The following is a 72,089-nucleotide window of genomic DNA, read 5'->3' on the forward strand; positions in this document are numbered from 1 at the left end:
TTTATGACAAAAACTCTTCGCAAATTAGAAATACAAAGAAACTTTACAAAGTAACTCCATAAAATATATACGTATTTAAAAAACCAAACTTGTTGCCATGAAGTCAACTGTGAATCATGGTAACCCCATGTGTTACAGAGTAGAACTGCTCTCTAAGGTCTTCCATAAAGTATACCCACCAGGAAATTACAGTAAAAATTAAACTTAAAGTGACACCTTAGAAACAAAAAAGGATGAAGCAGACTTACACAAACTAATGTGAGCAGAGACCCAAATTAAAGTTTTAAGTAAATAAAAGGAGTTGCAGATAGAATACGTTTTATTTTAAAAACACATAAAATACTATGTATATTTTATGGGAACATACACAGGTATGTAAATGCAAAGAAATAAGAGGGACAGAAAACACATCAGTCTGGTAACTTCTGAGGGGAGGAAACAAGGTCCAGAACTGGTGGAAGTACAGGGTACAGGGAGACTTTAGCCTTATCTGCCATGTTTCTGTTCATGATAAGAAGAATGTTTTTATTAATTACTGAAGCCAAAACAAACTAATTGCTGCCAAGTCAATACCAACTCATAGTGACTCTATGGGACAGAGCAGAACTGCCCCATAGGGTTTCCAAGGCTGCAAACCTACCAAGACTCCCACATCTATCTCCTGGGGAGCAGCTAGTGGTTTAGAACCACCAACCTTTTTCAGTTAGCAGCTGAGCAGTTTAACCACTGCACCACCAGGGCACCTTTATTAATTACTTAACCACCCCCTACAAAAACAACAACAAACCCATTGCCCTCGAGCGGATTCTGACTCATAGCCCACCCTATAGGACAGAGTAGAACTGCCCCAAAGGGTTTCTAAGGAGTGGCTGGTGGATTCAAACTGCCAACTTTTTGGTTAGCAGCTGAGTTCTTAACCACTGTAATTAATTACTGAGATAACTAAAAATTAATTTTAATACTATACATTCTAAAAGCACTAAAAATATATACAAATACTGCCTTTTTTTTTTTAAGATAAACACATTACTTCTGTTAAGGATTCAACTAGTGCTTTTTGGCTCTTTGTGAGTTTGAAGACTATAAAGCTACTTTCTTTGAATGCCATCCTGAAAATGAATTGATTCCATTTAGCAAATCAGGTAAATCTGAGTTATGCCAAACTACCAAAAACAGCATGTGAGTGCAAAGCCTCTAGAGTTTGGCAATATCCTATATGATATGTTGTTGTTGTCATTAGGTGCCGTCAAGTTGGTTCCGACTCATAGCGACCCTATGCACAACAGAAGGAAACAATGCCTGGTCCTGTGCCATCCTTACAATCGTTATGCTCGAGCCCATTGTTGCAGCCACTGTGTCAATCCACCTCGTTGAGGGTCTTCCTCTTTTCCACTGACCCTGTACTTTGCCAAGCATGATATTAGAGTAAAATAAAGACTGTGGCAGATACTTTTTCTTTCCTTTTATTCAAATTATGGACTAGAACAAATTAGTCCAGAGGCCTGAATTTTCACTAGGTATGACCTGTTCAATTTAGACAGTAGGTTAGGATCCACCCGCACTTTTGGGGCAGATTAGGGAAACAGAGCCGGGTTCGGAACCCGAGGGCGGCGACGGAGGAGGGCGGGACAACGCGGCCTCCGCTCCTCCCCGGCCGGGGCGGGCCCGAGACCGCGACCCGCTGCGCCCGCGCCGTCCTCGCTCAAGGCGCCGCGGGGCAGCCATGCCGGGCCGCCTGCTGCGAGGCCTGCGGCAGCGATGGCGCCGATACAAGTACCGCTTCGTACCGTGGATCGCGCTCAACCTCAGCCATAACCCGAGGTGAGAGGGCCAAGCCAGGGACTCCCTCCTTCAGCCTCCCGACGGCACGGCGACCGCGGGGCCCACATTGGCCGGATCGTGGGACGGGTGGAGTCTGACGCGGCCGAAGCCGGAGGCGGCCGAGGGGCGGGAGGCGGTCCAGGGTCCAGATTGGGGTGGGACCCGAGGTGGGCAGGGCCTGAGGCGGCCTAGGAGTCTGAGGCCGAGGCGGGCGGGGCCAGAGGCGGGTGAGACCTGAGGGGGGCGAGGTCAGGTGGGCGGAGCCAGAGGCGGGCGGAGCCCAAGGTGGGCGTAGCTTGAGGCTGAAGGAGCCCGAGGCATGCGGAGCAAGAGACGGGTGGGGCCTGACGGGGCGGAGCCTGGGGTGGGCGGGGCCTAGAGGCTCGTTTCCCAGCGCTTCCTGCGCTGTGGGGGCCTGTGAGACCGGGGGGTGCGGCGGTTACTCAGCCAGTGGTCACCTATTGACCGGGCCTTATGTGCTGGGGCGTCTGATGGCATCCCGTATCTCGGCAAAACTCAAACTTTTAAAAGAAAGGAAAGCTCCTCCCGCTTGAGGGTGTGGCCTTCTATTAAGACATAGTTAGGACTTTAAACTTCCTCAGAAAAGCCAAACCGGGGTTTATATTCACAGCTCGGTAGAAGTATTTTATGTGGTGAAAGCAATCCATCTCGGCTGAGAGGATGACGGCTTGGAGTAGTTAACGCATAAAAACCAGCGTAAAGCAACTAAAAACCCATCGGAGTGTTGGGTTTTTATAATACAGGGTCCGCGCCACGAAGGGAAATGGTAAAGCTGTCCCTTGTGAAGAAAGGAACCTAGCTTGAGGGGGTTTGCCGTGGGCTCAGTGTTTCTGCCCGCCTTGTACGTGGCGTGCTAACGATCTGGAAGGGTCCACATTATGCTCTCTAAATATGCGGCCACGTCTCCGCTGAAGGCCGGTTAATAACCAAGGAATTTTCCCAAAGTTTCATACTGCTGACTTATGAATTAGAAGCATTATTACTATAGGCGAGAATTGTTCTCTTTGGGGTTTAGAAGTAACAGTAATACAATTATGAAAATTAAAATGTCATTAAAGAAGTAAGTACTCTTGGTTGAAAATGTGACAAAGCAACATTGACTTAAATTTATCTCTAAAACAACACACCTTTAAAAAGAGCCATCTCAATGTGATGAGTCCTCATTATGTGATAACATTTAAGTGGCTCCGATGTAGTGGGAAAAAGCTGAGCTCTGTTTTTGGCTGTGTCACTCACCAACATTCAGACTTCCGATCAAGTTCCCTAACGTCTCCAAGCCTCTCTTTCCTTGTCTCCAAAAATCAGCTAAAGTATGTAAAGACCCAATGGCATTTGTCACAGAGGGGGCCTTTCATAAATGGCTGTTGTTAGCTTGTGTGGGTATTGTTGGGAATTAGGTAACTAAAGCTATCTCGAACAATTCTTTCCCAAACTTCTCTTGTTTCAGTCACATAAGACTCATCTTTATGTTGTTTAGGGCCAGTAGCCCAGGAGGCATCAAGAAAGTCTGGCTTTTATGAGTTGAAGGATAGTGAATAGAAACTTCTCCCGTTTTCAGGACCCTCCGATATGTTCCAGAGGAATCCAAAGACAAAGTTTTATCAGATGAAGAGGTCCTAGGAACATTACTGAAAGTTTTCCAGGCTCTATTCTTAAATGATTTCAATAAACAATCAGATATCTTGACTGTGCTTCCAGAACCTGTCAAATTGAAATATCAAGACTTCCTGGCAGTTCAGCATCAAAGAGTGAAACTGCTTGAAAACAGACATCAACACCAAAGTATCTTTAAACCAGAAGAAGTTCTTTATAAGACGCTGGGTTTCAGTGTTGCCCAAGCAACTAGCTCATTGATTTCTGCTGGAAAAGGTGTCTTCGTTACTAAAGGATTTGTACCAAAAGGCGCGGTTGTATCTATGTATCCTGGTAATGGCACGATTAGTATTTTGCCAACAGTTTTTATATACAGATAAATATGAGTTCAACAATATGCCTAGATCTGTAATCCAGTAAGGGGTCAAATTGGAAATGAAAATTTCCATAGAATTTTTTAAAATCCTAATTTGGAAATTTACTGTTTGTAAATTATTATTCTTAGAAAGTACTCCGGAGTATTCGTTAGGATAAATGCATTTTCTTTTAAAGAAAATTTTCTAGTCAGTGTTTAGGAGAACATGACCTACTTTGATAAGGTGTATTATTGAGAAAGTACTAAAGGATAAGTCAGTTTGGCTTAGTTGATAACTAAAGGTAAAGGTATGGTATGGGTGAAAACATGAAAGACAGAATTTAAAACCTGTCAATTACTGAATAAAGACCATCCTGTCATTACTATACTTGAGAAGTAAAGCAGCTTCTTTGCAAAAGGTCATTGACTATTGAATGCATAATACAAAACCAAACCAAACCCACTGCCATCGAGTCGATTCCAACTCATAGTGACCCGATAGGACAGAGTAGAACTGCCCAATAGAGTTTCCAAGGAGCGCTTGGCAGATTCGAACAGCCGACCTCTTGGTTAACAGCCGTAGCACTTAACCACTACGCCACCAGGGTTTCCTTGAATGCATAATAGGATATGTTATTTGTTAAACTAACATTATGTTATTTGGTATAGTAGAAAACATGAATATGAAAGTCAGGTTTTAAAAAGTCAGTGTGCTACTTTTTAATTTTATATCTCTGAACAAGGGAATCTCAGTTTACTCATATACGGTAACCTATTTTCAGGTTCTATTTAACCTGTAAAGACTAAATAGAATAAGTCAGCAAACAAATAAATAATAAAATACATTAACTAAGTAGATTAACGTACCTGGCATGTGGGAAGCATTCAATAAACATTTTCTCTTTTCCACCTTTGCCAGTGAAAGGGAACCAACCTGAATGTCAGACTCATCTATTCTCATATATGTCTACATTATTTATTTAATTGATTATTAATAAACCATATCTCTTAAAGTACCTTTAATAGATGTCAAATCAAACTCTGCTTTTTAAAAAAATGTATGATTTTGTAAAACCAAGCCTGAAATGTGATGTTTACATTTTTGCTAACTAAAATAATCATTTGATTACGTTGTATGGACAAGTTGGTTCTGTGCCTCCTTTGCTGTTGGGCACTCTTTAAAGGGGAAAGGTAGCCAAAGAAAATGTGATGGTTTAGATTGGAAGTGAAATGTTAGAAAAAGACAGAAGAATTAAATTGTTTATGTTCCACAGAAAGGTCCTTATTATCATGATTTTTTTAAATCATTTTTAACATGTTGCTGTATCTTTGTCTTGTTGTATATAATAGGTACAGTTTATCAGAAGTATGAGCCAGTCTTTTTCCAGTCCATTGGGAATCCGTTTATTTTTAGATGCCTGGATGGGGTACTCATTGATGGAAATGATAAAGGAATATCAAAAGTTGTATACAGGTAAGTTGATGCCATGTTCAGATTTAATTACGGGAGACAAAGCCATACTTCTTACAGTGGCCATGACCAATAGCATTTGTATTTTAAATAAAAATCTATTTAGGTAGCTGCTTTGTAGCAACTCAGTTGCCCTATTGATTAGACAAAATTTTAAGATAATTGCACATTGTTTAATTCTAGGGCTAACTTTATATTTTTGAATTCAATTTTAAGATACAGAAGAACAATGCTTAGCTAATGTTTTCATCTGTTTCAGATCTTGCAATGGGAGGGACCAGCTTGGCCCTTTAAAAATGAGTGATAGTACATGGCTAACTTCAGAAATGCGTAATCCACTGGCTGTAGGACAGTATGTCAACAATTGTTCAAACGGTAAGTTGGCATCATGGCACTGTGAGACTAGATATAGGGCAGTGGTTAATTCTCCTCCTTGGCCATATGACTGAGTGCCAGGAGCAGTTGAGTTTAATGTCGCAGTTTTTCAAAGCCCTTAAGTAACTAACTTTTTGAGGGCAGATATCACAGAGAGAATTGGAGGAAATAATGATGTGTATTAGTTAGAATTTTAAAATTTACTATTTTCTGATTTTGCAGTGACTGTAGGTAATTGAGGAAACCCTGGTGGCATAGTGATTAAGAGCTACAGCTGCTAACCAAAAGGTCAGCAATTCGAATCCACCAGGCGCTCCTTAGAAACCCTATGGGGCAACTCTACCCTGTCCTATAGGGTCACTGTGAGTTGGAATCAACTTGATGGCAACAGGTTTTTTTAACAGGTAATTGATAACACTTATGCTTTTGATCATTATTATTTTAGCATTTGTTTTACAATTAATATAGAGATTATTTTGTCAGTGGCTCAAATATAGCCTTATAGATTAATCACAAGACTGGTATCCCCTTTCGGTTGCGAAGTTTGTAAATTATTTACTTTCTCTAAGGACTTGTCTTTCCCGTAAGTAAAAGTTTGATCATCTGGCTATATTTAGCATAGGCTTTGGTGTTAAAAAACAAAACCAAACCTGTTGCCATCAAGTCGATTTCGACTCATAGCAACCCTCTAGGACAAAGTAAAACTGCCTCATAGGGTTTCCAAGGAGCGGCTGGTGGATTTGAACTGCCGACTTTTCAGTTAGCAGCTGAGCTCATAACCACTGTGCCACCAGGGTTAGGGAGACGTGAATTTGAAGACTGACTCTTCTACTTAACCTTTAACCTTACTGACCTTCTGTTTCTTCCTGGTCTCAAAGAAGTAAATAATGTTTATTTCAGGATATATATATGTATATATATATTAATTTGAAGCATGTTCTGATAAGTTAGAAAATGGACATAAAGTGTCATAATCCAGTACTGTTTTCTGTGACCTTGTATCATGGCCCTGTTTCTAAAAATTATGTGCTTGTCCCTAGACAGAGCAGCTAATGTCTGTTATCAGGAATTTGATGTGCCTGCGGCTTTTCCTGTAGAACTGCGGCAGTATCTTCCAAACATTGCCTATAGCTACGACAAGCAGAGGTTAGTCTTCTACAAGAGCAGTTCCTATATCTACCTTATGCTGTACTTAGAAATACTTCCTCAGAATAGGCTGTGTAGAAATTCAAGTGAGATTTTGAGTAAAAAATTATAAGTAACTTAGATTTTTATGTTCGTCACACTTTAATGTAGACTTAATTCAAATTACAATGTTTCCATTAACTTAGCTCATTCTGCTTATTATTATCATTTTCAGTCTATGTAGTACTTCACAAGGATTAACCTTATAGTTTTTTTCCAATTGATTCTATTGTTTTTCCTAGTCACAAAATCTTCTAATACATTTTACTTTAATCAGTTTAAGATCATGTTCTCTACCTCACATGAGAGCACCCAACTGAAGAAGAAAGGGGTCAAATTACACTGTACTATTTCTTTTGCCCATTTCACGATTAGATTAGAAAACCTAATAGTGAAAAAAAGGGGGGGATATATCAAGAAGATACATATTTTCAGTGAAACATACATTTTCTATTCATTAAGTGGAAAGTCTACTGAGAATATGCAAGTTAACATTTTTAAAATAAAGAGTTAAGTGTTCTTTAGTAACAGTCCTATGGGAAACTAGCAAACTTTATTTTTTGGGTATCCTATTAAATTGGCCTTTTAAGAAATGAGTGCTCTTTAAAGTTTGGACTATTCCTTATACTTAAAACTTGATAGCTTTATGTGTGTGTGTATGTGTGCATGTGTGTGTTTAACAACTAGGTCTTAGCCATGTACTCTGGGGTCTAATGTCATTACCATTCCACAAGTAGAGGAAAAGATAAATGAGTGGGAACACTGAATATATACATGTAACAGTATCTTATTAATTTTTTCCAGAAAAGGTATTCTTTTAATTGTGGTTTATATTAAGTAATGTTTCCAGCTTTGCAGAATACACAAAGATAATAAAAGAATGTTAAACTATAATGTCATTTTAAAATCCTGTTTGTAGTACCAGTTTTGTGGGTCTGAATATATAAACATTTTCAGAAGAGGTAACCAGTTATATAAATGTATTGATTTGTGGTCTTTTTAAAATTATCTACAATAGTCATACCCTACTTTAGAATAATTCCATCAGAGATTTCTTCATGAAAATCAAATACATAAATTAAGATAAGAGTAAGAAATCTGAATAAAGTTAGATCTGTAAAACCTGTATTGGTTATATTAAAAATATATCTGTTAATACTTCTAACTTTTGTGTATTTTTCTCTCTTTGTTTTCAGCCCACTTCGATGTGTCATTCTTGTCACACTCAGGGACATCAAGCAAGGAGAAGAGCTATTTTCAAATTACTATACAATTGTCAGCTAACCTCGTCAGTCAGAAATTAGGTTTTTGACTCAGTTATTAATTCTGAGTATTTTTTTTTAATCATTTCTGAGTTCCATCTACAGAACACTTTGAGACCCAATTGGAGTAGGAATTCTGTTTTTATTGATATTGTGTTTGTTTCAATTCATGATAAAAACTGTTTGCTTCATTACAATTTCAAATTTGTAATGCAGTTTCAATTTTAATTGACTTTCACCTAAATACAGTAAACCCACTGCCATTGAGTCGTAGTTCTTTAAAATCTACCGTATGACCTTGTAATTTCAGTTTTTTATTTATTTTGTATATCTCTTCGGTGCTTTATAAAATTTTAGCCAAGCCACCAACAATTCGTGCAGCACTGTTGATGTGTACAAACTCCTGTAAAAACTATATTCTTACAGAATAAAGTAAAAAACAAAAGTATTCTAAAATGGAATTTGCGTTGCCATCAGGAAATTGGTGTGTGTGCGTGTGTTTCACATAATTTAAAGATTGTCATAAATTGGTAAGGGGAAAATGTGGGGTAGGGGTTATACTATTTTCTTTACTCTTATTATTTTGCTTAAACATTTCACACATCATTAAAAAAAAAAAAAAAGCTAAAACGAGGAAAAGAGAGAGAGTTTTCGCATGGGAATATAGCTGAAAGATGGCGGAAGAACATTTACTCCCTGCTTTCATGTTTCCTTGTGGCAGGCTTCTGTTAGTAATGCTCCTGGCTTCTCCACTCCTGGGAGGCAGAGTGACTTTCTGAGAGTATCTTTGGAGAGCTAGACACCCGTGGCTCACACTCTTCTAGTTCCTTCTGTGTGGATCTGCCTTCCAGCAGAGTGTCCTGGGCTGCTTTCTGCCCTTGCAGGAAGAGGCCTGTAACCAGCCTGGCCAGTGACCCATTGAGCCTAATTCAGAGGTGGAGTATTTGTGAGCCAATTGGGTCACAGGTCTGAAACCACCTTCTCCAGGGTTTTGTAGTAATGCTTACTTTGATTCTCCATTGATCTGCCCCTTGCATCCAACTCTCAGTTCTAAACTTGGATGCAAAGGAAGGTATGTATTGGGCCCATCAAATCCTAACATGGAATTTATATAACCAGAATTTGACCACTTCTGACCACCTTCACTTATATACTACCAGCTTTTTCACTTGGTTTATTGCAATTTCAGTAGCCTAATTGCCTTTCCACTTACATTGTTGTACCCCAACCTGTATTACAGACGAGATCACTAAGAGTGATCCTTTAAAAATATAAGTCAGCTCTTAATATGCTTCTGCTAAAAACCCTCCAATGACTCTTCATTTCACAGAGTAAGTGCCAAAGTCCTCCACATACATGATGTAGCCACTCCTTATCTCTGATCTCATCTGCTCTCCTCCTTGCTCACTCTACCCACCATACTGGCCTTGCTGCTCTTTGAACCTGCCAGGCATACTCTCACCTGAGGGCCTTTGTACTTGTTCTCTCTGCCAGGAATGATCATTCCCCCAGATAACCACAGTTTGTTGTTACCCTCTTAGTGAGAGGCCTTGCCTAACCGCCCTACTTAAATACTTAAATTTACGGTCCCCTGACTCCCACCTCTGACGCTCCTCATTCTACTTCCTTAGTTTATTTTTCTCTGGCATTTATCACCATCTGACATACTATACATTTTACTTGTCATCTCAATAGTGTACATAATGGAGTACTAGTGCCTTCAACATGGTTCAACAGTTGACAGTATTTCAATGACTGAGACATAGTTTGTCCCAGTATCTCTGAATCGTTTGCCTCACAGTTTAAGGCAATTTTTTTTTGTTGTTATATCGTTGTTCAGGTAATCTGTTAGTTGAGTCTTTTGAGAAAGGGCTTCCATTTGACACTTGGCATGTATGTATATACACATCCATGAGTATTTGATTTTTTGCCAGTTTCATTTGTCTTTTGTGTCACCAAGATCCTAAGATGCCAGAGGGGCTTGGTCAAGAAGACCCTGCTATCTAGACTTAGTGACTAAGTACTATGGGAAAGGCTCTGGGGGATACAAAGAATAAAACATGATTCCTGCCCGTAAAATGCCCACTGTAGGAGTATAAAGCTTGCCTACTACCATGGGGTGCAGTGAGGATATTTTTAAAAATAAAACATTGATATTTAAAAAATTAAAACGGCCATTTTCATTGTTTTCTAATTTTTTAGATTTATACATGGCTGATTTCATTTCTCACATGCTTATGAAATACTTATTCTACATCAGAAAACACCTTTGTGACAGTAATGCTTTACCTCCTTGTAAAAACACACCCTCATCAAGATCAAGGTATACACACGGAATCTCTCTAAAGTGAATGTCAGTTGTGTATTAAAACTACAAAAAATGGGAGACTTCTTGGTCTAGGACGACAAATTCAGTGCCCCTTGTGCACTGTTTTGTCACAGAGAACCCAATCAGACACCAAGAGGATTGTGATTAAGGACAGCTTATTTGAATGGAAAATGGTAACCAGTGCTTTATCCCAGGGACTAGTCTAAATTAAAATGAAAGCATATATGACGAAATGTCCAAGTCCGCAGATGCCACGAGGCCTTTAAGTCAGAGGAACATCTGGCTCCAAAAGCAAACCATTGGTGGAAATTAATGATCAAAATGGAAAAGGTCTGGAAGTCACTAGAGATTATTCTGCTTCCAGGAAGCTGCTTCCCCCTCACAGGCCCGAAGTACCATGCAGCACTCACGCGGCACTTGCTGCAGCTGCGTTCTCGGCTGCATCTGCAATCCTTCCGCTGGTGCCCCCTCTGAAGGCGCGGCTGTGCACCTGTGAGCGCCTCAGAGCTCGCACAGTGAGGTCCGCGGGCGGCTGCGAAGGGAGGAATGTGCTTTCAGACTAGTTACCAAGGCAAACGAGTCAAGGTTTTTGCTTTCATTTTATCCTCTTCTTGCCCTTGTGCAACATCTGGATATTATATAAAGTTTAATCACTGCATATTAAGAATGGAACTAGAGAAAGCTCTGGTGAGAGCAAATGAAATACGGAGACAAACTTGTGAAATTAGGCTAAGACAAACTCCGTAGCTTAAAAAGATGAAGGCTGCAGGAAGATACAAGTCTGTAAAACCATGGTTATTAAAGATAAGGAAGACTCGTTCGCCGTAAGTATGTCCCAAAATTTTCCAATTTCAAACATCATGACTTCCTAAAAGGCATGATTGCCTAGAACAGTGCCTGAAACACAACAGATATTCAGTCAATGTTTCCTGAATGACAACTACAAGCATAATCCGCACCTTGGGACAGTAGGAACATTACTATAGATGGAGAACTACTACAGCAGATTTAAGAAAAACTTATTTTATCTACTGACCTTATTACTTACCCATCAGATATCTTATCTACTACATCTAAACCCAACCTAACAGTAGTAAAGTATCTACCCATTTGGTATAGTTCAAGATTTGCTGAATAAAAAATTTATTTGTGGCAAATACTCACACGAACCAAGAAAAAAAAAAGATTTCCAGATTTTTATTTCTGGAACTGTACATCAGGTATTAAAGTACAACAAATACAAAATAATGCTCAAAAAAATCAGTGTTTATGTACAAATATTAAAATCAATGCAACAATAGCAACTTCCTCTTGAACATCTGATACTAAAACTTGTGATTGTCACTAATTTATCTCATACTCACAGGGTACTTATTTCAAACTGGGACAAATGGAATCACTGGTCATCTAAGAAGAATATTAATATCTACCATATTTAACAATAAAACTAATAGTTTCCTCCTTTTAGTGAAAAAATTAGGAACTTTTTAAAAAACATAGTAACGTCAATATTTTTATAAATTATTTCAATTTCCATTTGTAGACAATGTGCTTTGAAACTCTGGGCAAACAAATCTCCTTGGTGGTCAGGTGTATTCATTAGCTTACATTCAAAGTTGAAATATTCATTAGAGACTTTGGTTAAATTAAATAGTATCACTACGCTCTGTCAGATCTGATGTTCTCAAATGTTTATGACCTTCAATTTTAAAAATTGAAAAGGAAACAACTGCACAATTCTTTGACCTAATTGTACACACTTTAGCATTTTTTAAGCAGTATTCTACATCCTTCAAGTAAATTCAGCAGTTGACCATGACAAGAGGAAAACTAAACATTTAAAAAGCTAGAATGAAAAAGATGAAGCATGGCTAACAAAAGTATTGCTATAATCACAGCACCAGTTACATTTCTAAATGAATATGCTGTCCTCTTCAAATTCCCTGTACATAAAAGGTACGTCAGCCAACACTGCAATTGCTCACCATGGATTTTTGGTTTGTTCATACGAAAGTAACGTGGCAAAGGGCAAATAAAAAAAAGAAACCCAAAAAGAATTCATCACAGTTTGTTATAAGAATTGTGCTTAACACTTGATAATAAAGGCATTATTGTTTCTTCATATGATTGCAAACTGGCTGTTTTCATGCTCTCAAACGCAATTCTTTTAATAAACAGTAACAAATTCTCTGTTAAAATGTTAAACTGGGGTGGGGGGGAAGCCCAGTAAATCCAGCTTTTGAAAGAAAATTCAATAAATAGCTATTTTACATGGATAAAGTCATAGTGGTACAATTATAAATGTCACATCAAGCATGCACAAAAATGGTATTATACATGGCAGAAGTAGTCAGAAAATATTGAATTAGATCTAAAAAGATAGGAAGAATTTACACATATATACAAAAATCTCGCAAATTATTGCCTCATTTTAACAAGGAATTAAAAGTAAACGTTACCAGCTAGCTAGCACTCTCTAAGAGGCTAAAATCAGATTGGCATTTAAAAATCTAGTAAACTAGCTGGAATTTTATTTTTCTCTCATACCATTTTCTGGATTTTGGTCAAAAAACTTTATTAAATAACTAAAGTGTCCATTCAACTTGCTGATAATCCAAACTTTAGATAAGAAACACCGTTTCCATCTTCTATCAAGATCCCAGCAATGCATAGATAAACTGAATATATTACTGCATCAGCTACTGAGAATGGGCATGGTCATTTAAGTGCAACTGGTATTAGCATTCAGTCATCTTTGTGTAAATTATTTTATACAAACCAGCCACTGTAAACCCAGAGTCAAAAGTAAAGTTACAACAATGGAAGATTCTGGCCAGTATCTTACTCAATTACAGAAAACGTACTGATTTTTAACACAAGAAATAAGGTTCAAAATTTAGCACAACAACACAGCCATCAGAAGCTGACAACTTGGATGAAAGTATCAGAAAGCAACACAGGGCCCAGGCTACCCATTATTTACTGTGTGCATACAAGAATGCTAGAGTTTAGATGTATAAATTAGAGACTGATTTTTAAGTTATTAATTTAACTACTTTTGTCCACTGCGCTAAACTAAATTTTATAGTAAATGTGCAACTGCGTAAACACTTCAAAGCAATCTTCATTAAAATTCTGCAAAGAAAAACAATACACATCATCCAAAATAAAGGATGTCATTGCAGTTCACAGTTTGTGTAATAAATACCCTCCCTTTCAATCACTAAGATTACTACATCCTATCTACTCATCAGCACAACCTTGAAGCGACTTAGACTTGGAAATATCAGCAATGCAGCCAAATATTTAAGTTTTTTGCAAAGGAACATAACTAGTAAAAAAAAAAATTTTAATTAAGATGGTACAAAAAAAGTAAAATTGTGTCTTAACTGTACTACTATAAAAGCAAAGCCTATTACATCCTAATACTGTATTAAATATTGTTTGAATTCACCTTATAACTTAAAGATGCACGTCCATAGAGCAAAACGGCCAAAGTTTATGACAATGGCTTCTCATTCACAATGTTTGGAATAAAAATAAAATTAAGTTTGAGATGCATCTAAACGTCTATCACTTTTTAAAACGTAAAGTGGTTAAGTACCATTCTATTTCAGATAGGAACTCACATTTTTCTTGCCAAATGTTCACGCCAAACAAAAAAGCTTAAATTACTTCAAGGTTCTACTGCATTACGTATAAAATCTAGAAGTCCCTCCTAAATATTAACACTGAACTGCAGTGCTACAAACAACTTAAGAGGTGTCCCAAAATGTAAACCACTGAATGACAACATCCTAGGCTTTGCAGACTGTGCCTCCACAAGTCGACTGCCTCAGGATCAACTAAATTTATACAATGACCGGTATTAATTTTTAAGTTTACAATCTTGACAATGGTGGACAAAATCCCATCTGAATACCACACTTCAAAGGCCAAATTTTTAGCCAGTAAATGAAGTTACACATAAGTCTTCTGGCAGTAAGATCACCCATTCTGTGTAAGGTAGCCCTGGTCTAAAATTTTGAAATAGGATCCAAGCAAGCGTCTTCACAATTTGCACGCAGTTCCTTGTGCTGGCTTCCATAAAGATGGACTTGCTGTTTTGTAAACTGAAGTGCTCTACTTGAATATCATGAGAGAAGTCTCCATTAAAAAAAAAATCCTTGCATGTTTGTGCAGTTTAAAGAAACCTACCCCTGCTTTTATTTAATTAAGAAAATAAAACCAAAAAAAAAAAAAATGCTACATTGAGCAGGGACGGGGATCGGTACCTGTAAACATTGTTATTCCACTGCATCCATTATGGCAAAAGGAATTTACACAAGAAGAAGCCACTCCATTCAGTTCAGAACTTCTGTGCTGGTTTTGAGCTGGTGGCCTCTGTCTACAGGTTTTAAAATTGGGAGTGAGGGCAGTGAGGAACAGAAAAGAATAGAAAACGGAGGGACCAAGGAGGAGGTATTGGGGGATGAGGAAGAGAGAAGCAGAGCTTAAAGCTGCACCACAAAGTTCAATCTTAGTTCCCAACTCTGCTGATCATAGTTCATTTCCACATTTATGGATTGAAAAATGAAAATACTCTTGATAAATCAAGATATAGTTCTATACATACTGACATCACTGATGTCATAGTGAAAAAGGTTCAAACTTCCAGTGAAAGACTAAGCAAACCTGATAGCTCCCCTCAAGTCTACTGGTACTGCACACCCACTGCTCCTGGGCTCCTCCCTGGGTCACTCGGAGTGAAGGGCAGCGTGCTGATGCAGAGCGTGGGCACTGATGAAGCCATTGGTCTCGCTGGCAGACAGACTGCCAAAGTCAGCCACTGAGACGGCCATTTTGGCACTGGTGATGTGATGTGTGTGATTTTCAAAGTCCACACCCAAATTATTTACAGACACCTCATTCATAAAGGATTCAGGGACAGCAATGCCCATTTTCAATCTCTTTGCTGGTCTTTCCGACTCTTCACCGCACATGTTCATAGGGTTTAGCTCTGAGTGATAAAATCCAGTCTCAAATAAGTTAAAACAATCACTTTCCCCATTGCTGGGCAGGTTGAGTAACTCTTCTGTTACAACAGGCACATGATTGACTTGTCCACGGGGTGTGTTGCCCAGTGGAGGGAAGCTATCATCCAAACAACTCACATCCGTGGGGTTGCAGACGGTCGCTACACTGTTGGTCAAAGCTAAAAAAAAAAAAAGGAAAATGGTTTGATTAAGTGGCCCTATGTCACAAAACAAGCTTCACCCCAAGTTACACGAAAAGGTGTTCACTTTACCTGTCAAGTCACTGGCAGTGAAAGAGTTCAGAATGTTCAGCTGCTGATCAGGAACGGGCTCAGGTCGGTGAGAAGTTAAGGCTGAAGAAGAATTTACCGTCCCACCCAGGGCTTCTGTTTCATCTACCAAACGATCCATGTAGTCCCTGAAAAACACAACCCAATGATTTTATAGCTGCTTATTATGGTTAAAAACAAAGAGTCACTGAAGTCATGTTCACAGTACTTACGTAACTCCAGGGTGATGGTTGTATCGTTTCTTTCCAAATCTTGTTTGTTGAGCAAAGTAATCATAACGTTCAGATTTCTTCCACATATAGTAGAACGCCACACATTCAGCAACTGTTCTAGTTCTCACCTAACAAACAAAAATGGATTTTTGAAAACAGACCAACAAATCTAATCCACTTTTTAAATAACTTTTTTTAAAAATAACATTGTAATTTCAATCCATGGGTCTAATTTTCTAGCCTCACAATTATGAATTACTAAACACTATTAGTATTTTTTTATTATTAGTATTTACTGGAAATGTCTTTACATTTACACTAACAATGAGGCCACTTTCAAGCGCCCAAAGATTTTTTTTTTAATCAGAATGTATTAGCTTATAAAATAAGTGTGCATCCAGAAATTATCTTGCCTCTTTATAGAAAAATCCTAAAATACTGGAATCCCTTACTTTTCTTCACTGAACTCTGTAATTCTGCCTGCAACAAAGGCTGTTAAACTGGAATTAACCAACCCCAGAGGGGTCCATGATGCACTACAGAGGTTCATCAACTCCCAAAATTACACGCAGGTACACTTTTCTGGGGAGAAGAGCCAGAGACTCATCAGATTCTCAAAGGGTCTCATGAGCCAAAAGAGGTTAAGAACCCTTGGCACAGGAATCAGCACTCTACTGCGTCTGGAATTTAAAATAATTTGTTAGCTAAAGGCAGAGTTTTCCCCTCCAACTTGTGTTTGGCTCTTAACTTCAACAGAGTTTGGTAAAAACAACAATCACTTCTGAGTCTCACCAACCAAACCCTGCATACAGCCTAGGGTTCCTCTGACTACATACAGTCATGAATATGAGTTCAGGTGTACATTCTGTATCAGACTAAATTCTGTATCCTTATCCACTGAACATTTTCTCTCCTGCTTCATTAGTACCCAGTAAGGGAGCTTTTTTTTTTTTTTTTGAAGGAAGCTAAAGTATCTCCCCCTGATTAGCCAGTGTATTGTGATAAAGATCATTAATAGAGGGTCAAGCTTTTTAAATCAAGAAATATGGTATCAATTAATATCAGTATCTATAAGTCTTCTCAGAATGTAGACTTCTTGGGGACAGAACCTTTTCTGTCTTGTTCATTAATGTATCTCTAGCACCTAAAACAATGTCTGGTTAAGTTGTTATTGTTAGGTGCCGTCAAGTAGGTCCAATTCATAGCAACTCTATTCGATAGAGTAGAACTGCCCTATAGGGTTTCGAAGGAGCGGCTGGTAGATTTGAACTACTGACGAGCTCTTAACCACTATGCCACCAGGGTCCCGTTTGGTTAAGCAGTAGGACTTAATTGTTTATGGAATGAGTGGATAGAGTAAATTTCACAAGTCATTGCAAAACTGATGGTTTTATTTTGACTTGAAAGGCTAACCTAGACTCCAAAAGTTTTGTCTATTTACTAAACACTTCGGTCATCTCATCTTTGAGAAAACACCAGGTTTTTCACACATACAAAAAAGCATAAGATACTGACCTATCCACCCAAATAGTTCAGATCTTTGCCTTCCTCTAGGTTGAAGAGGGATAATAATAAACAAAGTATATTTCAGTAAGAATTCACTATTCCAAAATATTAGAATACATTTTTCAGTTGCTTTTAGTAACTGACTGTCCTGGATTGAATTGTGTCCCCCCAAAATGTGTGTCAACTTGGCTAGGTCATGACTCCCAGTATTGTGTGATTATCTACCACTTTATCATCTGGATATGATTTTCCTATGTGTTATAAATCCTACCTCTGTGATGTTAATGAGGCAGCATTAGAGGCAGTTATGTTAATGAGGCGGGACTCAATCTACAAGATTAGGTTTTGTCTTGAGTCAATCTCTTCTGAGTTATAAAAAACAGAAGCAAGCAGAGAGACAGGGGACCTCATACCATCAAGAAACATGAGCTAGGAGAACAGTGAGTCCTTTGGACCTGGGTACACTGCACTTAGAACCTCTTTGACCAGGGAAGAATAATGACAAGGACTAGCAAAGACAGGGAGAAAAAGCCTTCCCCAGAGCTGGCACCCTGAATTCGGACTTCTAGCCTCCTAGACTGTGAGAGAATAAACTTGTTTGTTAAAGCCATCCACTTGTGGTATTTCTGTTATAGCAGCACTAGGTGACTAAGACACTGATGTTTCTTCTTTCAGCAACTACAGTTCTCACTGCCGAAGAGAAATATTTTTGAGATCACAAGCCTCCGAAGTACTTGGAAAAAAATGAAATTCAAGGAAAAAAGAAGAAGAGTGAGACTTCTAGAAAATCATAGTGAATCTGTTTTCTGTGAGCAGAATAGTATGATAATCATATATGTCAAAAGTCATATGAATAAACTATCATCAGTATCCCCTAAGCAGGCTATGTGGCATCTATAAGTGATCCCAATAACGAACTACAGCAGCATTGGTGTGTTAGTGGCGGGGGAGCATTAACAAATTGTTGCTTTTTTTTCTTCTCAAGGCAATGACTTATAAATTAGGTGCTTATATTTATTTTAATTTCTAAGTATAATTTCTCTCTACTAATTTACCTAACAAGGAGCCCTTATGGTGAAGTAGTTAATGGTTAAATGCTTGGCTGCTAACCGAAAGGTTGGCAGTTCAAACCCACCAGCTGCTACATGTGAGAAAGATGTGGCAGTCTCCTCTCATAAAGATTACAGCCTTGGAAACCCTATGGGGCAGTTCTACTCTGTTCTATAGGGTCAGTATGAGTTGGAGTCGGCTTGACAGCAGTGGGTTTGGTTTAATTTGCCTAACATGTACCTTATTCTTCTGTATAAGATGAAAATCTTTTCCAAAAAGCATGAGTGCATGTTCAAAGCTTCGGCATTCTTCTTCTGTCCATGCAGTCATTCCTTCTAAAGAAATTTCAGAACAAAATTCATTGGCCTCAGAACTCCTGTAAGTAATTCACTGATTTTTTTCAGTATGTTTTCCCTGTAAAAGGCCATAAACTCACACACATAAAAGACTTCTGTACTTAGGAGATTTCAGCTAAAATTACCAGAGGTATGTATAGTATACTAATCTTACCAAGAAGCCTAAAATACCCAAACATAAATACTGGTTTTTCTTTCTGCATAGTGAGATGAGAATTTAATGTTTGTCTGCTTATTGTTTCTCTGATGTTTTTTAAAACAATGAGCACATACTACTTTTAAATTAGGGGGAAAAAAGACTATTTCCTTCATTTAAAAAAAGCCTTATTTTGGTCTTATATCAAAACTGTAAGTTGTTTAATTAGAAACCATGTGCTATCAATCATATTAAATAAAGTACAATTAACACACATTTATTTAGGGTCAGTCTGCAGAGTGCTATGCTAGATACTGTAGAAATACAAGGGGATAAGAAACGGCCCACGCTCTCAAAAGACTAAATCCCATTCAACTTCCCGGCAGATGTCAATGTTGGTGAACTGAAAAACTACTAGGGGCAGCAAAGAAAACTCTAAAGGCCTCCAGATGGCCATGGAATGACTGTATAACTTCCCTTTATTTCTCAAGTCCCCCACTCAATGACAGTGGGGACCAGGTCCCCAAAGTCATTAATGGCTGTCCACCATAAAGGTGAATACTAGTTTGAACTAAGGGAGAACTACTATTTAGTTTTTGAGAGTCTAAAATAATTTTTTCAAAAAAGCAACTTTTACAAGGCAACATTCCAATAGGCTATTCTCTAACTACAAGCTCAAATGTACTATGTTCAGCTTTCACGTATTTCCAAATCATTTGTATAATATTACTAAGTATTGTTTTCACTCTACATATACTTAATGGAAGATACGCCGCATGCAATCCATTTATATAACAACACAAAACACCGGAACAAAAGTTAACCCCTTTTCCTGACATATACAGAACAAAACCTAAGCATTGTAAAAATGTTATGACATGATCACTACAAATATTTCTTGCAATCAATTCAGTGGATTATATTATACGCTTCTCTTTTTTAATCTTTAATCTCCTTTGCATTTCCTGTCTGATTTAAAAAAAAAGAAAGAAAACAACTTTTTTTTCAATGAAATCATAAAATCATTCTTTTTAATCACTTTGGATATATTGTCATCTCTGGGGTCTGCTTTGTTCTGTTAACTATTTCTTCAAGAAAGTGGATGTGACACGGGGTTAACTAATTTGTATTTGGATAATCTCTGGCACGTCTAAAAATAGAGGGCAAGAAAAGGAAAAAATTATTTGCTATGAAGATGAACACAGATCTTACATAAGTGTTACAAGATTGCTCTGTCCTTTACGATACTTATTCCGATCCCCAGATGACCATCCCGTCATCTCCCTCCCTCGATCCTGAGTGTTTCTTACCTTGAGAGGACTTTCCATTGCAGCAGTACCTTTCAATTGCTTCCTTTATATTGTGATTACACTTGAGAAGTTCATACAACGCCTAGGAGAAAGAGAGGGGGAAAAGAAAACAATAAAAATTACCAAGAGTTTATACTTAACAGTATTTTACAAAACTGGCAAACTGTAAATCTTTGCAAATACTGGCTGACCTGCTCTTTACTTTCAGGGCACTGGAGGGTATGTTTGCCCGGGCATTGAATCTAAGTAACTATCCTGCAGACTGACTCTGGCACCTAATGGGTTTGTTCATTCTCACTCCACCTCTCAGAAGTCATCCACCAGTATCATGCTTGACTTTTTTCATTGCCTTCTGAGCTGAGAGAATTGCCCTATTTTAGACGATTTTTTCTAGATACGAAAAATCGAAATTGTGGTCTTGTCTTAATGTCACCTCCTCCCTGCCTTTCAAAACTTCAATAAAAAGGAAGAGTGGCAGGTCTGGAACAGGACTAAAGGCACTTTAGTGATGGGTTTATAATGGCCTCAGTTAAATTTCCATTTACTATGAAAGCTGTTTTTTGTTGTTTTTTTTCAATTAGAATTTATTTCTATTAAGTCTGTTTAGAACTGTAAATACATTAAATAGCAGCAGATAGAATTCAATTCAAAGTTAAATAACAATCTACCTTGCCAAGGAAATCTCAAGAAGCAGAGCAGACTCAATATTAGACAACCTATTAATATTAATATTAATATCAATAGGTTACATTAAAAAACAATAATCTCAACCAATGTGTAAAATAAAAATTTGATATATCAATATGCATTTCTAATGTAAAAAAATATTAAAAACTTTAATAGTTATAAGTAGATGAATAGTACCTTATATAATAAAGATAGCTTACACCAGCTGCTCTGCAGGAGAAAGACATAGATGTCAAAGGTTAACCCACTGCTGTCGAGTCAATTCTGACTCATAGTGGCCCTACAGGACAGAGTAGAACTGCCTCACAGGGTTTCCAATGAGTGGCTGGTGGATTCAAACTGCCGACCTTTTAGTTAGCAGTCAAGCTCTTAATCACTGCACCACCATGGCTCCAGTCAAAGATTACCACCTTGGAAATCCTATGGGGCAGCTCTACCGTACAGTCTATAGGGTCAGAATTGACTTGACGGCAATGGGTTGTATCAAACCAAAAGTCAGTATTATTTTCGATGCAAAAACTGTAGATGCATTACTTCTATTAGAAGCAGGTACCAAATCACTGTTATTACCAAATGGCCCAGAGAGTTATGGTTAACGCAGTAAGACATATCACAGGAATAAGAGAGACAGTCATGGTAAGAAAGGGACAAAATTTATCATTTGATAATAGCTTTAAAACTAGAAAACCTAAGAGAAACAACTGGAAAATCATTTAAAAGTTTCAATAGTCTGAGACAAAATAAAAACATAACTGATATTTCTCTACATCAGCAATATACAGGCATATCTTGTTTCACTGAGCTTCGTAGATAACTGCATTTTTTACAAACTGAAGTTTTGTGGCAATCCTGAGTCGAGCAAGTCTATCAGTGACATTTTTCCAACAGCATGTGCTCACTTTGTGTCTCCGTCACATTTTGGTAATTTTCACAATATCTCAAACTTTTTCATTATTATTATATCTGTTATGATAATCTGTGATCAGTGATCCTTGATGTTACTCTTATTGTTTCGGGGCACCACGAACTGCACCCATATAAAACAGCAAACTTAATAAATTTTGTGTGTGCGCTGACTGCTGCACCGACCGGCTGATCCTCCGTGTCTCTCTCTCTCTCTCCTCAGGCCTCCCTATTCCCTGAGACATGACAATATTGAAATTAGGCCAAGTAGACCCTATAATGGCTTCTAAGTGTTCAAGTGAAAGGAGGAGTCCTACATCTCCCACTTTAAATCAAAAGCTAGAAATGATTAAGCTTAGTGAGGAAGTCAAAAGTTGAGACAGACCGAAGACTAGGCCTCTTGTGCCAAACAGTTAGCCAAGCTGTGAATTCAAAGGAAATTAAAAGTGCTACTTCAGTGAACACGTGAAAAATAAGAAAGTGAAACAGCCCTATTGCTGATGTGGAGAAAGTTTTAGTGGTCTGCATAGAAGATTAAACCAGCCACAACATTCCCTTAAACCAAGGCCTAATCCAGAGCAAGGCCCGAACTCTCTTCAACTCTATGACGGCTGAGTGAGGTAAGGAAGCTGCAGTAAAGTCTAAAGCAAGCAAAGGCTGGTTCATGAGGTTTAAGGAAAGAAGCCATCTCCACAACACAGAAGTACAAGATGAAGCAGTAAGCGCTTATGTAGAAGCTGCAGCAAATTATCCACAAGATCTAGCCAAGATAACTGACGAAGGTGGCTACACTGAACAACAGGTTTTCCATGTCCGCAAAACAGACTTACACTGAAGGTGCCATCTAGGACGTTCACAGCCAGAGAGAAGTCAATGCTTGGCTTCCAAGCTTCAAAGTACAGGCTGACTGTCTTGTTAGGGACAAATGCAACTGCTGATTTTAAGCTGAAGCAAATGTCCATATACCACCCTAAAAATCTTAGGGCCCTTAAGAATTAGGTTAAATTTACTCTGACTGTGCTCTATAAATGGAACAATAAAGCCTGGATGACAGCACATCTGTTTACAACATGGTTTACTGAATATTTGAAGCCCACTGCTCAGAAAAAAAGATCACTGATCACTGACAATGCACCTGGTCACCCAAGAGCTCTGATGGGGATGTACAAGGAGATTAATGGTCTTTTCAGGTCTCCGAATACAACCACCATTCTGCAGCTCATAGATCAAGGAGCTATTTTGATTCTCAAGTCTTACTACTTAAGAAATACACTTCATTAAGGCTGTAACTGCCACAGACAGTGATTCCTCCGATGGAGCTGGGCAAAGTAAACTGAAAACCTCTGCAAAGAATTCACCATTCTAGGTGCCATTAAGACATCTGTGATTCATGGGAGGTCAAAATATCAATATTAACAGGAGTTTAGAAGAAGTTGATTCCAACCCTCATGGATAACTTTGAGGGGTTCAAGACTTCAGTGGAGGAAGTAACTGCAGAGGTGGTAGAAATAGCAAGAGAACTAGAATTAGAAGTAGAGTTTGAAGATGGACTGAGTTGCTGAAATCTCATGATAAAACCAACAGATGAGGAGTTGCTTCTTATGGATGAGCAAAGAAAGTGGTTTCTTGAGATGGAATCTACACCTGGTGAAGATGCTGTGAACACTGTTGAAATGACAACAAAAATATTACATAAACAGCTTTAGGGACCACAATCTCAGGGAACATCTAGCTCAATTGGTATAAGATAATTTATAAAGAAAACATTCTACATTCTACTTTGGTGAGTAGCGTCTGGGGTCTTAAAAGCTTGGAAGTGACCATCTAAAATACACCACTGGTCTCACCATGTCAGAAGTATGGGGGAATGAAGAAAACCAAAGATGCAAGGGAAAGATTGGTCCAAAGGACTAATGGACCACAGCTTCCACAGCCTCCACCAGACTAAGTCCTGCACAACTAGATGGGCCTAGCTACCACCACCAACTGCTCTGACAGGGATGACAAGAGAGGGTCCCAGGCAGAGCTGGAGAAAAATGTAGAACAAAATTCTAACTCACAAAAAAAGACCAAACTTACTGGCCTGACAGAGACTGAATAAACCCCAGGAGTATGGCCCCCAGATACCGTTTTAAGCTCAGTAATGAAGTCACTCCTGAGGTTCACCCCTCAGCCAAAGATTAGTCAGGCCCATAAAACAAAATGAGACTAAAGGGGCACACCAGCCCAGGGGCATGGACTAGGAGGCAGGAGGGGACAGGAAAGCTGGTAACAGGGAACCCAAGGTCGAGAAGTGAGAGTGTTGACATGTCGTGGGGTTGGTAACCAATGTTACAGAACAATATGTGTACAAATTGTTTAATGAGAAGCTCGTTTGTTCTGTAAACCTTCATCTAAAGCACAATAAAATTACATAAACTTAGTTGATAATAAGCAGCAGCACAGTTTGAGAGGATTGACTCCAATTTTGAAAGAAATTCTACTGTGTATAAAATGCTATCAAACAGCATTACACGCTACAGAGCAATCTTTCGTGAAAGGAAGAGTCAAATGATGCAGCAAACTTCACTGTTGTCCTATTCTGATGCGGCAAACTTCGTTGTTGTCTTATTTTAAGAAACTGCCACAGCCACCCCAAACTTCAGCAACCACCACCCTGATCAGTCAGCAGCCATCAACATTGAGGCAAAACCCTCCACCAGCAAAAAGATTACGACTCACTAAAGGCTCAGATGATGGTTAACATTTTTTAGCAATAAAGTATTTATTTATTTATTTTTATTGTGCCTTAGGCGAAGGTTTACAGGGCAAATTAGTTCCTCATTAAACAATTAATACACATATTGTTTTGTGACATTGGCTGCCAACCCCACAACATGTCAATGCTCTCCCCTTCTCCACCTTAGGTTCCCCATTTCCATTTGTCCAGTTTTCCTGTCCCCTCCTGCCGTCTTGTCCTTGCTGCTGGGCTGGTGTGCCCATTGAGTTCTGTATACAAGGTTGAACTATGTGTGTTATTGCTTGTTTTATAGTCCTATCTAATTTTTGGCTGAAGGGTAAACTTCAGAAGTGACTTTGGTACTAAGCTAAAAGGGTGTCTAGGGGCCATACTCCAGGGTTTCTCCAGTATCTGTCAGACTAGTAAGTCTAGTCTTTTTTTGGGCGTTTGAGTTAGAATTTTGTTCTACGTTTTTCTCCAGCTCTGTCTCGGACTTCTATTGTGATCCCTGTCAGAACAATCAGTGGAGCAATAAAGTATTTTTTTATTAAGGTATGTACTTTTTTTTAGAAATAATGCTACTGTACACTTAACAGACTACAATATAGCGTAAAAATAACTTCTATATGCACTGGGAAACCAAAAAATTTGTGTGACTTGCTTTATTGTGGTATTTGCTTTATTGCAGTGGTCTGGAACCGAACCCGTGATACATCCGAGGTAAGCCTGTACAACTATAAATAGAGATCCCATTTACAGCAGCATTAAGTATATACATACATAAGATATCAAACAATTAAGTTAATCAGATACATGTGATGTTCAAAAAAACAAAAACACTGACGGATTAAAAAAATTCAAATGAATGGAGAGTCAAACCATGTTCTTAGAGTGGAAGGTTTAATGTTTTAAAGGTGCTAATTCTTTCAAAATTAATTTATGCACTTAATCAAATATCAATTTAAAAAAACCAATGGAGTTTCTTTTTTGACAGCTGATAATACTCCTAAGTTAGGCTAGCACGACTTCTTCATTTAGGAGTTCAAGTTTGATTTTAACTATCTCTTGATTATTCATTAGTCAGGATCACCTAGGTCGGCAGTGTGGAGTGAAAACGGTATATAAGCAGGGCAAAATGATGTCAGACGGGCAGAACTAGGGACATTTAAAAACTCTAACAGGCAATAATCCTACCTCCTCATATACCACATGTGATCAGGATAGTGTTGTGTACAAGTGCTAAGCAAATGCTCCTATATCAAATTTATATATTCTTAATAGATATTAACTTTGTTCCTGAATAGAGTTCAAGAACAATTCAAAGAATACTAGTATCACAAAATTGAAAAGTCCAGCCATGAGAATGTTTGAACAAGTGATATTACAACTACAGGATGATATATACAGCCATTAAGAATGAGGTTAATACAGAATCCTTAATGAAAAAGGAAAGTAAGGTTAAAAGAATCCATTTCAAAAGGATACAAAATGGTATTTATAGTAAAATAAAAATGATGTGTGTGTATATACCGAAAAAAAGATGAGAAGAAAAGGCATCAAACTATCCAGAGTGGCTATTTCTAAGTCTCTTAGTTTATGATCTGCTTTTTCTTAAACTAGTATTTTCCAAGTTTTAAAAACCTATTAGAAAGACATGTGCAATTTATAAGTAAGAAATATTTGAGTCAAAATAGAATAAAATCAAGAAGATACCCTAGTCAGCTGACGTTTCAACAGAAATTGAAGTATACCTGTTCGTTGTCCCTTGTGTGTGTTCCTGCTGAAATCCGATCCATTATTTTCTCATTTCCAGTTCTTAATGAAGTCTCAACAAGGTACTCCTTAACTGTGCTCTCCAAAACCACACCAGGTTGCCAGAGTAACTGGTCTTCATTTTCATACACTGATAAAGATTATTAAAAATACTGAGCACACTCAAAGATATACACAAACTCTCCTTCCTCTTCCTTAACAGGCTATACAATGGAACTAGTAACTGATTTCAAGGACACCAGCACTTTGGTTATCTAGCAAGTACAGTCTTTCATTAATAAGTAAAAAAAAAAAAAAAATTAATGTTATTAAGGGCTCCAGTGGTTAGAGCAAGTAGCTTTTCTGGTGGCTGGATTTACTGATCAATTAGAAAGCTCTCCATACCTAGTAAAGGCTAACAGAAAACCCAATAGTGGTATCATATAATCTTCTAATGAAGGGGTAAAAACAACCTGTGTAAATTCTTTAATAACCTCATCGGCATTTTCTTTTGAATTCCCTAAATGGCTGTAAGAAAACTCTAAAAATTAAAAATTCCAAACTGCATAAAGACCAAAATATCTGCCAATAATGAAATTATTATTTCATTACATATCAATGAAATTATTGATTTCCTCCCAGGAATCAATTTTTATTTAAAGGTTCAGGAAGCAGTTTAATCAGACCTCCCTAGCGAGGTCTTGAAAAGAATGATAAGCAGTCAGAGAAGTAAACTTTCTACAATCTCTTAAAAAGGCCAATATACTAATAAACAAAATGTCACTGAAGCAAGATTTACAGCTTACTAACGCACATACTGCGAACGTTACTCAAAGCCTCTACTCTATACAATAAATACAGGTGGCCCAGCCATTATCTCACTGTTTCCAGTGCAATCCATTTTTCAAGTTCATGATAAATACTAAATATAACCAACCAAAACCAAACCCAGCGCCGTCAAGTCGATTCCGACTCATAGCAACCCTACAGGACAGAGTAGAACTGCCCCATAGAGTTTCCAAGGAGCGCCTGGCAGATTTGAACTGCCAGCCCTTTGGTTAGCAGCTGTAGCATTTAACCACTACGCCACCAGGGTTTCCATAAAAAAAAAAAAAAATTTTTTTTTTATGAATATAAATATACTAAGTATAGCTAACAAAAAATCATTTATTGCACACTTATTATGTAGCAGGGACTGTAGTAAGTGCTTTATGTTCACCAATATAGGAGGCAAGGATTATCATTCCCTGTTAGCAGGAAGGTTAAAAAAAAAAAAAGTGTGTCTGTGAAGCAATAAGGCTGATATTTTTTCTAAGTTTCTGGAACCAGTTTTATTACTCTTGGGTAACAACTGAAATACGTGAAATAGTTTGGGTATACTCCTCCAAAAGACAGAGGCATTATACCTTTCTTCCTCAATTTGTTGAACTGAGAGAATATTATCTTCATTATGTTTAACCTAAGGCCCTATAGCTACTGAGCATGTACTTGGCTCCAAGGGTGTGTACGATATTTGTGCGATGCATAGAGGGGCTGGTACATCTGAAGCTAATCAGCTACTGTTTACATATCTGGGGAAAACTGTTCCCCAACACTGTGAAAGCAGTTTGGGAAAATGGTGTAGCTAGTGACTACCAAGACTAATGACCCCAGGGTACCAGGCTCCCCTCCTTTAAATAGGAGATGACCTGGCATGGAGGAAAGGAAGACAGGACTCAGGGTGCTGTTCCTGCTGTGCAGCTTTTGTCTTCCTGCCTTCACAGGGTGGAATCAACTCATTAGGGGAAAACCAAATGCCCATGGGCATATTCCAAACCTACTTGGTTCCAGAGTTCAGCTAGGAAGGTGAAGCTGCATTTTATTTCCCACCACTACACCCCTCCATACTTTCAGAACCAACTATAGTTGAACTCTACCAAAAGTGTGAGGAAAAGCTGGTTACACTCTATATGCTAAGCAGGGCTGTATGGTGTGGCAAAAGCAGCAGAATCCTTACACTGCACCTCCTGCACTTTCAAGGCTGGGACAAGGGAAGTTTTTTTCTATTTTCTTTTTCCCTCAACAGTTTTTTTTCCGAGAGGGTTACCGTACTTTTATGCAAATAACGCGTGCCTTCTACATTTGTTTGCCAATCGAACCCTGACCCCCATGAGGTATTTTGTAAACTGCGTAATTTTTTTACAGTAATATGTAAAAAAAAAAATTGGCATAGCGGTACTTATGAAAATACCTCGCGGCGGGGAGGGGCGCCACATATTATTTGCATAAAAACATGGTACACCCCTAACATTCTCATTCTCACAGGTGATGATACTCTCCCCTCCTCTATTGAAGCAGGATGCAGACCGAGGCGTTGCATCTCAAGAGGGGTGCCACTAGTTTAACAGGTGCTGAGCATACTGGCTAAGAAGCTCTGTACCAGGTAGGTCGCTGATGCACACGGCTAATTTGAGCACATTTTTCCTAAGTCAGGCCTGAATATCATGACCTTGAAAGTTAACTCTGACCCCAAATCTAACTTTTACGGCTGAGGTTGGTAGACAATCAGATATTTAAATAAACATATTATGGGGTAACTTGGTCTATGGAACATTATTGAAATCAAAGCTTTCCTTACCTTTCTCATTACCATCGTATTCTCCAAGATAAGGGGGGATCTCTGCCTGGTACTGTAAACCGATCATTATTTCCTACAGGAAAATTCAGAAGTAAAAAAAATTTATTTGGAAAATAGATAATAAAAAAAGTCTCACTTATTGATCATTTACTACAAACCAAAAGAAACAATCTTGCAGCAATGAAATTAATGTATTTCGGAAATATTTTTTAGAAGCTCCTTTAGTCTAAATGGTCTACTAGGTTACGGCAGTGACTTACTTACCTTCCTCAAATCTTCAGGTGAGTTACCACTGTCTGTTTCAACATCTTCACCCTCCGACTCTTTATCCCCATCACATGTAGTATTTGCTTAAAAGAGAGAAAATTAAATTTAAAAAAAGATTTATATTGCCTATTTTTGTACCTGGGAACACATGGTATTCTACAAAAATGTGCTGAATAAATGAGATCAAGGTAAGTATACTAAATCTCTTACACTATTATCATGTTTCAACATTAGTCAAAACCAGACGCCGAACACATTAAGAATACGCAGGGGAAAAAGAAAAAAAAACTCAGTTGCCACCAAGTCGATTCCGATTCATAGCAACCCTATAGGATAGAGTAGAACTGCCCCGCAGGGTTTCCAAGGAGCAGCTGGTGGAGCTGAACTGCTGACTTTTCGGTTAGTAGCCACAGTTGACCATAGCTTGGTGTAGCTCTTAACCACTGTGCCACCCACGCCCTGAGAATGTGTACAATACCCTTTTAATTAGGATGGTTACCTTAAAAAGAATGTAAAGACTGAGGTTCTAATTACACTAACCCAGGATGATACACACAAAGTGCACCACCTAAACTCTATCAAAATTACGTTTTCATGTGCGCGTATGTATTTGAATTTGTTAACTGAATAGTTCTTCCCGCACTATAAAGATACCTAATAGAAATAAATGAGACCTAGTCTTACACTGCACATCAGGAAATACTATTTCAGTTCAAAGATTTTTTTGGGGGGGAGGCACGCTTGTGATTATGGTTTTACTATAGGAAAAAGGATATAAATGAAGAAATGCTTAAGGCAAGGTCTGGTAGAGATTCCAACGTGGAGCGTTCATGTTTCAGAAAAGGATGTCCTACCCATCCACATTCATCTTCCTTCACCAACTAAGAAGCCAATGGAGCTTCCCCGTCCAGAGCCTTTACTGTGCCCCATTATACAGCCAATATTTTTAAAAATATTACTGATATCCTTCAAAAGGTAACACAAAGAACTAAAAGAAAAAAAAAAAGGAGGCAAATGGACCACTTAGAAAAACAAAAACTTCTTTAGCAGTGGTAGATTTCAAAACCAGGAAAGCAACAGCCTTGTAACAGAAACCCAAAAAAGTTTCTATAAAATTTTATGGTTGAACTAAGATTGGTTACCATAGTAACAGACAAGTCTTGGGAAAGAAAATCAAGAGCTTTGTAAAACTAAGCGAATGTGTTAATTTTTAAATAGCATATTAGTTCACTTATATCCCAATAAAAAAGTTATAATCTTGTTCATATTATAACAGTATCTTATTTCACTTAAGGAAAACACTTAGGCTATTTTGACATAAACTACTGAACTGAATAGAATGTCCTCAAGCTATAGCATCGATGTTACTACTAATCAGTAATGACTGAGTTTCTTACATCGTAAAGGTCTAGGGAAGAAATCTGAAGTCTCATGGGAGGTCACAGATGGTGTCAGGTCATCTGCAGAAGACTGAGTTTCTTCATCATCACCTGATAACAGGTCTTTTGCTATTTCCTCCTGGAAGAATAGGAAGACGGTGCTAGAGTTAGAAATGAGTGCATCTAATCAATTAAGAAAAGTGTCTTCTCATAGTTGAAGGCCTCTTGGTTTTGAGAAAAGTAAATCTGAAATTCTCCTATAATTTATTTCAGGAGTATTTAATAACTTTTCAATTTAATTATATATAACATTCAATAACTATACTACCATACATTGATGTTTGTAACAGAACAATTTGCCTAACCTGTGGGTATGCAGAGCAGACTCAGTCGCAAACTAATTTTTAGTGACTTTACCACAAAAGAAAAGAATCTGACTTCTAAGTGATTAATAATTATACCCACTTTCTGCCAAAATAAATAAAACAAAAGTGAAAAAATGCCTCCACACTCCACTCTTCCAACAATTTTAAAAGTCCAACTAATGAAAGCTCTCGCGAGTGACATAATTTTAAAAGAAAGAAAGAGGTTTGAATTAACTTCTACGGAAGTATTTAGTCATCCTTGTGCCTGTTACATAGTAAGCACTGAATGAATATTTGCTGTAAGGATAGGATCACTAATGTCTGTGGTACATTAATATCATATCTGTCAAATTTGACATAACTCACAGGGAGAAGAACAAAGAAGTGGATTCCTCTCCCTGCGTGAGATCTGAAAGGCAGGGAAAGCTTTCCAGGGAGGGAGCGCTCCACCTGGCCCAGCGATCTGTTAGTGGAGACTGTGGCTGTGTGAATCCTCCTTAGCAGGGCCGAGGCCTCCCCACAACCAGGCGGTGCTAGTGAGGTACCACTGTGGCTTTGGCTGCTATGGCTGCCGTCACTCCCAGAGCTCAAGAAAACAAAACTTTTCTCCAACTACTCCACGCCTGAGCCAGCTTGGTTTGAAGGCTTCTGGGGGGCTTATTAGTCAAAAGAAGCTAGTGCAAAATTTAAGTTTAGATGCAATGCATCCACACAGGAAAGATGAAAAAATTACCAGAGAATACTTAGGCATTCAAAGTCTCATGACACTACTACTACATTTAAAGTAGTATAGTCAAAGCCAAACATTTAAATCAGTCACCAAAATGATAAGGGCAATGGGTCAGTAAGTTCACATTTCAGAAAAATGCTTTAAGTTAAAGGGATTGTAATAAAAAACAGCCAAAGGTAACAGATTCTGAATTTTGCGTTCAAATGCTTGCACTTACTTTGTCTAGTGTCATATCTGGTAGTTCATCTGCAAGTTCGCTTGGGGAGCTATTTGCACTGGAATTGGCAGCTGCTGGGATCGAAGTTTCATAGCCATAGAACGCCAGTAAATCTTCTAGAGGCATGTTTCCTTCCTGTTTATGCCAGGACACAAACATCAACTCAGCAAGGTGGCACAGTGCTGCACAGCCCTTCGTGTTCATAAAGCACATTACCACAACAGCAGTATCAACCGAGGCCAAGTTGTAGTTGTTCTTTCTGGACTACTGCCAAAGAACAGGACCAAAGGCCTAAAGCTACAATTAACATGTTAACCAAAGCTTAACAATTAACTTCAGTTTTTATTTTCTAGCGTCATTCCGCTTTTTAAAAAAATTCCCCAAATACTTGCTTTTGTGCAAATATTTTTTTTAAAAAACATTCATATTAGTATAAAGATTTGCCATGAAAACATATTCAACTAACCAAATCAACCACTTCATATAACTTCCAGGTTGTTTCCTTTGTAGTTAACAGTTGACCACCTGGTTTCTTCTTCAAATTAATTAGATTTCCAATGGAAACCTTTGCTGAATTATTTACTATACCAGCGATATCTGTATAGTAATAATCAAAACACAGTTACCCCTTTTGTGTTCAAACTACTATATCTACGATATTTTATGCCAGCTTCCCTCCCTCCCTCCCCGCCCCCCCATTATCATCTGATAACGTTTGTATTAGGACCATCAGCTTACAGGTGAGAAAACTGAGGCTTAGTTCTGGGTTCAGATCCCAGGCCCTCCAGTACTCTGGCTTTAATGGTACCTGTGTCACGAATGGAGCCCTGGTGGTGCAGTGGTTAAGTGATGGATGCAGCTGCTAACAAAAAAGGTCAGCAGTTTGAATCCACCAGGCGCTCCTTGGAAATTCTATCGGGCAGTTCTACTCTGTCCTATAGGGTTGCTATGAGTTGGAATCGACTCTGCGGCAATGGTGTTTTTTTTTTTTTTTTTTGGTGTTATGAATACTTATGCCATGTCACATAGTGAATCCCAGCCATCGCTTTTTTTTTTTTTTGGTAACTAATCTATCTTACTTATAAAAAGAAAGCAGGAATGAACAAATTTCCTTTTTAAATATTTTAATTTAACTACTATAGAGTACAGAATTATTTATAATTATCACTGAAATAAATAACTTCACAACAATATACCCAAGGATCAGTTAACTGGTTAAATATTTTTAATATGTTTGTGTCCATCTATTAAGAGATTCATTTTTCAAGCTTTTTTATTGGTTTAATTTTCCCTTTAAGACAAACTAAGTTATAAAGCAATCAGCGTGAAAACGCTAAGGCAGAATCTGTAAAGCCTACTCACAGGTGATTATACAGTGAGCAGAGGAGCTAGCGATGACTCTCAGAGAGCCAGCTGGGTGCCCACAAGGGTCTGCGGGGGACACAAACTCTGGGGGTCCCCAAGAATCTGGCCTTTAGCTATGCAGGTTATGGGACTTAAATTTTTCAATGGGTCTGACGGAATCATATTCACGCTAAGTGAATGTAGACTGAGGCATACAGAACCCAGTGCCGTCGAGTCGATTCTGACTCACAGCGACCTTATAGTGAACACTAATCTGTAAATTTGCACTAGGAGACATTAACACCTTTCTATGATCTTATCATTCCACTCATGAAATCCTTTCAAGTTTGGGATCGAAGTCAATAAAAAGCTACTTTAGGAGCACAGAGTCAGCACAAATTAAGTTGGACGGTCAGGAAAGACAGAAGTTCTCCACACCATCGGGCAGCCTCGTGAACTATTCTTCTCCCAAACCAGAGAATCCATTAATGGTGACCAGCCCAAACTGAGTCTCTCTGCAGCCCTATTTCTGCTCCATGAGAAGTCCATGCGCTCCACTCGCCTTGGCTCTTGTAAGTCGTAAGAGGAGATTGGGTTGCAGCCTTTGTCAACCACCTGTCAGTATTTTTCCAAAACCTCAGTTTTTGACTCCCTCCGTGGACTGAGGAGATGGCAATTCTCACTCATTAAGCACTGATGGTTTACCCTGCCACCAATCCAGCATTACATGTTCTAGGAACTGTGCTGAGGGCTATCAGCTGTGGATAGCTCAGGCTCTGAATTCTCCTACGATATTTAGAGAAAAATCCCTGCTTTCAAGGAGTTCAGTCTTAGTGGAAGAAACAGTTAACTTAATTATAATACAACGCAATAATTCTGAAATTGGTGCTATGAACTGGTGGGTATAGAGAAAACCTACACCCCAGAAATAATGGTAGGGCATGGGGAAGTACCACACAGAAAGGGTGAAGATGAAGCTAAGTCTTGAGAGATGAAGCAGTGAACGACAGATGAGGGTTGTATTACCTGGAAATTCTGTTCAGTAACTCAGGAGCACTGACTGACTATTAAGCAGCAGGCAGCTGTGCCAGGTGTTGGTATGAAACACAGGCCTTGCCCTACCACAGCTTACAGTCTGGTGGGGATGACTGACAATAAACAAATGAAGAACTGCCAATTATGATACATGCAAGGGCAACAGGGGGCCTACTTTTAGTAGGGTTACAGGGAAAGACAGTAAGTGACCTTCAGCTGAGGCATAAAGTTTGAGACTCACCCAATCTTGTGAGAGCATTCCAAGAGAAGAAACAAAACACTCAAGGCCTGAGGATGGTTTCCCACTAAGCCATGTGGCCAGAGCACGGGAGTACAGTGCAGTGGCCCAAGAGAGATGGGGACAGATCATGAAGGCCCTTATGGCCAGGAAAAGAACTCAGACTTTATTTGCAGGGCAATGGGAAGTCACTGGAGAATTACAAAAAGGAAGTGACTTGACTTATTTCTTCTTCTTAAATACTGGGCAGCTGCATGGAGAAAAGTTGGGGAGGGCAGGATGGAGAGATAAAAGAGAAACATGGAGACCTCTTAGAGGCCTCCTGCTGAGATCAGTGGTACAGACATGGAGAGAAGTGAATAGATGCTATGTATTATGGGGTGGAATCAAAATGGGTTATTGAATGTGGGGGTAAAAGGGAGAGGGGGAAGGAATATTCCCTAGGTCTCTATTTGAGCAACTGTCTAGCGTTAACTTTTACTGAGACAGAAAAGACTAAATGAAGAAAAGGTTTTTGAAGGAAAAAATGAAGAGTTCTGCAGAAGATACAAGTTAAGTTTGAGGACTAGCAAACATCCAAGTTGAAAAGTCAGGTTGGCCAGGAGCCTGGAGCTCAGAGGATCAGGCTGAGCTAAAGATATAAATCTGGCATTCATTAGCATCTAGACGATATTTAAAGCTACCGAAGTTGATGAGCTCACCCAGGGACAGAGTAGAGAGAAAAAACGAGATCTACACTTTATTAGAAGAACTTTCAGATATATTACCTATATGCAATAGGGAGCCCTGGTGGCACAGTGGTTAAGAGTCTGGCTGTTAACCAAAAGGTTGGCAGTTTGAATCCACCAGCAGCTCCTTGGAAACCCTATGGGTTACTATAGGTTGGAATTGACTCAAAGGCAACAGTTTTTTGTTTTTTTTTCTTTCTTTCTTTCTTTCTTTTTTGGTTTTATAGGCAATAGGGTATATCTGAAAAATTTTAAACATGATTTGCAGTTTTGGAAATATTCTAGAGAAAGTAGAAGAATGACAGCTTGAATTAAAGAAGGCAATTATTTGGGATAAATTTTAAGGAAAAGAATCTGTTTATTGCTTCCTTGATATCAAGAAGCGAATGAAAGAGACATAGGAGTCTAAACAGATTGCCAGATTATGGCCTGAGAGATAGCAGCTATAGCACCATTATGAGACAGAAACACAAGAGGGGGTAAGGTGAGATGGTAGATTGAGTTTAAGGTGAAAGATGAAGTACAGGTGTGTGACGCTTAACGTCCACCATACTGTGAAACATCTGTGAACAGGTCGTTATGTGATTTGGACATTGTGCAAACACCATATTAAAACCTTATGGGAGCCTGCTTCCAGCCATTCTCTCTCATGGGTTCTCATCTAGTGGCACTGCTCTTGCACTGTTGTGGCTGCTGCTAGAGCTGCCAGTGAAGGCCAGAGGCCTGAGGAACACACGGGGGCAGCAATGAGGCTGAGAGGGCAGAGGCTGGAGCTAACCAAGGGAAAGAGAACAGGGAGGGAGCAGCCTGGCCCCGCTTGCTGTTTTGTCCCAGCCACTTGCCCAGGTCCACGTCCTCTGCCTCGCCTGCCTGTACCCCACCTGTGGACCAGTGCTGCAAGAGTTTGGGTTAGGGGTCTTTAAAATCATTACAGGAAAATAATAAACAGAAGGAGCTGCTTTCCCTTAAAAAAATATCTTATGGGACTATTGATGACTTTAAGCTACACGTATCTGTAATGGGCTTGAATGAGATTACCGAGAACAGCAAAGAGAAAGAGAAGACAAAAGCTAGAACCCTGAAGAATGCCATCAATTAAAATGTGAACAAAGAAAGAAAAGTCCTTAAATAAGATAGAAGACAACACAAATAGAAGAAGAACTAGGAGATGGCAGGATTATGTAAATCAAGGACAGCTGAGAAACCAGGGATGGTCACCTGGGTCAAATACCACAGAGAGATCAAGTAAAAACAGACAGACTTGGTATCTGACAATTGGGAATTATGGGTGACCTTTTACTGCTGGTGGAAGAAGCACAGCCTAGGACTGAATGACACAGAAGAAAGTACATACACATCTCTGAAGCTTGATTATGAAAGGAGAACACGTAAGGGCAACACATGGTCAAAAGATAAGGTCTTCCAAACATAGGAAACACATGAAATTAAAAAAAAAGAAGGATAAACTGAAGGCAGGAGGGACTAGACTGGGATGTGGAAGATACTTCTAGGACAGTAGGGAGAGAAGGAAAATGAGTATGAAAGTTTGGGTGCGAAGGGGGTGCAGGGCAAGAGGTTCCACGTAGTCACTCGTGTAAACCTCTACTTTCTCCATAAAGACACAAGTCCAATGACCATCTGCTGAGGCGGAAGGTGACTATCTTGGTGGAAACCTTATTCAGCAGTTTGAAGGATGACACTATATAGTCCCCTAGAAAAGGCTGGTGCTAAAAAAGAATTGTCTGCACCAAAACCTCTTAAACACAAGTGGAAAACCTGAACCCAGCCTCTGATGCACTTCACAAATGAAATTTCCGTTAGAGCCTAGTAATAAAACACTTAGTCCTTTCAAACATAAAAATAATTCTTCAAAACAGAAGTGGTAAATCTCAAAGATTAAAGAATCAAAGAATCTGTGGTAGCTAGATCAGCTTAGAAGTTTGATCCAGCATCTCACCTCGGGTATCAGAGTTTTCTTTTTCTATTTCTTGGGTATTTCATTGAACCCATTTAAGTTTTAAGAGACGCATTTGAGTCTGGTCACATTTATAAATGGATTGTTTTAAGAGCGAAAGAGTTATCAGGAAGAGAACAAGATTTGGAGGCAGAGGACTCACTAATTGCCAGCCATAACCTTGGACAAATCATCTAACCCCTCTCACTTCTATTTCCTAATCTTTACATAGAAAAATATTATTATTTCCTTGATTCTACGATGCAAATCCATACATATTAAAAACCAGCATGCATCCCACTGTTACATTAGTTGCCGTTGAGTCAATTCTGACTCACAGCAACCTCACGTGTGCAGAGTACAACTGCTCCACGGGATTTTCAAGGCTGTGACCTTTCAGAAGCAGATTGCCAGGCCTGTCTTCCAAGGCAACTCTGGGTGGGTTTGAACCATCAACCTTTTGTCTAATAGTGGAGCGCTTAACTGTGTGCTATTCAGGGTACAAATTCCAGAGTAGGACCCCCATTCGGTGTGATTTCTAAACCAAAGTACCTCTAATGATCAACATGGCTCCTGAGCCAAGGCAATAACGCTAACACCTCTGACGCACCTGAAGGGGTTGCTGGAGGGATCAAATGAATCATCTGTGTGTCGATCCACTTTAGTGACTGATATGACCCCTGTCTGATACCCAAAACTGAAAGTGGCAAAACAACATACACATAACCTTCCTTTCATTAAATGTGAAAAAATAAAAAAAGAGGACCTATCCCAAAATCTAAGTGGTACAAAACGTCATTTGTACTTTCTCATTTGTTTTTCTAAATTATTGGAATTTTCCCAGAATGAACAAGGCGGGGGGTCTGTATGTTAAAAAATATTGGCACTGTACAAAAACATTTTTTTTTAAGTTTTTAAGCTCTAAATCTAGGATTCTTTTAAAGCATCTCAGGACACAGTAACATAAATTGAAATATATAAAGAGATGACATAAATCTAATTTTGGTATGTTCAATAACTAAAGGCTATTCACATAATCCATACTCTCTACACCAAAGTATCTTTTTATAAAAGCTAGTATAAGAAAGCTGATTTTGAAACCCACTTATTTTCCATAACATACCCAGAACGAAGTGCCAAAATATAGACCATATTTAGTCTACAATTGAGTTTATATAAAAACTTATTTATAATTTTTTAATATGAACATTAACATCAACCTCTGACTGTTAACATGTTGTTGTTAGGTGCCATCAAATCAGTTTCGACTCACAGCAATTGTATGTACAATAGAATTAAACAGTGCCCGGTCCCGCGCCATCCTCATAATCATTGTTATGTTTGAGCCCACTGTTGCAGCCACTACGTCAATCCATCTCATTGAGGGTCTTCCTCTTTTTCACTGACCCCCTATTTTACCAAGCATGATATCCCCCTCCAGGGGCCGGTCCCTCATGACAGACTTGTTCATTCTTCTGGCAGTCCATGTATATTCAGTATTCTTCACCAACACCATAATTCAAAGGCATCAATTCTTCAGTCTTCCTTATTCACTGTCCAGCTGGCACATGCATATGAGGCAAATGAAAATACCATGACTTGGATCAGGTGCACCTAAGTCCTCAAGGCGACATTTTTGCTTTTTAACACTTTAAAGAGGCCTTCTGCAGCAGATTTGCCCAATGCAACACATCCTTGGAGTCCTTGACTGCTGCTTCCACAGGTGTTAAAAATTTCATAAAATGAAATCTTTGATAATTTCAATCTTTCCTCCATTAATGATGATGTTGATTAGTGGTCCACTTGTCAGCATTTTTGTTTTCTTTATGTTGAGGTGTAATCCATACCCACAGCTGTAGTCTTTGATCTTCATTAGTAAGTGCTTCACGTGCTCTTCACTTTCGGCAAGCAAGCTTGTGCCATCTGCATACTGCAGGTTGTCCATGAGCCTTCCTTCAAACCTGATGCCTCGTTCATCTTCATATAGTCTAGCTTCTCAGGTTATCTGCTCTTCATATAGTCTAGCTTCTTGGGTTATTTGCTCAACATACAGATTGAATAAGTACAGTGAAAGGATACAATGCTGACACATACCTTTCCTGATTTTGAACTACAGAGTATCCTCTTGTTCTGTTCAAATAACTGCCCCTTGATCTACTTACAGGTTCCACATGACCACAATTAAGTGTTCTGAAACTCCCATTCTTTGCAGTGTAATCCATAATTTGTTATGATCCACAGAGTTGATGCTTTTGCACAGCTGATAAAACACAGGTAAACAGCTTTCTGGTATTTTCTGCTTTCAGCCAAGATCGGTTTGACATCAGAAATGACATCCCTTGTTCCATGTCCTCTTCTGAATTCAGCTTCAATTTCTGGCAGCCCCCTGTCAATGGACGTACTGCTGCAACTGTTCTTCTGATTACAGGCAGTCCCTGGGTAACAGTCACTGACTTATGTACAACTGATAGTTACGAGCCAACCCCAGTAAAGCCCATCATATTAAGAATTCAAGGTACATATGATGGGTTATAACAACAACTGGGTGCTACTTTGCGACATACATTAAAATATTATTATTAGTGTATTATTATGTTAAGGACGTTTTAATGTATCAAGAAGTGTTTCTTGTTTTTTATGCATAGAAAGTTTATATATATATATATAAACATTTGACTGACATCAGATATGAACCATACCTAACTGTTCCAACTTAGGTACAAATTTGACTTAAAAGACAGATTTAGGAATGGAACTCATTCGTAAGTCGAGGCACTACCTGTATTTACAGCAAGATTTTACTTGCGTATGATATTAACGATACTGTTTGATAATTTCCATATTCTCTCGAATTACTTTTCTTTGGAATGGGCAGAAATATGGATCTCTTCCAGTCGGTTGGCCAGGTAGCTGTCTTCCAAATTTCTTGGCATAGATGAGTGAGTGCTTCCAATGTTGCATCCATTTATTGAAACATCTGAATTTGTATTCCATCAATTCTAGGAGCCTTGTTTTTCACCACTGCCTTCAGTGCAGCTTGGACTTCTTCCTTTGATACCATCAGTTCTTGATCATACATACCTCCTCAAATAGTTGAATGTCAACCAATTCTTTTTGGTACAGCCATTCTGTGTATTCTTTCTACCTTCTCCTTATGCTTCCTGTGTCGAATCAAGATTTTGCAAACAAAAAAAAAAATCCTTCGATATGCCAACTCAAGGCTTGAATTTTTTCTTCAGTTCTTTCAGCTTGAGAAATGTTGAGTATGTTCTTCCCTTTTGGTTTTCTAACTCCAGGTCTTTGCATATTTCATTATTATACTTTGTCTCCTCCAGCTGTCCTTTGAAATCTTCTGTTCGGTTCTTTTACTTCATTGTTTCTCCCATTTGCTTTAGCTACTCTGCATTCAAGAGCAAGTTTCCAAGTCTTATCTCTTATGATGCACATTTTGGACTTTTCTTTCTTTCCAGTCTTTTTAATGGCCTTCTACTTTCTTCATGTATGATGTCCATGATATCATCCCACAACTCCTCTGGCCTTCAGTCATTAGTGTTCAGTAAATCAAACCTATTCTTGAGATGGTCTCTAAATTCAGGTGGGATATACTTAAGTCATACTTTGGCTCTCGTGGACTTGTTTTAATTTTCTTCAGCTTCAACTTGAACTTGCATATGAGCAATTGATGGTCTGTTCCGCAGTTAGCCCCTGGCTTTGTTCAGACTGATGATACTGAGTTTTTCTACCGTTTCTTTCACAGATGTAGTTGATCTGACTCCTGTGTATTCCATCCAGGGAGGTCCATAGGTACAGTTGCCATTTAAGTTGTTGGAAATTATTATTTCCAATGAATAAGTTGTTGGTCTTACAAACTTGTACCATGCAATTTCTGGCATCGTTTCTATTACCCAGGCCATGTTTTCCAACTATTGATCCTTCTTTTTTGTTTCCAAATTTCACACTGCAATCACCAGTAATTGTCAATACATTCTGACTGCATGTTTGATCAATTTCAAACTGTAGCAGGGGGTAAAAATCTTCAATTTCTTCATCTCTGGTATTAGTGGTTTGTCCATAAATTTGAATAATAGTCATATTAGCTGGCCTTCCTTGTAGACATACGGATATTATCTAATCACTGACAGCGTCGTACTTCAGGACAGATCTTGAAATGTTCTTTTTGATGGCATATGTGATGCAGTTCCTCTTCAATTTGTCATTCCTGGCATAGAAGACTATATGACAGTCTGATTCAAAATGGCCATATGAGTTCATTTCAGCTCCTTAATGCCTAGGACACTGATCTTCAAACTTTCCATTTTGCTTTTTTTTTTCCCCTGATTTTTTTTTTTTTTAAGTAGTATTTTATTGTGTTTTGGAGTCCTGGTGGTGCAGTGGTTAAGAGCTCAGCTGGTAGCCAAAAGGTCGGCAGTTTGAATCCACCAGCCACTTTTAGAAAACCCTATGGGCCATTCTACTCTGTCCTATAGGGTCGCTATAAGTCAGGATCGACTCGATGGCAATGAGTATTATTGTGTTTTAAGTGTAAATTTACACAGCAAATTAGGTTCCCCTTTAACGGTTTTTATACAAATCGTTCAGAGCCAATGGTTACAATTTTTACAATGTGTCAGCATTGTCATGATTTCCATTGTTTCTTCTGTTTCCATTGATCTAGCTTCTCTTCTCCTCCTTGCCTTGTCATGTTTGCTTTTGGGTAACTGCTGACCATTTGGTCCCATATAGTTAATTGTTTAAGGGACCATATTACTCATAGGTGATAACATTTATTTTATAAACCAATCTAGTACTTGGCTGAAAGGTGACATGTAGAAATAGCTTCAATTCCAAGTTCCAAGGGTAGCTTAGGGCGACAGTCTCAGGGGTTCCTCTAGTCTCTATCAGTCCAGTAGATCTGGCCTTTTTAGGAATTTGAATTTTGTTCTACATTTTTCTCCCATTCTGTCCAGGCCCTTCTACTGTGTCCCTGGTCAGAACCATCAGTTATCAGTTGTAGCCAGGCACTATCTAGTTCTTCTGGTTTCAGGTTTGAAGAGGTTGTGGTTCTTGTGGGCTCTTAGTCCCATGGACTAGTTTCTTCTTTGAGTCTTTGATTTCCTTTATTCTTTTATGCTCCATACAAGCAGAGACCAGTAGTTGTATTCCGTTTCATTTCTGACAACTTCCAGTTTTCCTAGATTTATACTTCATGCATTCCACGTTTCAGTTAATGATGGATGTTTGTAGCTGTCTGTTCTCATTTTGAGTTGTACCAAATCAGCAAATGAAGGCCCCAAAAGCATTACTCCATCCACATCATTAATGCTGACTCTACTTTAAGAAGACAACTCTTCCCCAGTTATATTTTGAGTGTCTTCCAACCTGAGAAGCCATCTTCTGACACTATACCAGATATGTTCCGCTGTTACTCATAAGGTTTTCACTGGCCAGTTTTTTCAGAAATAGATCGCCAGCCATGGGACTAACAGCCCACAGGAATCACAGCCTCTTCTAACCTGAGACCAGAAGAACTAGATGGTCCCTGGCTACCACTACCTACTATTCTGACCAAGGACACAACAGAAGGGCCTGATTAGAATGGGAGAAAAATGCAGAACAAAACTCAAATTCCTAAAAAAGGCCAGAACTACTAAACCAATAGGGACTAGAGGAACCCCTGAGACTATCACCCTAGATAATCTTTGAACTTGGAATTGAAGCTATTTCTGCAGGTCACCTTTCAGCCAAATAATAGATTGGCTGAAAACAATATCACCAATGAGTACTGTGCTCCCTTAAGCAACAAACTATATGAGACTACACAGTCAGTATTTACCCAAAAGCAAAGATGAGAAGGCAAGGAGGGGAAGGGAAGCTAGATCAATGGAAACAGAACAAACAGAATGGATATAATGAAAATGCTGCCACATTATAAAAATTGTAACCAATGGCACAAAACAATTTGTATAAAAATCTTAAAGGGGAATCAAATTTACTGTGTCAACTTTTACTTAAGACGCAAAAGATTACTTAAAAAAGAAAGAGGGAAAAAAAAAAAAAAGTAGATCGCCTGGTCCTTCTTCCCACTCTGTCTTATTCTGGAAGCTCCACTGAAACTTATCCACCATGGGTGAACCTGCTGGCATCTGAAACACCCTTGGCATAGCTTCCAGCATCACAGCAACATGCAGGACACCACAGTACCACCCACTGACAGACGAGTGGTGGTGTTAACATGTAGCAATATTTCAATCACTGTTTCAATAAAAGATTTTAAAAATGCATTATTTTAAATGATACAGAAACCAAAACATAATTTAAAATTTCTTCTAAAAATGAAATGATCCTTCCTATATTTGTTTCATGTTTCACTATTCATCAATTAAGAACAGAGACTACATCTACACTGTTATAGTTTACTATAGATCAGAGCAGAGCCCTGGTGGCACAGTAGTTAAGCGCTCGGCTAACAACCTAAAGGTCAGCAGTTCAAATCTACCAGGTGCTCCTTGGAAGCTCTATGGGGCAGTTCTATGAGTCAGAATTGACTCAACAGCAACAGGCTTGGTTTTTGGTTTGGCTAACCAAAAGGTCAGCAATTTGAACCCACCAGTTGCTCTGCAGGAGAACGATGTGGCTGTCTGTTTCCATAAAGATTACTGCCTTGGAAACCCTCTGGGGCAGTTCTACTCTGTCCTACAGGGTCACTATGAGTCGGAATTGACTCAACAGCAATAGGGTTTTGGTACAGATCAGAACAGCCCACATGAATTGGGCAGTCAGGTACTCCTAGGAATAGCTCCTCTTGTCCCCTGCTCAAAGAAACAAGGATTAGCCTTCTAAGGAAGACGTAGTTTCTGGATTTCTCTTGAATTTGTTTAACAGTCATCTGTGTTCTCTCGTACCAATTTCCAAGAGTGTGATAAAATGCCAAGAAGCAAAACTATTCAAGACAGAGAAGGTGAAATATGTAATTTTTTTCTGAAATACGTAATTCTTCTGAATCTAGAAACACAGTGATAGATGTTACAAAGCAAAGAATGAATTACTATGGTTACTAAGCAAAATGAAAGGTATCTCCGTGAATAACTAACTCTTTGCTGTTGATTGTTTCCCTACATCGCCCCCACTTTCCTTAAAAACTGATCTCACAAAACACAGATCAAAGTAGCTATTACTGTAAGCTCTAGATGAACAAAACCTACAAGTCTGAAAAATAAAAGTTTATTAGCCCATAAAAACCTCTATCAGATTACCCAAATAATAACTAATATAATAAATGAAATTTTCAGTTCTTACTATTTTACTGACAAAGCATCTATCTGCACGGCTAAAATGCAGTCAAACACATTTATATCAAACATCACCTTATATCATGTTATAACTAGACTGCTGTCTCCCCACTTGATTATCAAATTATCAAGGAAGGCACATTATATGACCACCGGGGACTTTTGCCACATGCTCCCCAGCAGTCTCCTGACTTAAAAAACCATAGGCGCGAAGTGTTGTCTGTTCTAAGAAGCCTTCCCTGAATTTCCACAGGAGGTGTTTAACCTTTTGTTTACCTCTTTCATAGTTTTTAGCATATGATATTAAAAATCTTTGCTCCCACTATTAATCCTCCATTAGCCTGTAAACTCCTAGAGTTCAGGGTTGCTGTCAAATTATACAACTTGGCAATCCCAGGACCCTCCACAATCCATGGGTTAGTGATGACGTTAGTTGGACTGTAATTCTCAATTATTCTAGGCCATCCACTCATAAAAGGTAGGAAGGAGTTGCCTGAATAAGGCCAAGGCACAGGGCTGAAGACTTTCCGGCATCTTCCCTCTTCAAAAGGTAACATTTTATCATCGCCCCCAACAGGAGTAACAGACAAGACTTTTCTTCTTCCACCACTTGAGTATTTCGAAATCATTTATCTCTGTATTTCTAAAATTGTTTGGCTTTTACAGGATATACAGGAGAAAGATGTGGCAGTCTGCTTCAATAAAGATCTACAGCCTTGGAAACCCTATAGGAAAGTTCTACCCTGTCCTATAGGGTCCTATGGGGTCGCTATGAGTTGGAATCAGCTCAACAGCAGTGGGTTTTGATTTTTAAAAAAGTGAACAAATCTAACTGCAACTCCGCAGGACTAACTGGATAAACAGATGAACATGTTCAGAAAATTTCACATCTACGGGAGCAAGCCTGGGGGTCTAGTCCCTGTAAGACTTTGCCCTCTGTTTTCCTGCGTATTAACTCGAAGGAGGAAATGTAATAATGCTCAATCCTTGCCTCATAAAGACAATAAGCAGAGGAAATTATATAAGAACATGCACTGTCCTTAAGAAAAAGAGGCATGAAAACTCAAAGGATTAGTATTATTCAATATTACTCCTGAAAGTGGTTGTTATTCTGGACTGGTTAGAAAGACACAAATAAGGTTACTTTACAGATAAAGATAATCTTATACTTTTTCAGGTGACATTCTATAGAGGCCTCTCTCTGCTGCCCTGGTATAAATGCACGTTCATGTGAATTTATACTGACTTTGGGTTTAAAAATTATATACTACACTCATTCCTGCCAAATTTTTAAGTACATGATTGAGGGATAAAGCCAAAAAACGAAACCCATTGCCATCCAGTCAATTCCGACTCACGGTGACTCCACGGGGCAGAGCAGAACTGTCCCATAAGGTTTTCAAGGCACGGCTAGTGGATTAGAACTGTCAGTCTTTTGGTTAGCAGCCAAGCTCTTAACCACTGCGCCACCAGGGGGATGGGGTCTGTGATATTACTAACTTATATTTGAAAACACAGTAAAAACCTTTTCCTTTTCAATTTTCTTAAAACAAATTATAAGGTATTTAAAGGAAGAGACTTCTCCTTATATCTCCTGTACTACCTACTCAAATTCAAGTTTGACCCTCAGGAGAATAGTGTGTCACAGGAAAAAGGGCTGGGCTAGGATTTAGAACTGAGTTTAGGGCCTACATTTCTCAATATCTCAATTTTCTTATTCATAAGATGCCCAGATATACCTACTTCACTGTGCTAGTATAAATTTAAAAATTAGGCTAACAGATATGAAATAATTTTAAACAATTAAGTGAAAATGTATTTTACTAGGCTACCCTCCCCCCCCCGCCCCCAATAATGAGAAAACCAGTGATGCTCTGCAAAAGTTAGGTTAAAAACAAAGACATCGATGCCATTTTTATTGTAGGTAGATTGTAAAATAATTCACTAATGATAAAATTTCTAAATCTTTACTACAAGTTTGTGCTAAAATACCATAATAAACTCCTTTACCTTTTCTAAGTCTTCAATTTCAGAACTGAAATTTTTACCCTCATCCATCATTTCCTCCTCTTCAAGAGTTCTTTCATCATCATAGTCATGGACCAGCATCTCAGCAGTGGGGTCAAAATCATGATCCTCAGAAGACAGAGAGCCAACTGGAACCAAACAATCTGAATCACTTTACACATTCACAAGGCTATTTACAAAAGAACATGATTTGTGTTCTTCTGACAATGCTTATTAATTCTTAGATATGTGTTTTATTAAATGCATTTACTATATATTTTACAGGCTATAAAGTAAAATCACATGGTTCTGAAAAGATAGTCAATTCAGCAAAAGAATAAGGCAGAGTGATTTACAAAGGCTTTTACAAGGGATCCAGTCCATGAGAAAACAACTTATAATAGCTGCAAAGTGATTTAAATGGAGTGGTCCGAAGTAAAGGCCCTAACAGAAAAATAGTCAGACTTGCTGATCAGTTAGTTCAACATTTTTTTTTCTTTTTATTAGGAAAGCAGCCAAACTTATCAGTTAGCTTCACCCATTTGTCTAAAAGCAATAGCAAAATGTCAGAAGGATTAAATCTCCATGAATAGAAGACTTCGTAAGAATCCATTATACACTAAGGCTAATGTTTCTCATGAAGAAAATATCAATTTTATCCAAATTCCAATCCTCAAATAAAGACAAAAAACACAACAGAAATCTGGTTCATAGAACAAATATAAATTTCTATGAAGGAGCTATACAGCAATTCAGTCTTTAAAAGCACTGTATCACTTCTCATTTCTATAACAGTATTTCAAACTCCTCAGCAATAATCAGACAGAATTAAGCCATAAGAGCAGTCTTTACTTTGGATTACTAACAAGGCTTTTAGGATTATATAAAGGGAAGACAGCAAATCACGTCTAAAACTTTTGGAAGATATATCCCATCGCAATATTCTCCTTGCAAGTTGTTTTGGTCTATTCACACTTATTTATAAAAATATGATTTTTTTTTTTTAATACAAAAGTGAAGTCAACTTGATACCCCAAAAACCAAGAGAAATGGGTAAACCCCATATTCCTAAGAGAGTGAAAGCAAAATTATGAAAAGGGGATTTTCTCCGTTTGTTTAACTCCAGTATCTAATTCAACTCAATCAGTGACTCTCAGAGCAGGGAAAGAAAGGAGTATCAGGATCTGGGGTTGGCATAAGAGAGAAGTAGAAGGAAGCACATTCAACATAACAAGTGCAATCTGTTTGACAAGCTACTTAGTATTTTAAAATTTCAAACAAAATTTAGGGATAATATGATATCATTACCAAAATACTTTATTAGGTCCAAAATTCTGTACTATGGAAGAGCCACAGACATAATTCAATGTTTTTGATTTTGAGTTCACAGAACTCTCATCATTAGTCCCAAAAATAAAAAAATAATACACTTCCTGTGAGACTTAACTCTTTAAGAATTTTACATTACAGTGGTTATCTTTTAAAGTTGGAAGATATTATTGCTCATTAAAAAACCTGTTGAAGTATATGTGATTTACCTTAATTTTTTAAAAAACAAGATGAATATTTATTTAATGGTCTAAAAGTAGACCATCCATCATTACAAAGTTTGTTGTTTTTGAGGAATTCCTGGAAACCTTCATAGTATGCTAAAGTGTCCGGGATGAAATAGATGGTAATTTTTCCACCTCTTTGCAAGCATCACTGTGTTATATTCCTTTGTTAACTCCATGTCACTTGGCACACAGCAGATCCCTCTTTACTATACAAAGTGGAAGGTATTTAACAAGGGCTTTTTTTTTTTAGAAATGGGAGGGCCTGAGGGTCTACTTCTGGCTTTGTCCCCACTGTCTCTGGGACCTGAGGCAAGTCATTTAAACTTTCTGGGCCTAGCTCTAGTTCCTCATTTGTAAAATATAGGGGATTGGCTTAAATGACCTCAAGAGTCCCTCCAGTTCTAAAATTCTTTTTAAATTTGACTAATTGATTAAGAACAGGTTGTAAGTCTCTGTTCAGACACCAAAATCAAAATCTTTTTTCTTTGTATTTGGATCACAACTTCTTAACAGCAGTGATGCAAAATGGAAAAAAATTACATTATCATTCACATGTTTGACATCATACACATAAATGTTCCTCTCCTGACATCAGTTGTGACAAGGAAATGTTTGTCGCACAATTACAGAAACTTTTTTACACAATTTTTTAATACTGTAAAGACAAACAGCTATTTTAAAAATAGCGACACATTTCTTCACGTGATGTCAATTATTTTATACCTTAAACGATAATCAAGTGAGGCCTATGAAAGTTAACCAAACACAAAAAGAAATAATCCAGGAAAATGGAATGTTCACTCTAAGCACCACGTTGTAATAGAAGACTTGGGAGCTGGTCCAAGCTCTGCAATTAACTAGGTGACTCTCAGTAGAGTCATTTAAAAGTCTGTCTCCTTGACTGTAAAATAAGCGAGTTGGACTAGTTCAGAGGTGCTTTTCCTGGAGACTATGAGCGGGAAAAGAGGCTGCCAAGAGGGGGACTGAAGAAGGGGTGAGAATTGGAACATGCAGAAAGATTCTCTCCACCTACCAGCTTCAGAGGTTCCACAAACATCAAAATGTATGCAATTATGCATGTGTGCAGTGTTCTGGGGAGAGTCCCTTCCTTTCTTCAAAATCCGAAGGGGTCCCTGACCACCAAAAAGGTTAAGAAACACTGTACTAGATGATCTAAGGTTCAGCTCAAAAATCCTTTATCACCACTTTTCTGTGCCAAACTTAGAGACTGGTTTTCTTTTGATTTAAGGTAGCTTTTTTTTACCTAATTTGCAATTTTAACACCATCTACAAATATATCTCAATTATAAAAAAGAGGCTAAAAAGGAGGGGGGTCATGGTAATAATCAATCTAAGCAGCCTCAAATTTCTGACAAAGAGTCAATCTGAAAGAAACTAAAATTAAAATCTAAATTGCTAAAGTTACTGGAAAGTTGATTTAGGATTAACTGTCTCAGACCTGAAGAAAAAAACAAGATACATGAGCTTTAAAGACACATTACTTAAAAGAACATTTGTCTGTTATCAGCTTTGTAACAAGATATTTTTGCAACATACAACAAAAAAAGAAAAAGAATAGTACAACTGTTCGTTCCTTGAACAACTTAATTACCAAACAGGCACTGCAACTCTTAAAGACAAATGTTGAAAAATTTCCAGGATAAATTTTTGTGGGGAAACCTTCAGCCACAGATTTCCGAGCCCCCATTACACGGGATTCCCTCTGGGACCCACCGAGGAGGTAAGAAAAGGGAACAAACCTGGGCTCGAACTTCCAAAAGAAGCCTAGGAGAGAGAAAAGAAAACGTGCGGTTAGATCGCGCAGCCCGGGAAGAGGCAGCGCCGGCAACAGGGCGCAGAGGAGGCGGAGCTGAGCGCTTCTCCGCAGCTGCCAAAAGTGCAAGACGTAGCTTCGCTCCAATCGCTCCCGGCCCCTTTCGGGCCCCCTCTTGGCTGCCTCGCCTTCCTCCCCAAGTCCCCAGAGTGCAAACTCGCAGACCCGGGACGAAGCCCCGAATCTAACAGGCAACTCCAAATCGTCCCTTGGAGCTCAGAAAGTTACAAAGCATAGAAGCAAAACCTAGCGCAGTCGGCTCGCAGCATCGGTCCCCCATCCCCGGCATCTCCGGAGTCCCCCAAATCTCCGTGCCCCAAACCCCTCTTCGCAACGCAACACCCATTCTCGGAAGGGACTCTCCCTCCGAGCACCTAGTCCACCCCCTGGGACTCGGGAGCCCCAACTCCGGGGCTGTCCTCTGCCCTGGAGCGCAGGCCAGCTCGCAGCCGGACACTCGCCCCCAAACCGAAGAGAGAGTCCCCCATCCTTCCTCCCGAGTCCAAGACGCAGCCTTTCAGTTCCCGGGATGCTGGTTCCTCCAAGGGTGTACAGCCCCTCCCAGGCACGTCAGCGCGCCCCTCGCCCCCACGAACTCCAGCCGAGGGGATCCTGCTGCGCCACCCCCTCCCCCCATCTCACTTGTCCCGGGGGAGAAGACCGGGGCAGCCTAGCTCGTTCGACCTCCCTCCTCCAGCCTAGAGGAAAGTGCGGCTGTGGATCTGCGCTCCGGAGAAGGCGCCGAGGGTCTCGGTCTGCCCCCTCACCCCAGGAGTTCCCGCACCTCTCGGCAGCGGGGCGGGAGTCCCGCTCGCCTCCTGCGGAGCCCAGCGGTCGCGCATCCCGCTCTCCTCCGCTCCCGGAGCAAAGTGGTGCGTGCGGCCCCTTTGCGCCGCAGCCCGGGCCCGGCGGGCCGGGGGCGCAGCGCGCTCTTCCCTCGGGGCAGTGGCGCAACCCGCTCCCCGCTTTGCAATCCGGCCGCGAAGGGGGGGTTCGGCCGGTTTCCATCCACCCCGTACCCGGGAGGCAGCGCGGAGGCGCCGGCGGCCCGCGTCAGCGGCCCGGGGACCCGGCATAGCGCCGTCCCCAGGTCGGGGCTGGCTGCCGCGGGTCGCCGCCTCCCGCCCGGTTCCGTCGTCCGGCCGGGCCGGGGCCGGAGCCACCGCGGCCTAGTCCCGGAGGGAGACCGCTCCCGCGCCCGCTCCCGCCCCCCGGCCAGCCCCGCCGCGGCCCGCCGCCGCCCCGCAGTCCCTGCGCCGCCACGCCGCCCCCAGCGGGGCCGCCGGAAGGGCCCTGGAGCCCCCGGGTCGGCTCCGGGGCTGCGGGGGACCGCCCGGCGCCCGCTCCAGCCCGGCCGCTCCTGCCCGGTTTCCCTGCTCACCTCCGCCATATTGGTACCTTTAGGGCGAACGAGCAGCGCCGAGCCCAGTCCCCGGATGGGGCGCCTGAGCCAATCGCAGCCGCCGCCGCCGTCGCCGCCGCGGTCCGCCCGGCACCCGCCCGGCGGCGGAGGCGGCTCGGCCCCTTATAGGGCAGGGCGGCCCGCGACGCCCCCGGCCCGCTCGCAGGCCCACCGGCCCCGGGCCCCTCGCCGCGCCGCGCTCCCGCCCGCCCCCGGCCCGCCGCGGCGCTCGCCGCCCTCAGCCTCCCGGCCGGGGTAAAGTTGCTGCCGAACTGGAGGCAAGCAAGGGACGAACGGGCGCGGGACGGACCCACGTCCAGCCAGCCGAGGCTGAAGACTGGAGGGGGTGCGGCTGGGGACTGACCCACAGCCACTCCAGTCCCGTAGGGCGTGGGGGAGGCGGGCAGGAGGCTCGGACAGCGGCGGAGAGACAACTCGACAGACTTCCCTAAGTACGAAGAAAGGAGGAGATCGGTGGAGTAGACTGATGGACAGGAGGAAGTCCTGGGAAATGGGAGAAGTGGATGATGGACGGCAGGGTCAATCCAGGATGAGAAGACAGCGACTAGTCTCTTGGGGTTTCTCTGAAGAGAAGAGGGGTCAGGAGACCTGCAGGAATGGGGGGTGCAGACTGGCATAGCCTGACTCATGGAGTGGACGGTGAAAGGGGTCGAAAGTGGTCATTTGCCAAACAACCTCGGGAAGGTAGTGACAGTACAAAAAAGAAGGCAAAATATCAACAGGGCAGAGAAATGGTGATAAACATACTTGCATAATTTCAAAGAATATGCTCATAAAATAAAAACTGCACGCACAAAACAAAAAAGCTTAGAACAGCCTTAACCCAAACCAAACAAACCCATTGCCACTGAGCAGATTAGCGACCTTGTAGGACAGAGTAGAACTCCCATAGGGCGGCTGGTGGATTTGAACTGCCAACTTTTATGGTTTGCAGCCAAGCTTTTAACCACTGGCCACCAGGGCTTCAGAACAGCCTTGGAGATTGTTAATCACCAAATAGCTGAGGAAATGATCCAGAGGTACACACTTGATAGATACAAAACTCTACCCCTCATGCCCCCCTTGCCCCCAAAAGGCCAAACATTTGCTTAGGCTCATAAAAGGGACTAGTGCTGTGAGCAAGTGGATAGGTAGAAGAGGGAAGACGAGGGAGAAAAGCAACAGGTATACATGCTCTTATTTGTGCCTATGTCCGTTTGCTGTTCTTCCTTGGGGTGTTAAGTTTAACCCAAAGGGTCCACTTTGAACAGCTTTGAGCTAAGGACACACGAATATGCAGGGGTAGATTCTGCAAGAAGTTAAAGTCAGCCTGCTGACTTGCCCTGGCAAATTCGTAAGACACACATGATTGTCCTGAGGTGGGAAGTCGGAAGTAAGTATGTATGGAAAAGAAAGGCAGAGAAATGTGGAAAAGAAAAGGTGAAGTACAAACACAATCAGAAAATTATGGTAAGGCCCTACAGGGATTTAACGAGGAGAGTGAACTCAGATACCAGAGCTATTCTCCAAACTGGATGCTGATATTAAGTGAGAGAGTTGAAGTTTATGTTGTAATCTCACAAGTTGAGAGACATTTTAGGAGCTAAAACTTTCTGTACTTTTAGTCCAAAGGTGAAAGTTCTGACTTTTAACCTGGGGTCCCCTTCAGCCCCCCCTCCTCCCAGGATGCATATGGGACTGGTGACTGGATTGTAGGAGAGGGAGAGAGCGTAACTTTGAAAACTTTTGCCAAGACATCTCAAACTTACCCGACTGGTAAAAAGTTATTTATTCATGGAAATTTTAGGGAAAAAATCACGTCAACCATTTCAAAACATCATAAAGACATGGAAAATTACACTTTCCCTGCCGTAAAAGATATCTTGCGACCTTTTGTCCAGTCAAATAACTCAAAAACAGCTGAACTTTGAAACCAGAGGCATGGTACACGTTATATGTACTGTCCTCAATGAGGCGTTCAGAGTTTTCAAAGTAAAAAATGGCTTGAAATTAAGTGCAAGTGATTAACTTCAGAAACGTGGTCGTGAGCATGCCCTGTGGACAGAGCTATTAAGCAGTCGCCTGAGCAGCATGACCACAGACTGAGCTTGGGATTCAGAGTCGTGAAGAAAGTGGCTCTAACAGCTCTTCGTATGTTATACTAAGAAAAACGTTTTCTTCGAAGCAAGCCTTGGCTCATCCAAACTATAAGTGTGACATTAAATGCCATTTAACCATGCCTGAGAAATACACAGACTCATTGGCTTGCACTAATTTAGGAGAGCTTCTGCAGATTCTCTTTTTATTAAATTGTAAACATTTTGTATAGGCATTTGTAGTTTTGACTGCTTATCTGCACTGCATCATAGTACATAGTTTATGTAGCCTGTGTCCAGGAGTATTAAATAAAAAGTCATACAAAGATAAGAGAGAAGTGAGGCTAGGAACTTTCTTCCATTGCTGGTGGGACTATAAAATGGTACAGCTGCTGTGGAAAACAGTTTGGCAGGTCCTCAAAAAGTTAAACACAGAATTATTATGGTAGGTATACACCTAATTCCACTCCTAGGCATATACTCAAAAGAATTGAAAGCAAGGACTCAGAATCTTGTACACCAATGTTTGTTGCAACGTTATTCACAATAGCCAAATGGTGGAAACAACGCAAATGTCCGTCATCAGATGAGTGGATAAACAAAATGTGGTATAGACATACAGTGATGTATTATTCATCCATAAAGAGAAATGAAGTTCTGATATGTGCTACTACATGGATGAACCTTGAAAACATTTTAGTACGTGAAATGCCAGACGCAAAAGGACAAATATTCTATGATCCCACTTATATGAAATATCTGGAATAGACAAATGCATAGAGACAAAAATGTATTAGTGGTTATCAGGTGCTGGCGGAAAAGGGAAATGGAGAGTTATTGCTTAAGGTGTACCGAGTTTCGGTATGGGGTGATGAAAAACTTTTGGAAATGGAGTGATGATGGTTACACAACATGATGAAAGTAGTTAATGTCACTGAATTATACACTTAAAATGGCACGTGTTTTACACACACATGCGCGTATATATATATATATATATATATATATATATATATATATATATCCTGTTGCCACTGAGCTAATTCTGACTCGTAGTGACCCTGTAGGACAGAGTAGAGCTGCCCAAGAGGGTTTCCTAGGAGCAGCTGGTGGATTTGAACTGCCAACCTTTTGGTTAGCACCCGTAACTATATATATATATACACACACACACACACACACATATATATATATAGCTGCAATAAAATTTTTTTAGAAAATAGATAAGTGAAGGTAAATTAATTAGTAGTTTAAGGAAGCAGAGCTCCTTTTCCTGATCACTGCAGATAAAGTGTGTAACATTTACAGTGTGTAGAAGGATCTTTCATTCTTTTTGATAAGACTTCCAGGAGTCGGTACACATAAAAAGTGTCATTCCTGGAAGTTGAAATAAAAAAATGTTACTTTTCACAGTTACTTTTATCCTGCAACTACACAACAGGTGGCATTATATAGACGGTAAGCCCTATGTAGGACCTTAGGCACTATGGGACCATTATAAAAGTCCTTGGACCCCAGAAGCCTACAATGTAGCAGTAATTCCTATAAGGGGTTGATGGGAAGCAGAGAAAGGAAGATAAAAGCTGAAAGCATGGTAACCCCTATGACAAACCAAAATATAATAAATCGTACCAGCCATCTACAGAAGTGAAATCATCCAAGAGGTTATCTCTAAATGTGTGATTTGAGATGGCTTACAATAAAATAAGAAAATGTAGATATAAAAAATGAGGACCAGTGAAACTAATTAGGAGGATAACACCAGAGAAGAAGTTAGAACAAGAATGTGCAGGTCATGAGGTGTATCAGAATATTGCATTAAAGCATAAATTGGGTTTAGAGCTTTCTGACTGCCAAAGGAAAAAAAAAAGGGAAATACAATTAAATTGCTTGATTCCCATTGCCTGTGACGGGAAATAAATTCTTCAGCGGAAACAAAGCTTTTCAGGACACTTTAAAAGACACGTTTTGTAAGAGCTACATAGTAACAGTAAGGTAGAGAGAAGTATCCTCCACCAAGTCCCCAAGTGCACTAGAAGGTTTTACAACACTGTTTATTTTAGTGACCACCCATGAAAGTTGAGGGCATGAAATAAATATATGACCTACTGAAAGCGTTTTTTTTGTTTGTTTTTTTTAATGGGGCCACGGTAATACAATACAAATATTTAGCTTTCTACAGTTTTCATCTAACCCAAGGGAAAATAACAGACGATCCAAAACTACTGTCTCAATCTTAAATGCCTATTATAGTAGCTGGGCAGGCAAAACAAACGAGTAAAGCACGCCAGGGTACAGACAAAAGCGGGTGGAGGTGGGGAGAACAAGCCAGGGACTGCGTTCTGCTTAAATGGAGCAGCCACTACTTAGCCTTAGCAGACTGGCTCTTGCCTGGTAAGAAAGTGAGCCTAATGCTGCCAGACATTTCTATTTTCCAAGAACAGCTGGAAAACTGGGTATTTATGTAAAATCTACTGGTTTTTAAAACTTGGCGACTAATTGAAAACATTTTATACACAGTATAGGCCAAGCAAATCATGTCGTGTTCAGCCAGTGAGTTTCCAGTTTGCATTTTCCTAATATTACAATGGAGCCCTGGTGGTGCAGTGGTTCAGCATTTAGCTGCAAACCAGAATGTCCCCAATTCAAATCTACCAGCTGCTCTTTGGAAACCCTACGGGGCAGTTCTCCTGCCCTATAGGGTGGCTATGAGTCAGAATCAACTCCATGGCAGTGGGTTTGGTTTGGTTTTTTAATATTATAATATTAATCTCTCAATACGGCTTTCCACAATCCTGCTCAACATAGGATCAACCTACTAGCATTTTTCTAATTATATCCACTTCTCCTGTGTGACGTTCAATTAAATTTTTTTTGTTGGAAAAAGTGACTCTCTGAAAAGGTAATTGATTGTAATAATCTTTACCTAAACAAAATTTTTTAATGGAAGGGAGATGGTCAGTGCAGTAAGCTAACTAACAAAAAAAACCCAAAACAAACAAAAATAGAGGAAGATCAAAAGAACAGTGTCTCCTCATTTCAGCCCAAAGACGAGAACCTGGTCCATAAACATAAGCATCTATCTCATCCATGAGTCAGGGCCATCCTTACGGTAAGATGGACACATCAGGCTAACATTCCTTTGTGAGAGGGCCCGATTAGTGCTTTCAAATCAGTGGCTTTAAATTTAAGGGATACCTCAAGAAAGTTTCGAATAACTGCACCGCTTTCTAAAGAGTCAAGTCAAGATCTAATTTTTTAATTATGAATTTAAATAGTTGCAAAGGATATAATTTCCAGTGTAACTGATGGCCATTTAAAAAATTTAATCGTTTTATAACATTTTAAAATATATGTAATGTAATCTAAATACCATAGTATGTCCATCATTCTTTAAACAAAGGAAAAATAAAAGCATGAACATGCTTCTTCTTTAACAGTAGGAAATTTTATATTATTCCATTTTCTCTTTGAACTCATATTTCCATTCTATTTTCTCTTAAGAATTTTGTACTCTTTATGCTTAGAAATCTTTTACTGATACCTGTCTTAGTCATCTAGTGCTGCTATAACAGAGATACCAGAAGTGATGGTTTTAACAAAGAGAAATTTATTTTCTCGCAATAGAGTGGACTAGAAGTCCAAATTCAGCGTATCGGCTCCGGAGGAAGGCTTTTCCTCTCTATCGGCCTTCTCAACAATCTTCCCCAAGACTAGGAGCTTCTCTGCACAGGGACCCCAGGTCCAAAGGATGTGCTCTGCTCTCTGCACTGCTTTCTTGGTGGTATAGGTACCCAACTCTCCGCTCGCTTCCCTTTCCTTTTTATCTCTTGAGAGATAAAAGGTGGTGCAGTCCACACCCCAGAGAAACTCCCTTTACGTTGGATCAGGGAGGCGACCTTGGTAAGGGTGTTACAGTCCCATCCTAATCCTCTTTAACATAACATTACAAACACAAAATGGAGGACAACCATACAATATTGGGGATCATAGCCCAGCCAAGTTGATACACACGTTTTTGGGGGGACATAATTCAATCCATGACCATACCCTACCATCTTTCTCTGCTACAAAAATATCTCTATTAAAAACTCTATATTCAAGATTAATAATTTTCCTGCAGATTGAATTATCAGTACAATTAATACTAATTTACAACTGATCAAAACAATATACATGTATTAAAATTTCGATTAAGGCTTACTGAACAAAAAATTGCATTGGGAATTCATCTCCTAATAAGATGAACAGGGCCTTTAAAAAATTAGTTCATGTGGCTGTGGATGAAGATTCCTTATTGTTAGAATGAGACAGTTTAACTATCTTTTTGTTTCTATAGAAACAAGCTCCGAGAAACATAAACAAGTAGATGGAAATGAAGGATTTTGTTACTAAACCATCACTCAATTCTTTGGACTGCTTAGTTATATATCATGTTGTGATCTTCCATCAAACATTATATTCAATGATCTATATACTAACATTTCTTTTGTCTTCCTTCAATTTTGTTGCAAGCAAATGTGAACATGTATGTATTGAACTTTGGTATTTGCCTTGGGAATAAAAAAGAACTATGAGTAAATATTTAAAAATTCGCACTGGGTGGGTTAAGAGTAAATATTTAAAATTTCTCCATTAATTTCATTTACGTTCAAACTTCTCTTGTATAATTGATGATATTGTTGTTGTAAACTGCTGTTGAGTCAGGTAAGATTTCTACCACTGAACCACCCATGCCTCTTATTTGATGAGAGAGAAGCGACCTGACTTGTAAAAAAAATTTGTTTCTCAGCCCTAATAGTCCTTCACTATAATTCACTTCAATTTTGATGAAGAATACCAAAAAAGTTTTTGCCGAGACTTGTCAAATGGCTATTACTTGTACCTGGTATTTTTTTCACAGAGTCACCTATTTAACCCAAAACACTCAGAAAAGGGAGGAAAAATGGAAGTATTCATTTCAATATTCTCTTGCGAATAAAACCAAAAAAACCAAACCCAGTGCCATCGAGTCAATTCCAACTCACAGCGACACTACAGGAGAGAGTAGAACTGCCCCAGGGAGTTTCCAAGGAGCACCTGGCGGATTCGAACTGCTGACCCTTTGGTTAGCAGCCGTAGCACTTAACCACTACGCCGCCAGGGTTTCCAAATATAAAATTTTTTAATAGCATGCTTTTATCTTATCACGTGCTTTAGGTATATTTTTATTAAAACCTTGAAGGTACAGATTAAGGCCTTAGGTCTATGAAAACTGTCTGCCACATAACCTTACTAGCAAAGTCTGTTCTCTTTGTTGAATCAAATGGCCATGTGAGACTTGCGTTCTTTCAGAAAACGTCTGACTTCGTTTTTTAATTCTAAGAAGCATGTTCACTCTTCTTTTGAGGCATATGAAAAACCACTGAGAAATGAGTTACAAAGCATGTATTATTCGATAGATAACTAAGGACAGGCAACTCAAGGGTAAAGTAAAATCAAGATTAGATGCTAAGATTAAATAGAATTAATTTATTTGTTTTGTAATAAATTATAAAAACAAGAGTAATTCAATATACAGTTCCTTGTTACTTAGTTTGCTTAATACAGAATAAAGTGTAGCTAAAAATTATACGTTATTTATAATGCAAGGAATATTATAAAAGGCACAGTATTCCTTTGATAAACATGTGAACATGTATGTATTGAACTTTGGTATTTACTTGGGGCATAAAAAAGAATTATGAGTAAATATTAAAAAATTCTCCATTGATTTCATTTATGTTCACACTTTTCTTATATAATTGATGATATTTTTGTTGTAAACTGCTGTTGAGTCAGGTAAGAACTTTACCCCTGAACCACCAGTGCCTCTTATTTGATGAGAGAGAAAGGTATATACCGAAAAATAATCAGCTCAGCAGTTAGCCTGTCACATTATTTTTAATAAACCAAAAAAACTATTGCCATTGAGTTGATTCTGACTCATAGCGACCCTATAGGACAGAGTGGAACTGCCCCATATGGTTTCTAAGGAACGGCTGGTAGATTTGAACTGCCAACCTTTTGGTTAGAAGTTGTAGCTCGCCATAGCTCTTAACCATTGCACCACTAGGGCTCCTGAATTTTAGTAGGAAGTGAAAAATATTAACCATTTTATAAAATGAAATCATATAATCTCTATACATATTCACATGCTTTACTGGTTTTGCTTCTCTAGAGAATGCAGCCTATGACAAAACCAAAAAAAAAAAAAAAAAAACCCCACCAAATCCAATGCCATCAAGTCAATTCTAACTCATAGCAACCCTATAGGACAGAACAGAACTGCCCCCATAGAATTTCCAAGGAGTGCCTGGTGGATTTGAACTGCCGACTTTATGGTCAGCAGCCATAGCTCTTTAACCACTACACCACCAGGGTTTACAGCCTAACACAACTTATTGAAAATACCTGCTTAAATTTAAATAGTGTTTAATATTTCTTATCAACGCTGACTTCTTTATTTCACTTTTTCCGGACTCTCCTACAACAGCAATGCATTTTTTTGAACATGGTCAAGAAAGAGAAGAAAGTCATTAAATGAAAATTGCTCTCTTACTACTCATGCTCCACAATATATTACATCTGATTACAGAAAATCCCAAGAAGAACCAAAATATTCTGGTCCTAATACCAGCCATGCTTTACCCTTCGCTGACACATGTGTAAGAAAAATTTAACATGTGTAAAATATGGCCTAAAAGCCTAAAATATTTCCTTTATTTCAATATGTATTTCTAAAAATATACCATATTTTTCTTTAAATATTATTAACTCTAATTATAAAAAAATTATTGACTTTGCTAAAATTGACCAAAATAGGTTGAACAAAACAGGCATAAGTACTGACAATTGCTTTGTAGTTCTATGTTGTTCTGTATTAGTGTTGAATCTAGAGAGAGTTTTGAAAAACCTTAACTTGACAATTTAAGAATTTTAGCACAAAAGAACTGGGGACAACCAGGTTGGAGAACTGGGTTTGAGATGGGTTGCATAATGCTAGGATAAATGAGGTCTTCTCTCCATGAAGGATTATTAACATTTTCCAAGGCAAGTATTAGCAGAACTAGACTTACGTAATGACTGCATAAATTACCTTGAAGAAAAAATGCACAATTTAAGTCATGTCAGTGACTTTGCTCTCCATTCCCCTCAATAAATATGTGCTGAGATTAGCTTGAGACGGGAGTCTTGAATCTGCTGTACTCTTGACTGGCTTCTCATACTATGAGCATCTTGCCACGTTGAGTGTAACTCTGGTATTTAATGATATGCACTTTTTTACTTTTTGGTACAGCATGGCCTGTAAATACAAGCCAACTCCCTCATCTGGTGTTGGACTAAAGAAGCACCCGATACTGAAGGAAAATTGGCTGTGTTAGACTTTTTGAGAGGTTTGTATGCCCCCTTTCAATGTGGTACTTCCTTAAGCCCTTTTTTTTTTTTTTTCAAAGTTTCATTTCTTTTTAAATTATTATTATGAAATACTTCGGGAATGCCAAAAGTATGCCATTTATATAGTTGTTTCTTTCTTCATTTAGTTTACGTAATACATGTAGTTTATTTAGTTTACTCAATAAATGTTTATAAAGTGAAATCGCATTGTGTTTACATTTAGTTTACATAATGTAAGCACAATTGCGATTCCACTTTATAAACGTATTGAGTATTGTCTTAGTTATCTAGTACTGCTGTAACAGAAATACCTCAAGTGGATGTATTAACAAACAGAAGTTTGTTCTTTCGAAGTCTAGGAGGCTAGAAGACCAAATGCAGGGCACCAGCTGCAAGGGAAGGCTTTCTCTCTCTGTCGTTTCTGGGGGAAGGTTCTTGTCATCAATCTTTCCCTGGCCTAAGAGTTTCTCAGCATAGGGACCCCAGGTCCAAAGGATGTGCTATGCTCCTGGTGCTACTTTCTTGGTGGTATGAGGTTCCTCTTCTCTCTGCTTAATTCTCTCTTTTATTTCTCAAAAAATATTGACTGAAGATACAACCTAATCTTGTAGATTGAGTCCTGCCTCATTAACATAACTGCCTCTAATCCTGCCTAATTAACATCATAGAGGTTAAGATTTACAACACATAAGACAATTACATCAGATCACAAAATGGTGGACAACACAATACTAGAAATCATGGCCTAACCAAGTTGGTAACACATTTTTGTGGGACTCAATTAAATCTATAACAAGTATTTACTAAGTGCATATTATCTCATATAATCCTCACGATCATCTTGTGAGATGAATGTATTATTTTCCCCATTTTACAGATAAAGAAACTAAGGCTCAGAGGAATGAAAACTTACACAATTTGTATCTGACAGAGCTGAATTTAGGCCCAAATCTGCTTGAATTTAAAACCTGGGGTCTTTTCTTCATATCAAGTTATTAATGGGTAAACAAAAAACCATTAAGAAACAGAACAGATAGCATTTAAGTGAAATCTGGACAATTATGAGTCAGACTAAGCAATTTCTTTTTGGGGAAAAACATGCTAAACTAAGGGACCTAACTTTTGGAATAACCCATGAAACTGAGTAAAGGAAAAAATGTGTATCAAATCGACATTAGTAGAACACTACTGATGCATTGAGGGAAAATAGTCTGAGTTACACAGTGCTTAAAAGCTGGTAGGCCAAGAAATCAGAGACCATGCCCATCTCAGTCCCTCCCTGAATACACTCGGCTTAACATGGTGCTAAGCACGGGGTACACACTCAGTAAATATCTGTTGAATGAATACTTCGGGATTTAATTCAACTGTAACCACTTTCTTGTAGAGAAATGACTCAAGGTATATAATTGTAATAATGATAGACAATACAACGTGTCATTGTTGTTGTTGTTGTTAGCTGCTGTTGAGTTGGTTCTGACTCATAGCGACCCATGCACAACAGAACGAAACACTGCCCGGTCCTGCGCCATCCTTACTACTGTTGTTATGCTTGAGCTCATTGTTGCAGCCACTGTGTCAATCCACCTCGTTGAGGGTCTTCCTCTTTTCCGCTGACCCTGTGCTCTGCCAAGCATCATGTCCTTCTCCAGGGATTAATCCCTCCTGACAACATATTCAAAGTATGTAACATGCAGTCTCGCCATCCTTGCTTCTAAGGAGCATTCTGGTTGTAAGTCTTCTAAGACAGACTTGTTCGTTCTTTTGGCAGTCCATGGTATATTCAATATTCTTCACCAACACCACAATTCAAAGGAGTCAACTCTTCTTTGGTCTTCCTTATTCATTATCCAGCTTTCACATGCATATGATGCGATTGAAAATACCATGGCTTGGGTCAGGCGCGCCTTAATCTTCAGGGTGACACCTTTGCTCTTCAACACTTTGAAGAGGTCCTTTGCAGCAGATTTGCCCAATGCAATGCGTCTTTTGATTTCTTGACTGCTGCTTCCATGGCTGTTGATTGTGGATCCAAGTAAAATGAAATCCTTGACAACTTCAATCTTTTCTCCGTTTATCATGATATTGCTCATTGGTCCAGTTGTGAGGATTTTTGTTTTCTTTATGTTGAGGTGTAATCCATACTGAAGGCTGTGGTCTTTGACCTTCATTAGTAAGTGCTTCAGGTCCTCTTCACTTTCAGCAAGGAAGGTTGTGTCATCTGCATAATGCAGGTTGTTATTGAGTCTTCCTCCAATCTTGATGCCCCATTCTTCTTCATATAGTCCAGCTTCTCGGGTTATTTTGTTCAGCATACAGATGAAATAGGTATGGTGAAAGAATGCAACCCTGACTAACACCTTTCCTGACTTTAAACCAATCAGTATCCCCTTGTTCTGTCCGAACAACTGCCTCTTGATCTATGTAAAGGTTCCTCATGAGCACTATTAAGGGTTCTGAAATTCCCACTCTTCACAGTGTTATCCATAGTTTGTTACGATCCACGCAGTCAAATGTCTTTGCATAATCAATAAAACACAGGTAAACATCCTTCTGGTATTCTCTGCTTTCAGCCAGAATCCCTCTGACATCAGCAATGATATCCCTGGTTCCACATCCTGTTCTGAAACTGGCCTGAATTTCTGGCAGTTCCCTGTTGATATACTGCTGCAGCCGTTTTTGAATGATCTTCAGCAGAATTTTGCTTGTGTGTGATATTAATGATATCGTTCTATAATTTCCACATTCAGTTGGATCACCTTTCTTGGAAACATCCATTAATAACTGGAACCTGGAATGTACGAAGTATGAATCTAGGAAAATTGGAAATCATCAAAACTGAAATGGAACACATAAACATCGATATCCTAGGCATTAGTGAGCTGAAATGAACTGGTATTGGCCATTTTGAATCGGACAATCATATAGTCTACTATACTGGGAATGACAACTCAAAGAGAATGGTATTGCATTCATCGTCAAAAAGAATGTTTCAAGATCTATGCTGAAGTACAATGCTGTCAGTGACAGGATAATATCCATATGCCTACAAGGAAGACCAGTTAATACGGCTATTATTCAAATTTACACACCAACCACTAGGGCCAAAGATGAGGAAACAGGAGATTTTTATCAGCTGCTGCAGTCTGAAATTGATCCAACACGTGATCAAGATGCATCGATAATTACTGGCGATTGGAATGCGAAAGTTGGAAACAAAGAAGAAGGATCAGTAGTTGGAAAATATGGCCTTGGTGATAGAAACAATGCCTGAGGTCGAATGATAGAATTTTGCAAGACTGACTACTTCTTCATTGCAAATACCTTCTTTCACCAACATAAACGGCAACTATACACATGCACCTCATCAGATGGAACACACAGAAATCAAATTGAGTACATATGTGGAAAGAGACGATGGAAAAGCTCAATATGAAAACAAGGCCAGGAGCCGACTGTGGAACAGACCATCAATTGCTCATATGCAAGTTCAAGCTGAAACTGAAGAAAATCAGAGCAAGTCCATGAGAGCCAAAATATGACATTGAGTATATCCCACCTGAATTTAGAGACCATCTCAAGAATAGATCTGACGCATTGAACACTAGTGACCAAAGACCAGACGAGTTGTGGAAGGACATCAAGGACATCATCCATGAAGAAAGCAAGAGGTCACTGAAAAGACAGGAAAGAAAGAAAAGACCAAGGTAGATGTCAGAGGAGACTCTGAAACTTGCTCTTGAGTGTCAAGCAGCTAAAGCAAAAGGAGGAATTGATGAAGTAAAAGAACTGAAGATTTCAAAGGGCCTCTCGAGAAGACAAAGTGAAGTATTAAAATGACACGTGCAAAGAGCTGGAGATGGAAAACCAAAAGGGAAGAACACACTCGGCGTTTCTCAAGCTGAAAGAACTGAAGAAAAAATTCAAGCCTCGAGTTGCAGTAGTGAAGGATTCCATGGGGAAAATATTAAATGATGCAGGAAGCATCAAAAGAAGATGGAAGGAATACACAGGGTCATTATACGAAAAAGAATTAGTCGATATTCAACCATTTCAAGAGGTGGCATATGACCAGGAACCGATGGTACTGAAGGAAGAAGTCCAAGCTGCTCTGAAGGCATTGGCAAAAAACAAGGCTCTAGGAATTGATGGAATATCAATTGAAGTTTTTCAACAAACAGATGCAGTGCTGGAGGTGCTCGCTCGTCTATGCCAAGAAATATGGAAGAGAGCTTCCTGGCCAACTGACTGGAAGAGATTTATAATGTGTCGTTAGGACGGGTATTATAGAGGCAGGAGTTATTTATTTACGAATCCATTTACAAATCATTTCCATCTATGGCCTTCAGTTGGACTGGCCTGCTCATGTGAGACACTTCCCAGGAAGCCCAGCCATTGACACCAGCCCTCTAATTTCAGTGTGCAATCGGGTAGTCCCGCTGCTCACCAGTTCTGACCTACTGTGGTTCCTTCTCCCCCCTCCACTTTGGATACCTAACTCAGGGCCCCCATGCTAGTCAGACTCACTAGGACATGCTTCTTCAGCTCTGACCCTCAGCAGTCCCTCTAAGACAGGATTGAGTAACTTCTTTCCTCTCTACTCACTCATAACATAGCTGCAGGTTTTGCCTGGTCTACACTATCCCCATACAGGCTACATCACTTCAGCCCTATCTGGCCTTCTTATCTGGGAGACAAAGGGACATATCAAGGTCACTGTGCTGGGATCTGCAAGGGGATATGTCACAAATCTACACTGCAAAACAGTTCTCCTTGCTCACCAACTTCTATTACAGCTTTTGAAATACTTCTTAGTTGGAGTCCAGTCAGCTCCGACTCATGGAGACCTTATGTATAGCAGAATGAAATGCTTCCTGATCTCCCCCCATCTTCATGGTTGTTGGTACGTTTGAGTCCATTGTTGCAACTATTGTGTAGTATCTTCCAACCTAGAGGGCTCATCTTCCAGGACTATAACCACAAAACCCACTGCCGTCAAGTCGATTCCGACTCATAGCGACCCTATAGGACAGAGTAGAACTGCCCCATAGAGTTTCCAAGGAGCACCTGGCGTATTTGAACTGCCGACCTCTTGGTTAGCAGCCGTAGCACTTAACCACTATGCCACCAGGGTTTCCTCCAGCACTATATTAGACAATATTCTGTAGTGATCCATCAGGTTTTCACTGGCTAATTTTCACAGGTAAATTGCCAGTCCTTTCTTCCTAGCCTGTCTTAGTCTGGAAGCTCCCCTGAAACCTGTTCATCATGGATGACTCTCCTGGTATTTGAAATGCTGAGGGCATAGCTTCCACACACAACACACAACACACAAGCCACCACAGTACCACAAACTGACGGATGGTTAGTGGTTGAAATACTTAAGCTCCTACGTTTATATTTCTACACAAATAAATCTACCTCTCCACTGGGTGAATTTCTTTCCAATATTACCACGTCAATGTTGTATAAGAACAATTCCATTCTTTGGGAGAAACTTTCTACGCAGAAAGAAGAAATTTTAGAAACTGGTTGTATCAGAAACATCTTATGCTCCCCCTCTTCATCCAGCCTTCCTCCCAGACTCGCTGCCTTCACCATGCTCTACCAACTCCAAGCAGGTGGCTGCATGCGGGAGTCTCTGCCTTTTCCCACCTCTTCTGCACTCAGAGGATATGTCACCCTGAAAAGCATGGAATCTGACTTCTAGAGTGACTATCTGAAGGGTTGGGTGGTATAGTCCACATGCGGAGGTATTAATTCTACTGCATGCGGCAAACTTTGGTGAATGGGGAAATGGGAGACTGGAGGGAGCCAGGCAGTGAAATTCCCTCTCTTCCTTACCTTGGATGAAGATTCTGAGGCACTGTTTCTCCACACCACTCGCCCTGAGCTGTCTGGTCTAGTTGAACAGAAGTACCTGCTGAGCAACCTGCTGGGTCTCCTTGTGGCTTTGTCTTGAAGCAATGACCAGCACTTGATCCTTGCCACAGGCTCCATTTTCCAGGATTTCTGAGCTAGAACACTGGCATAGTTGGCAGCTAGAAAAAACTGAAAAATAATCTATTAACTAGAGGTAAACGTTGACAAGGAATCTTGGGGCTGATCCTGAGTTGAATATCATTTTATTAATGACATGCTCCTGCATTACATATATTGAGTTCAGAGGAGTATTCATCACTCTTTGTGAAATACAAGATTAGAAAGTATATCATTCAGTTCCAACTGGAAAAACAGAAACCACTCTGAGAATTAAAAGAAAGAAAATTATACCATGAATTAGTTACACAGATCATGAAAGAGCTGAGATGCCACAGTGAAGCTATGTATGTATACATACAGACACAGAGAGATTTTTATCAAGGAAATGGCTCATGCAGTTGTAGAGGCTGGAAAGTCCTAAGTCTGTGGATCAGGTGGAGTTCAGATGATGACCAGCAAAATACATGATCCGGAGCAGAGCAAAAGCCAGTGAGCTTTGCCAGAAAGTCCATATATATTGGATGCAGGCTGTACCCCCAAGGAAACTCCCTTTCAACTGATTGGCTGCTCACAGCAGATCTCATCGTAGAGGAGATTGCATTATATCAGATCTCACCATGGAAGTGATTACATCATTACATAACTACCAAATTACATCATAACTGCCAAACCACTAAGAATCATGGCCCAGCCAAGTTGACACACAATCTTAACCATCACAGAACCTCTTATCTTTCAGTACAGCAGGAGTACCCTAGGACGGTGGTTCTCAATAGGGGTGATTTTGGCCCCCAGGGGACATTTGGCAATGTCAGGAGACATTTTTGGTTGTCACAACTGGGGTTTTTGCTACTGGCATCTATTAAGTAGAGGTCAGGGATGCTTCTAAAACATCTTACAACACACAGAACAGCCTCCCACAACAAAGAATTATCTGACTTGAAACGTCAGTAATGCCCAAGTTGAGAAACCCTGCCCTTGAATTACACATAAACTTCCCAGGGTTGAGTGAGTACATATCATTTTAAGCCAACTGGCTACATATCTTTGACTTCCATATGTACTCACTCCTATATTGGGTCTGCCACAGTCTGCCAATTCTCTTTCTCACCTTCCCTTTCACGATCATTCTTTCCCCAAATCCCAAATATGCGTGCTGGGTATAAAAACTTCTAAGGCACCCAATGCAGGGACAATTTGAGAATATAGCTCTCTCGTGAGGCAGTTACCTGAAGGCAACGCAAAGGAAGCTTCATAAAAATATAGAAAGGGGAAGTGCCTTACTTCCAGCGACTAACTCCTGGCAAGTTGCTGAGCCTTAGCTATTGTTGTTAAGTGCTGTCAAGTTGATACCACTCATAGGACCCAATGTGACAGAGCAGAAGTGCCCTACAGAGTTTCCTAGGCTGAAATCTTTACAGGGAGCCCTAGTGGCACAGTGGTTAAGAGCTCTGCTGTTAAACAAAAGGTCAGTAGTTCTCATCAAAGACACAAGGTAATTATGAGCCCAAGAGTCAGAAAGGACCACATAAACCAGAAACTCCAAAAACCTGAGACCAGAAGAACAAGATGGTACCCAGCTACAACCCATGACTGCCCTGACAAGGAACACAACAGAGAATCCCTGAGGGAACAGAAGAGCAGTGGGATGCAGACTCCAAATTCTAGTAAAAGGACCAGACTTAATAGTCTGACTGAGACTAGAAGGACCCTGGAGGTTGTAGTCCCCAGATCTGTCAGCCAAGACAGGAACCATTCCCACAGACAACTCTTCAGACAGGGATTCGATTGGACTATGGGATCGAAAATGATGCTGGTGAAGAATGAACTTCTAGGATCAAGTAGACACACAAGACTATGTTTGCATCTCCTGTCTGGAGGGGAGATGAGAGGGCAGAGGGGGTCAGAAGCTGACCAAATGGACTAAAAAATGGAGCATGGAGGGAAGGAGTGCGTTGTCTCATTGAGGGGAGAGCAATCAGGAGTATATAGCATGGTGTATATAAAATTTTGTATGAAAGACTGACTTGATTTGTAAACTTTCACTTAAAGCACAATAAAAATTGATTAAAAAAAAAAAGGTCAGTAGTTTGAATCCACCAGCCATTCCTCGGCAACGCTATTAGGCAGTTCTACCATGTCCTATAGAGTCACTATGAGTCAGAATCAACTCACCGGCAATGGGTTTAATCTTTACAGAAGCAGATCACCAGGTCCTTTCCCCACGGAGCCACTGAGTGGATTCGAACAGCCAACCTTTCAGCCAAATGCTTAACCATTGCACCACCAGGATAAATCTTAGAAATAGAATCCAAAAGTAAGATAAATTGAGCACAGGGACACATATAACCATATTTATGTATATTGATAAATGAAGTCAGACTTTTTCTGACTGAAAATTCAACCTGGCTCACTGGTTTGACAGAGAGGACTAGTTTTGCCATTTAGGTTATATGGCAGACATTTTCCATTAACTAAATTGCTATTTAGATTTATAATAGAAAAATTTATATGTCAACTTCAGATTGTGAGAGGGTAGTAACAGAGGTCAGAATAGCGGTTACCTACGGGAAAAGAGAGTGGAATATCAACGATGTCATGGATTGAATTGTGTCCTCCCAAAATATCTGTCAACTTGACTAGATCATGATTTCCAGTATAGTATGTTTGTCTACCATTTTGTCATCTATTGGGATTTCTGTATGTGTTGTAAATCCTATCACTACGATGTAAAGAGATGAATTAGTGGCAGTTATATTGATGAGATCTACAAGATTAGATAGTGTATTAAGTCAATCCCTTTTGAGATATGAAAGAGAGAAGCAAGCAGAGAGACATGGTGACCTCTTACCACCAAGAAAGCAGTACCAGGAGCAGAGTGCATCCTTTGGACCCAGGGCTCCTGTGCGGAGAAGCTCCTAGTCCGGAGGAGGATTGACAGAGAAGGACCTTCCTCCAGAGGTGACAGAGAGAAAAAGCCTTACCCTAGAGCTGGCGCCCTGAATTTGGACTTCTAGTCTACTAAAAAAAAAGTCTACTAGACTGTGAGAAAATAAATTTCTCTTCATTAAAGCCATCCACTTGTGGCATTTCTGTTATAGCAGCACTAAATGACTAAGATGGACAGGAAAGGAGCATGGGAGCCCTCTAAGGTGCTGGAAATGTTCATATCTTGATCATGGTGGTGGTTACATGGCTATATAAACATGTTAAAGTTCACAGAGTTGTACACTTAAGATTTGTGTTCCTTATACGTTATATGTGAGTGTTTAAAATGTGAGAAGGTTTTTCAGAATTCTTTTGGGGGTGTATTCTAGCAAAAAAAATTGAAATCGACTGCTTTAGGAGACTGAGAGAATTAAGTCCCCCTGACTTTACATCCTTGTTTTCCTACAGCCACGGTCCAAAACTTAAGACTCTCCAGTTCTCCATCTTCAGGGCTTCCTCTCTGACACAATCCCACATGGCTCACCTTGTTCTGAACTCTTCCACCAAGCCCTCTGGAATTCATATTATTGTCATCAGCACACCCCCTACATCTTAAACCATTTCCCAGAGCACTTCCCTCCGCTGCCTACCTTAACTCAAATCTAGCTCCCCTCCTTGACCTACCCAAGACACTATTCTTGAGACAGCACAAATCTCAGGGTCAGGAGGTTAGATCTATGTCCTTGACCCCTGATGCTAAACCATGATACTCCATCCTCTGAGAATCATACTGTTTAGCCATACTACCCCTACTCCTTGTTAATGTCATTTATTGACTACCTGGCCCTTCATTCACTGAGGATCTTAGTTCACTGGGTACACATAGTCTTCTTAACCCAAACCCAGCCATTCTTTCGGTTAAATTTGTACTTAAAGAACAGAAGATTTTAATTTTTATGAAGTCCAATGTATCAACTTTTTCTTTTATGGTTTGTGTTTTTTTCGGGTGTGTTCTATGTAATCTTAGCCTATACCGAGTTTTCAAAGGCTTTTTCCTATATTTTCTTAAAGGAGTTTTATAGTTTTAGCTTTAACATTTAGTTTTATGATCTAGTTCAGGTCTATTTTTATGTATGGTATGAGGTAACGTCACTCTGAGTTGAAATCGACTCCATGGCAACAGGTGGTTTATGAGGTAAGGAGCAAGGTTAATTTTTTTTTTTTTTTTTTTAAGACAGGTATACAGACTCTGAGCACTATTTGTTGAAAAACTTCCCCCATTGAAATACCTTGGCACCTCTGTAAAAATTGATTATGTATGTGTATAGGTCTACTGCTGGACTCTGTATTTTATCCCATTGATCTATACAACTGTTTAGGAGTCCTGGTGGCACAGTGGTTAAGCACTCAGCTGGTAACTGAAAAGACAGTGGTTTGAGCCCACCAGCTGTTTCCTGGGAGAAAGATGTTGCAGTTTGCTTCTTAAAGATTTACAGCCTTGGAAATCCTATGGGGCAGTTCTACTTTGTCCTATAAGCGGGGACGGATTACTCAATAAGCAAGGTATGCAAGGGCTTACTTGTGCTTACTTACTTGTATTTACTTAATTCCAGTGAAATTGTGCACTACAAATCAGTAAATAAACACAATTAAGCCCGCTTACTGTAAGCCCATGAATGAATTAGTAAATAAACGCAATTAAGCTGGTATGCACCTTGCTTACTGTAAACCCATGCATATCTTGTTTACGGGTTAATCTGCCCCTGCAATAGGGTTGCTATAAGTCAGAAACGACTCCACAGTGGTGGTTTTTTATTATAAATCTACAGTCACCAAGACAGTGTGGAATTGTCATAAGGACAGGTACGAAAAAAAAAAAAGCATTCTTGTTGAGTCAATTCTGGCTCACAGCGACCCTATAGGACAGAGTAGAATTGTCCCATAGGGTTTTCCAAGGCTGTAATCTTTACGGAAGCAGACTGCCACATCTTTCTCCCACTGAATGGCTGGTCTGGTCGACCTTTTGGTTAGCAGCTGAATGCTTTAACCACTGAGCACTAGGGCTCCTAGATTTATGATAAATCTTGAAATCGTGTGAAGTAAGCCCTTTAACTTTGTTCTTTTTCAAAATTGTTTTGTCTATTCTAGATTCTTTGCATATCTATATTAATTTTTAAATCAACTGTCAATATCTACAAAAGACCCGTCATTATTGTGACTGAGATTATATTGAATCTATAGATGAATTTGAGAAGAACTGACATCTGAACAACATTCAGTTTTCCAATGCCTATATAGGGCATATGTCTCCATTTATCTAGGCCTTATTTACTTTCTCTCAACAATGTTTTGTAGTT

The 72,089-nt window shown here is 39.6% G+C and overlaps 2 protein-coding genes across 5 annotated transcripts; one reads left to right on the forward strand and one right to left on the reverse strand.

Annotated features, from left to right (window-relative positions):
* Positions 1–1,702: 1,702 nt before the first annotated feature.
* Positions 1,703–8,728, forward strand: SETD9 (SET domain containing 9). 3 transcript variants are annotated; one of them, XM_003408045.4, is made up of 6 exons: positions 1,703–1,821; positions 3,401–3,768; positions 5,141–5,264; positions 5,521–5,636; positions 6,677–6,782; positions 8,018–8,728. In XM_003408045.4, exons 1-6 carry the CDS (start codon positions 1,724–1,726, stop codon positions 8,103–8,105), a joined length of 900 nt encoding a protein of 299 aa, XP_003408093.1. In that variant the 5' UTR covers positions 1,703–1,723; the 3' UTR covers positions 8,106–8,728. The 3 variants fall into 3 exon arrangements, with proteins under 3 accessions (XP_003408093.1, XP_064128218.1, XP_023401235.1); XM_064272148.1 differs by having other exon boundaries at positions 3,401–3,711; XM_023545467.2 differs by having other exon boundaries at positions 1,713–1,821; positions 3,541–3,768.
* Positions 8,722–51,352, reverse strand: MIER3 (MIER family member 3). Of its 2 annotated transcripts, XM_010588148.3 has the most exons (13): positions 51,290–51,352; positions 49,835–49,859; positions 46,522–46,667; positions 31,924–32,058; positions 30,630–30,750; positions 29,230–29,315; positions 28,966–29,038; positions 26,348–26,499; positions 20,288–20,369; positions 18,726–18,820; positions 15,930–16,057; positions 15,700–15,845; positions 8,722–15,606 (listed from the first exon to the last, which is right to left on the reverse strand). In XM_010588148.3, exons 1-13 carry the CDS (start codon positions 51,296–51,298, stop codon positions 15,149–15,151), a joined length of 1,656 nt encoding a protein of 551 aa, XP_010586450.1. In that variant the 5' UTR covers positions 51,299–51,352; the 3' UTR covers positions 8,722–15,148. The 2 variants fall into 2 exon arrangements, with proteins under 2 accessions (XP_010586450.1, XP_064128209.1); XM_064272139.1 differs by lacking the exons at positions 49,835–49,859; positions 51,290–51,352 and adding an exon at positions 49,687–49,778 and having other exon boundaries at positions 8,723–15,606.
* Between the last annotated feature and the right edge of the window lie 20,737 nt (positions 51,353–72,089).

The sequence above is a fragment of the Loxodonta africana genome, chromosome 2, assembly GCF_030014295.1.
Source record: "Loxodonta africana isolate mLoxAfr1 chromosome 2, mLoxAfr1.hap2, whole genome shotgun sequence".
Taxonomy (NCBI): Eukaryota; Metazoa; Chordata; class Mammalia; order Proboscidea; family Elephantidae; genus Loxodonta; species Loxodonta africana.

Excerpts from the sequence above, each read along its gene's own strand:
- SETD9 (XM_003408045.4), top strand. The coding sequence starts at position 1,724 with ATGCCGGGCCGCCTGCTGCGAGGCCTGCGGCAGCGATGGCGCCGATAC. Across the intron at positions 5,265-5,520 it reads ATATCAAAAGTTGTATACAG|ATCTTGCAATGGGAGGGACC; the intron begins GTAAGTTGATGC and ends CATCTGTTTCAG. Across the intron at positions 5,637-6,676 it reads TGTCAACAATTGTTCAAACG|ACAGAGCAGCTAATGTCTGT; the intron begins GTAAGTTGGCAT and ends GCTTGTCCCTAG.
- MIER3 (XM_010588148.3), bottom strand. Across the intron at positions 26,500-28,965 it reads ATACGATGGTAATGAGAAAG|TGTATGAAAATGAAGACCAG; the intron begins GTAAGGAAAGCT and ends AATCTTTATCAG. Across the intron at positions 20,370-26,347 it reads ACACAAGGGACAACGAACAG|GCGTTGTATGAACTTCTCAA; the intron begins GTATACTTCAAT and ends TCTTTCTCCTAG.